Source organism: Spinacia oleracea, chromosome 3, assembly GCF_020520425.1.
Source record: "Spinacia oleracea cultivar Varoflay chromosome 3, BTI_SOV_V1, whole genome shotgun sequence".
NCBI classification, from domain to species: domain Eukaryota; kingdom Viridiplantae; phylum Streptophyta; class Magnoliopsida; order Caryophyllales; family Amaranthaceae; genus Spinacia; species Spinacia oleracea.
In genome coordinates, this window is record NC_079489.1 from 46,525,610 (window position 1) to 46,597,698 (window position 72,089).

The window sequence follows — 72,089 nt, forward strand, 5'->3', positions numbered from 1 at the left end:
TGCATGACCATCTTTTCTTGTTGTCTCTGGAAAAATTTCTTAGTTACATTGCAAGTGCAATTGTTGCAAGTGCAATATAGCAAAGGATGAGCCTCTTCAATTGCATCCCATACAGACTTGATTTCAGTAAAAAAAAAATCAGACAGTGACTTGTTTCCCTGTGTTATTTCAGCTAATTTTTGTTCGAGTGAATATATCTGAGCCAAAGAAGCAAATCCAAATCTATCCTCTAAATCAATCCAAACATCTCTTGCAGATTTGAGAAACATAACACTTTTAGCAATTACCTCATTCAGATTGCCTAGAATTAAAGAGCACACCAAATCATTGCACCTTTCCCAAGCTTTTCATTCAACTGTGCCAACATCTGGTTTCATGTAGCTTCCATCAACAAATCCAATTTTGTTCTTTGCTGATAGAGCTAGTAGCATTGATCTTTTCCAGCTAGTGAATCCTTCTTCACCATTGAACTTGAATGAAACAAGTTGTACTGAGTTAGCATCAAATGGATGTATGTAATATATGCTAGCAGAATCTTGATTAGGAGGAAGATCTCTTTGTGAATTGGAGTTAACATTCTCATCACCAGCAGCCATTATCAACAGTTTTGATCGAGATAATCAACACAGGTTCAGAAATAGATGAAATCAGAACAATTCCAGAATCAGAAACAATGCCACAAACTCAGTGAACAAACACCAGAATCAAACGATCAATTTGACAAAAAAAACTGAATTAATCAGTGAAACAATTTTGCGGAATTTCAGTAAAATTGAGCCAAGGATCTTTGATCCTGCTCTGATACCATGAAGAAAAACGAAGTAGAATAGAAATTCAGTGATTGAGAGAACAGGAAGAAAGCAGAATTTAGATTTTAATTTTCTGTATTAATGAATAATATTATTACAACAGTGAAGCATATATATAGAGTAGCAAGGAGTCTAGATTCTTCCAAAGTTTGTTATAACAAACTCATAACAGATTTGCTGATTGTATGCCGACAAAGCAAAAGCAAGAGAAGAAGTAGTAGTATGAATAGAAGCAGCAGCATGGAGGCAACATGTAGGAAGTACTGATGTTATAATCAACAGCTTGTTAGTTGACACCGCCAAGAAGTCGCTGGAGCTGTTAATGGTGTTCAATTTCGTTGGAAGATCCTCGTTTTCATTGCCATTTTATGCGTTGAGTTTTGCTTGCTCAAGGAAGTAATTGATGATTAGTTCTTGCTGATTTGCCACCATTTTTATGTCCTTCAATTTGAAGAAACCCTTCATTTGATTAGAATTCTCAGCGGGACTTTGAGGATTATACAAAGTTAAAACCTTATGTTGATTGATCGGGAAGTTGAGTGCCAAACTTGAAGAGAGAGGAAGAGATGGGGGAATTGCTTGAAAGGTGGGGCAGTTGGATATCTTATTGAATTGCCAAACTTTAGACTTAGGGTCAACTTTAACAAATCAACATCCCAACTCTTTAGTTCAATTATATACATTTGAAGATTAATCGATATTCTTTTATAAATATATTAATTAATTGGAGGAGAAAGAATCGAATTTTCTAGGTTAACATTGAAAAACACAGAGAACCCTAGTTCAAAAAAGAGGGGAAAGCTTCAAAAGTTAGAGTATCTTTTTGATTTTTTAATATTAGTTAATGTTTTTTTTTTTTTCGTAATCATTTAGTTGGGAGAAAAATATAATTATGACATCACTTTCTGTCACCGTTAGCTGGAACGAAGTTGTAATTTGTTATGTGAGGTTAAGGATTGTAATTAACAAAAACAAAAGTAATGATTCGTAACATTGCCTTACTTGATTTAAAATACTAAAGAGAGAAGAAAAATAAAAGCAGCAAGGAAAGAAAGCATGTATAAGATAATGAAAAGACTCATCATCATTTAGGTCAGCAGAAATCAATTTCCAGAGAAAATAATTTTACAAAGATTGTAGAAGATGGATGATCATTTGACACCATCAAATTAAGGGAAGTACTAAATCGCAGAATCCATTAGATTCGGGATCCACATGAGACCCCCTCTCGACACAAAATATTCGCAGTAAAATTCACATTTGCGGTGTGGAAACACCTGTCCTTTGGTAAAGGCCCTCTTGTGAACCATTGTGCTTGTATTTACAGATTCAATGGGACAAAAGAATCCAATGGAAAATTTCTGCTAAAAGAAAGAAAGCTCCTACACACAAACCTTAAAAACTCTATGTTCTACAAGTCTAGCTACCCTGTCAACTAACCTGAATGGAGAATTCTGAGTTAACCCTCCATCAAACATGCATATTATCCATCTGCCACGTCATGTTACTCGTATTGGTCTCGTACGATCTGTCCATCGAAGCAACTTTGGCACGATATGCTGCAGCTGTTGCTGACATAGTCTTCAACCTATCACCGTGTGGGAGCTCACAAGAATCTCCAACAGAGCTATATCTAATCTCAGCAGGGGGTATAAAACAGTCAATTGACAAGCCCGGAACATTGAAAGCTACTTCTTCAATTGTCCAAGCTTCTTCCATCCTGGTCTTTGTGTGGCTCATTGCTGTTTCCCCGAATCGGAACAGGGTCACCACTGAACGACCAGAATGAGCAATCATTATCCCCTCAACAGGCCTGTAATCATCGAGACATGAATTAATAGTTGTCTCCCAATATACAGCATCACCTCCGTTAGACTGAATGCGGGTTAAATGAGAATCTTCTATGTGTACAAGAAGCCCCGTTTTCTGACTGAAGTAACCAAACAAAACGTGGCGTATAATTTCAGCTGGCCCTTCACTCCTGGCCTTGAGGGTCTTCGGATCAGCGCACAGTTTCAGAATGAAGCAATCTTCTCCATTAATCTTCTTTTCCCCTATACATCTTGCATTTGCAAACATTGCAGCAGTGGTTCTTGGATCAAGGCCCTGTAGATGGAAATTATCAAAAAGTTTGAGATGAACATGTGTTTTGAATTTTAAACCTAAGCATGCATAGCTAAGGAGTAAGGACAACTCTGAATTATTATCATATAGGAGCCTTTTAGGTCATATAGGTAGTACTTGATAGTTTACAAAAATCCCTAGCATGCAATGGATCCAGACTCTTTTCCCAATCAGATTACAGCAAGATAGCTACGCTCACCTGTAATGCACGGCGAAGGGGTCTAACAGGCCCTTTAGCAGCATGTGCACCAAGCCAAGGGGTGTGCCTCCAAACTAGCTTCCCGTTGCAACCAGCATGAACCTTGCTACCACCAAGTGCAAGCTCAACATACCACATGTCTGGATTCATTTGCCAAAGTACAAATCCACCAGACTCTGCAGACTTGGAGGAGCTTCTGTTCTTAATAACCTTATTAGGGGTCTCAATATCAGAAGCTAGCATCTTTAACTTGCCCATGGCATATGCATTATGAATTGAGTTTTGAAGTTTTAACCCTCCGGAAGCAGCCGTGTATTGTTGCAAGATATATTGCGCTGACGAAGTTTCCTGAAAAGATTTACTGTTACACACGAAATACGTTGACAACTTCATAAATAGGCGGAAAAGAATAAATTAGCCCACACCTAACATTACTTTTCCATTGTTTTACTTGTACTTTTCCACACTTTTCCACGCGTTTACTTTTCCATTGCTTTCCCTCCCAATAATTGAAACATCGTAAAATTGAGGAAATCATAGAAATCTACTATTTTACTTTGTTTTTCTCATTACCATTAGGTTACCAAACACAGTTGCAAGGAAAATCCATTTTCTACATGAACCTGAATTCAAAGAGAAGACAATAACAGTTCACCAAACTTCTTGAGTTATTGGGTAGATAATTGTCAATTTTACACCATCAGTAGTAAATATGGATATCTCTATAGTCTATACGATGATAATAGATTAACATGCAACTCCATTATTTATTGTATATACTCCAAAGCCCATCCATATTGAACACATAATGCTGAAGTACTACATTATATCATTATATGGGCATGTAACGAAGAAGCAGAAACTATGCATATATTCATATGCAGAGAAATAAACGGTGGGAGGACTCAATTTAAAAAACAAGGCATACCAGAAAAATTACTTAATAATAAATACAAAGATAAAGGCAAAATACTTTAGCTCACCAAATAGTTTGATTCATGAACAAGCAATTCAACCAAAGTTGCGTGCTGATGTCTAGTTATCTAAACTAGAATCTATGAAGCAATAGACCTACATCCGGAAAAACAATCCCCCACCTAACCTCAAGGAACTCAAAATACTTTCTTAAACAGTTAAACCTAATCATAATAAACTAAAATACTGCGTAACAATAAGCTCGAGTTTTACGCCTGCTCATGCTATGACCCCTCGACAAAGACCTCACCAGTTACCTAACCAATGGAGGTTAACCCCAAGAGGGGATCATAGTTCAGCAACTCCAAGTTCAGTAATTGACAAATGATCCCCCCCAACTAGAAGGCCACCAATTTCAAGGAACTATTTCTCATGTCTATGTTTGACATTTTCCAACAATAGTAACAAGCAAGAAACTCAACTAAATCAGAAACCTAAACTAGGTTTTTTTTTCTTTGCTATTTAATGCCGTTGACTACCCCTCCAGCATTTTATTGTTAAACGGATAGTGCAGAAAGTACATGAAACAAATTACTAGTGAAATTTACTTCATTGTCACGGACTAACAACAAAGCAAATTACTCCATATTTCGAGGACCTAAAAATTTGGTGCATTTTATTTCGAATTGTCAAAAATAAAACGCACTATTTTTTCAGGTTCTCGAAAATCGCTAATACTGTCCTATTTCAGCATTATCTAAGAAATAAAATAAACAGCAGATCAGAACCCCTCAAAATACAAACGAAAACAAACAAAGGAAAAAATTGATAGCAACTTAAAAAACGGAAAAATATTAATTTTAATAAATAATAATGCTAGCAAGTGAAAGGGATAGAGGGACTAACAATGGGCGTGTCTTTGATGCTGAGATGAGGAAGGGGCTCACTAGCGCTAACGTGCACCGGAGCAAGCGGCGCACCCAACACACCAAGCAGAAGCCTCAGATCCGACCTCTTACAAGCTGCCGCTGACGAAGAAGACGAAGAACCGGAAATTGAAGGGTTACGTTTCATCCAGTGGGCCCACCCTCCCTCGTCTCTCTCCTCACGAGCGCCGCACTGGTCCGGCCCCTCTCGCAATGGCGATAGCATCTCTGGCGGCCTTAAGCTACCGGATCTCGCAATCAACACCTCTGGTATTGCCACGCGGTGGCCTTTCCGCCGTCGGAGAAGCCCTGTCATGGCGGAACCACTTCTTGCCGGACTCCTAGCCCTTGATTTTCCCGGAGATAATCCTCTTACTACCTCTTCTTTTAACGCCGAGAAAAAACCCTGTTTCCTCTCCATTTTTTTCTCTAACGAAAAATACCCTAAATCTCAAAAACCCCCCAAATCATGCAGTAACCTTTTTATTTTATGAGATATTGCAAGAAATGGGAGATTAAAATGAAGAAACTAGAGGAATTGTGTGGGCATTTTTTGGTTGAGCAAAAATTGTATGTGCTCTTCAGTCGTTGAGCAACTAGTGAAAAGAGGAGAGAGAAAGTGAGTGTGAAAGAGAGAGAGTGTGAGTGAGAGAATGCCGTTTGAGAGAAGCAAATGGGAGAATGTGATTTCTTTTTCTTTTTTATTTTGCTTTTCTGCTTTTGGTTCAACTGGGGCCAGCGACCCAGTTTTGTTGCCTAAACAAAGAAAAAGAAATGATGATGAAAGTAGATTAGATTAGGAAGGGGTAGCAGATTAATATTTATTTTTAAATTTAAAAGAATTTGAAGTTTATACAATGGTGGGGAACAGAGGTTACTAGGTGAGGATCTTGTACTAAATGGAACTGAAATATGGAATTAGTGTTAGAAACGCTTGATTTTCTCGTGAGAATAGCAAGAGAGTGGAGAATTGAGCAACTTTATTTAATTTGATTTGTCGATTCTGTGGAAACTGGAAATCAAACGCGTTCAACGGCGCTATTCCACCCGGGATTAAACTTTAAAGATTTAGAAAATACGGATTACTCCTTAGTGTTTTTTTTTTCAAACTTTTACATAAGGCGGTCTTACACAAAAGATCACATTGGTGTCATATAAGTTAATCACTGAAACTAATTAGTTAAATACTAAAATCAAATAGTTAAACAATGTACTAATTAGTTAAGCAATGGAATAAATTAGTTTAGTGAAACCAATTAGTTAACCAATCAAAGTGGTCTTTCCGGTAAGGCGGTCTTACACAAAAGTTTCCGTTTTTTTTTTTATGGAACAAGTAGCTCTTGAACCCGTTCATTTTTATGGAATAAGTAGCTTTTGAGCCCGTTCAAAGAACGGGCAGTTCTATTGTGGTTGTTTAGCGTCTTAGCGATCTTTTAAGGTTTTAATTCTATTGAGAGCTTGTAATGTTAGTGAAAAATATGATTTAAATAGAGGTAAATTTTGAAGGATGCAAATATATATATATATATATATATATATATATATATATATATATATATATATATATATATATATATATATATATATATATATATATATATATATATATATATATATATATATATATATATATATATTAAATGAGGAATTAATATTCAGTGTTAAAGAGAGATATGAAGTGGAAGAGATTGAATGAATATATAACGAAGTATGAATTAAATGGTGAATCGATGTTGAATAAGGAAGATGGAGTGGAAGAGACATGTCAGCTGTAAAATATACGGAATAGCGAACAACAAAAAGAAACTTGAAATACAAAATAGATGGGTGAAAGGAGGGGATGTCATGTGTCATCTAATCATCTATGATTTCGCTTTTTAAATACTAGGTATAGGCATCTTATTTATAGATTAGAAAAATACTTAATCGGATTTTAAATAAAATAAATGTATCATCTTAATTGACACATTTGTTGATACACACCTTTATCAGTAACATATCTAATTGTCCATCAGTAAATGCAATAAAAGTTGATAGAATGAAAATGTACATTTGTGACTAACCAATCCAACAACATGCTCTTTAACAACATTTAATTGTGAATAATGAAAATTTTCAAGTGATAGGGTTTATTTAGGAGCAGAGGGAATATTATTGTAATTGGGTGCCCTTTCCACTTATCGAGTATTTGAAAAAGCAGGTACCCTCTTTTGCGGTTAGATGAAAAGCTGGCCCATGAATTAACCCGCGAAAATCAGGTAATTGGTTAGAGAATACTTGATAAACTTAGACCAGGTCAAAGTGGACCCAAGATTTCAAACAAAATCATTTTTTAACAGAAATTATATTTGTGCCTGCGTTCAAAATGGATATATACACAAAGGAAGTGCTACACACCACATTAAATCCAACACATCCACATAAAAATGAAATCAAATTATTTATACATTTGGATACTATTTACCGCACGTACAAAAAAAAATTTGCAAAAATTCATTTAAAATTTGATTAACAATCTAATTATCCAAATACAAAAACACCACAATACGCATCAAATAAGAGAAATCGAAGCACATAATTTTCTCCAATTCTAGTTCAAAACACATTTCCAAGCCTCATTTACAAAACGATGCCAAAATCAAATTCCAAGCCCCAATTCCAATCATAATCATGTACACCAAGCAATCATAATCAAACTCTCAAAAAAGGCGGTCACCCCAATATCGAGCAACCTGAGCCCTGGTTTACAAATCCGAGCAAAAAGGCAATCCCGATCAGCTATTTTGAAAAAGAAAACCCGAAAATATTTCCCCAAGAACCTCACTTTCAAGACGCAAATGTTGTCTTAAGCCTTGCCCGCCAAGAAAAGACACAAAGTACAAATCTTCCATGATCAAACATGCTTAACCACCAACCCCAGAGCCACGCGCATTTGTCTCGAGAAGTGTGCAATTCTTGCGCTAGGTGTGTCCCTGCCCAGGAGCACAACACTCCTGCGCCAGGCGCAGATGATTAACTTCCACCACCTGCAAAACTTTATAAATACCCTAATTTTCTCAATAGCAAAGGAGACAAAAATTATCCAAACACAACAACGATGCTCTTCCATTTTCTAAAGATAATTAAGCACAAAAAACACTATAATTCAATCTTCAAAATTAATCATCAAAACTCTTCAAAAATCAAAGTTCAATGTCCTAAGTAATTGGGGAGTCCAATCTTGGAAATCAATCAACACTCTAATTCTAGGTAAATTTCCGAGTACTCTTCTAAATCTACATTTCTACCTTTCTTTGTCAATTTCAATTTTTTAACTTACTTTGTGCCATTCTAAGGATGTTCAACTTGAGTTCATAACTCTCTTGAACTAGGAAATATGTCCATCTAGGAGTAATCTATGGAGGAACATCACACTTGAATGTTTCCTCCAAATGGGTTTCTACACTTCTCTGATAATTTGTAAGCTTTGGTTTTCAAAAATAAAAATTTAAAACCCATAATCAGTTTAAAGAGATTTCACTCTTGAAAACTCTCTTCTACACAAATCACCATCAAATTTTAATTTCAAAATTCAGGTTTTCTAAAGTTGAAGGATGTTTAAAGAAGTGCAAATCTTTCTTTAGCTAGAACTCGTAACTCTTCAAAGACTTATGTTCAAATATTTAAAAAAAGATTCTATGTTCAAGGGTGTTTAAAAGACAGAAACCTCTCTTTAAACTAAAAGCTTTTCAATATTTGGAGCACGTAAGATTTGAGATTTTCATTATTGAATCATCCTTTCTCTTAACATTAACTCTCCTAGTTTCCAATTTCAAGTTATAATTTCGTGTTCTAATTTCAAAGTCTTCAAAATCTATGATACTTTAACTTGATCAACCTCACTTAAAGTTAGATTAATCAATTTTTTCGAACCTTTCAAGACCAAGATGTCATACTTGAAAATTCTTGATTATTGGAAATCCAAGTCTTCAAAACTCCACTTTTTGAAAACCTTTCGATTTCGATTAAAATACTTTAACATGCTTGTTGCTTATTGTAGGGGGATTATTTTCTCATATTCTTGTATTTTGGACTTTGAATGTAAGTTTTAGAACACTAGTAGAAAAAACATCAAAGGTGGCGCTTAAAATAGGGGTATAGGTGGCTCTTTACAAGTGCATCACATAGTCTGGTCACATTTGGCCAATTCACAAAGGTGGCGCTGAAAAAGTGCCACCTTTGAAGCTCAGATGTGGCGCTTATTACCAACAACGCCACCTTTGTGAAGCTCAAAGGTGGCCTTATTGTTAGGTTATGATACATATGACATTACATAGAACATGCGGAAACAACCATTAACCCAGGAAACATATTATTTACACATAATCATTTAGCATAGTTTAGATGCATACTCTTTGTTGCGTGCCTTCCCTAGCTGCGCCCGAACCGAACAAGAACAAGTCTTTTAGGACTCCAAGTGTCGTCCCTCCGTAGAAAGTCCACAGCACGTCCGGATCCGCCTTAAGATTGACCAACTAGAATCGCCCTTAAGGTACTCAGAAAATTCGGCACTTTTGGGGCAAGATGGGTGTTTGAATTTTCTCTCAAAAAACTCACTTTTGAATACTTTGAAACTTGTGTATAAATTATGACCCCTAGGCCTTTATTTATAGAGTTATGGAAAAGGAATCGTAATCCTAGTAGGATGCGAATTAATTGGAATTAGAATTCTACATGAATTCTACTTAATCAATTTATCCAATAGGAATAGACATTTAATCATACACTGACTCTTGCAGATTCAGGAATCTCGCATGAGCTCAAACTCACACACACACGGCAGCCACAAGGGCTGCCCACGCATGCGAGCAGCAGCCCACGCAGCGCGGCCCACGCATGCGTGGCCTTGTGCGCGCTGGGCTGTGGCGTGCGTGCTTGCTGGGCGATGGCCTGGCTTCGTGCTGGGCCTTCGTCCGGCAGGCCTCGTCCGATGCTAATTCGTACGATACGCTTCCGATTAAATTTCCATTTCCGGAATCTATTTCCGATACGAACAATATTTAATATTTCCGATTCCGGAATTAATTTCCGTTTCGAACAAATATTTAATATTTCCGTTTTCGGAATTATTTTCCGATTCCGGCAATATTTCCGATTCTGACAATATTTCCGTTTCCGGCAATATTTCCGATTCTGGTAATATTTCCATTTCCAATAATATTTTCCGATACGTACCATGTTTCCGTTTCCGGCAACATCTACGACTTGGATAATATTTTTATTTCCGATACGATCCATATTTCCGTTTCCGGCAATATCATCGTTTCCGGAGTATTCATTTCTTGCCTGTGACGATCTTAGCTCCCACTGAAACCAAGATCCGTCGGTTCCGAATATTCATAGATGGAGTATTTAATGCCATTAAATACTTGATCCGTTTACGTACTATTTGTGTGACCCTACGGGTTCAGTCAAGAGTAAGCTGTGGATTAATATCATTAATTCCACTTGAACTGAAGCGGCCTCTAGCTAGGCATTCAGCTCACTTGATCTCACTGAATTATTAACTTGTTAATTAATACTGAACCGCATTTATTAGACTTAACATAGAATGCATACTTGGACCAAGGGCATTATTTCCTTCAGTCTCCCACTTGTCCTTAGGGACAAGTGTGCATTTCCTAATTCCTTTGTCGCTCGATGCTTGCTCTTGAACATAAGGTAAGAGTTGTCATCCTTATTATGTCCAGAGGTGTTCCTCGGTTTCAGAGTTCAACTGATCAAATAAACAGATAATCATAGCCTATGATTCATCCGAGCACGGCCATGCATTTCACAGTTTCTAGTGTTAGGTTATGATACATATGACATTACATAGATCATGCGGAAACAACCATTAACCCAGGAAACATATTATTTACACATAATCATTTAGCATAGTTTAGATGCATACTCTTTGTTGCGTGCCTTCCCTAGCTGCGCCCGAACCGAACAAGAACAAGTCTTTTAGGACTCCAAGTGTCGTCCCTCCGTAGAAAGTCCACAGCACGTCCGGATCCGCCTTAAGATTGACCAACTAGAATCGCCCTTAAGGTACTCAGAAAATTCGGCACTTTTGGGGAAAGATGGGTGTTTGAATTTTCTCTCAAAAAACTCACTTTTGAATACTTTGAAACTTGTGTATAAATTATGACCCCTAGGCCTTTATTTATAGAGTTATGGAAAAGGAATCGTAATCCTAGTAGGATGCGAATTAATTGGAATTAGAATTCTACATGAATTCTACTTAATCAATTTATCCAATAGGAATAGACATTTAATCATACACTGACTCTTGCAGATTCAGGAATCTCGCATGAGCTCAAACTCACACACACACGGCAGCCACAAGGGCTGCCCACGCATGCGAGCAGCAGCCCACGCAGCGCGGCCCACGCATGCGTGGCCTTGTGCGCGCTGGGCTGTGGCGTGCGTGCTTGCTGGGCGATGGCCTGGCTTCGTGCTGGGCCTTCGTCCGGCAGGCCTCGTCCGATGTTAATTCGTACGATACGCTTCCGATTAAATTTCCATTTCCGGAATCTATTTCCGATACGAACAATATTTAATATTTCCGATTCCGGAATTAATTTCCGTTTCGAACAAATATTTAATATTTCCGTTTCCGGAATTATTTTCCGATTCCGGTAATATTTCCGATTCTGACAATATTTCCGTTTCCGGCAATATTTCCGATTCTGGTAATATTTCCATTTCCAAAAATATTTTCCGATACGTACCATGTTTCCGTTTCCGGCAACATCTACGACTTGGATAATATTCATATTTCCGATACGATCCATATTTCCGTTTCCGGCAATATCATCGTTTCCGGAGTATTCATTTCTTGCCTGTGACGATCTTAGCTCCCACTGAAACCAAGATCCGTCGGTTCCGAATATTCATAGATGGAGTATTTAATGCCATTAAATACTTGATCCGTTTACGTACTATTTGTGTGACCCTACGGGTTCAGTCAAGAGTAAGCTGTGGATTAATATCATTAATTCCACTTGAACTGAAGCGGCCTCTAGCTAGGCATTCAGCTCACTTGATCTCACTGAATTATTAACTTGTTAATTAATACTGAACCGCATTTATTAGACTTAACATAGAATGCATACTTGGACCAAGGGCATTATTTCCTTCAGTCTCCCACTTGTCCTTAGGGACAAGTGTGCATTTCCTAATTCCTTTGTCGCTCGATGCTTGCTCTTGAACATAAGGTAAGAGTTGTCATCCTTATTATGTCCAGAGGTGTTCCTCGGTTTCAGAGTTCAACTGATCAAATAAACAGATAATCATAGCCTATGATTCATCCGAGCACGGCCATGCATTTCACAGTTTCTAGCTCTCCGAGTGGCCTTGTACAACTTTTGAGCATCTCATCCCGATTTATGGGAGGACAATCCCAATCTTGCGATCTTGAGATTAGACTTCGTTTGATAGGTGATTACCTGAGCGTTGCCTTTATAGCCTCCTTTTACGGTGCGACGGTTGGTCAACGTCAAAGCAACCAGTTCTCAAACAAGTAATCTCAAATCACTCAGGTATTGAGGATTTAGTGTCTAATAATTTAATGAAATTTACTTATGACAGACTTTCATCTCTTACAGTAAAGTTTCATAGGTCTTGTCCGATACTAGTCTTCCCAAAGTAAGTATCTATGCAAATGATTATGACATTGCCATGTCCACATAGTTCAAGAAACAGAACTACTAGTCATCTTGCATTCTAATCGTCTAACGTTTTCTATGCGTCCAATTTTATAGAAAACTCCGATTAGGGACCATTTTCAACCTTTGACATTCAAGTTCACTTGATAGACATTTCTTAGTCACAGGACTGGTCCTGACAGTCTATCTTGAATATATCGTCAAATTTGAAGGGACTCATCATTTAATACTAAACCAAGATTAAATGGAATATGAAAATACATTTCATATATGATAAATGTTCAACCCCAATGTTTTATAACCATGGGCCTCAAACCCATCTTCTAAAACAATTCATGGAATTCAAAGCTATGCTTGATTTCCAGTGCTACAACATGAGTGTTGCTTCTCACTTGTTGCATAGGTTTAGTTATCATGCTTTGCCAATCTTAATATCCTTTTCATCGAATGTTCTTCGAGATATGATGATAAGATCTTTTCGAGTTTGTTTATTATGTGATCTAGTCTTTCTTACTTCGATGGTGGTATTACTCATTTTGCAATGAAGAACCATCAAGTTAGCAGACGTTTTTCTTGCTTCAAGAGTGGTTCTACGCATTTTTCAATGAAGAACCATCGAGCCAGCAGACAGGTGATCTACCCAAGTTCAGTGAAGAACTTTAAACAACCCTGTTTTATTGCTTCTTAGGCAATAATTACTTTTACTTCAACTGTTTAGGTTGCTAGTGATGCTTTGTTTGGATTTACTTATCCAAGCAGTTCACAGATATGTGGAAGACTTTCCAGCTGTATCTTAGAACATAGAAATTAATATTTTAATTTCCCACGCAACAACTCATGGTCTCCAACCCATGTTGCCATTTCAAAACACGATGCTCTATAGCTCGTCCTTATCAATGGTTAACTCCAAAGGGTCTTGCTTGATCCTTTGCCAGTGTTTATGCGTGTAGCATCAATATTTAGCATATCTTTATTTCCTTGAATCAAGAACTATTCCTATGTACCTTTTCAAGTACCATAAGTATTCTTGATCTCAATCTAGTTGATCTTCACTTAGATCAATAGAGACTGGTATATGTTCGTCATGCCTAAAGTCATACGATACGTTTTTGGCGATCCTCATATTATATCATACATGATAAATTCTTTTGGAGAATAATTCCCAATTGAATTCTATTCATGTAACTTTAGCTTATCTAGTTTCAGTAGATACTGAATCCAGCTAAATTCTTTGACATATAATATAGGTTAAGAATCTCATTTAGACTCTTTGATGTTTAACTTAGTAAATGCTTATACATAGTTCAAACATCCTTTACTTAGATTTATTCACATGGGTCGAATATCTCCAATGGAGACTTTCGTGTTTGATTTAGTAAATGCCATTACTTAATCCAAAACAATATCATAAGATTTTTGTAAATAGATCTTAATACCCAGTATGTACTAAGTTTCGCCATGGTCCATCATTGATGAATTATTTCAAATCTAAGTCATTAGCATTTGAATGTTATTTCACAATAGAGAGATATGTGTGTAATACACATAGGACCAATTAAGTTTTAAGTACTCCCACTAAACTTCTTATATATCTATAAGAATCATGTATCTTTTATGAAACTAAAATACTTATTAGCTTCACTAAAATACATTTCTAATTCCCAATTGCTTGCTTAAATCTGTACTTAGATTTCATAAGCTAGCTTTCTTTTTCAAGCATTTATTTGGATCCACAAATCCTATGACATACCATGTACATAGTTTATTCCAACATTTGATTGAGGAATACGTTTTGTCATCCAATTGCTATATGTACCAATATGCAATCATTTCTTGAATTATAGACTTGAGCATTACGATTATGCATGAGGTTTCAACACAATCCACATCGTGAATTTGCTTGTAACTTTTAGCAACTAATCTAGCTTTGTGTGTGAACACAATTCAATGTTTGATGGTTTTTTTTTATCCTTTAAAACAAACTTGCAACCAATAGGTGTGAAACTATTCTTGCAAATCAACAAAATTTCAATTTTGTCATCAAAACATTGAGTATGTTTTATGGCCTCTAACCATTTAAAACATTTGAGTCTATATATGGCCTCTAACCATTTTAGGGAATCTGGGTTTCGTCATAGCTTTCTTACAAGTCACAAACTCATTAATCTACATGATAATAGTTTGACTGCAAGTTGTAGGTTTCTTCACTATCTGATGGAAGAATCGCATAGCTTCAATGACCTGAACTCCACGTTTCTTCACTATCTAATAGAAGAATCTCATAGTTCCAGTGACTTGAACTCTATGCCTACTAGGGTATAGAACATCAAACAATAGAATATCAATAGCCACTTGAAAGTCCTTTGAATATTCTGTTCTCCTTGAAGCACTTGTAAAGTCTTCTAAGAGAAGTCTATTCTTTAAAGCCACTTCTAAAGTCTTAAAGAATAAGTTCGGATTTTCTGAAGCACTTCGAAAAGCCTCCGGAATGTCCGTTTATGTTTGTTGTTCGCCTCGAAGACTTTCGAGGTCTATTTTCTCCCACTTGTCATTTTGGAAACGAATCTCCAAAAGGACATTATTTCGAGCAAACAAACATTATGTTCTCAAAAAAATTCGTGGTAGAAACAATACCCTTGTGTCTCATTTGAATAAATCACAATGAAACATATATCTATACTTGGGCCTTAGTTTGTCGAATGACAAACACTAAGCTCCCACTGAGTTTTGCAACTCTCTAGATATATTTTATGAAAAGTTACTCTGAAATTACTTTTCAATAGCTTTGACGAATTTGGTTTAGTTTGGTGGTAGTTGAGCATTTTGTTTTAGAAATTATAGGAAAAGTCTTTATGATTCATCATTAATCGAATCAAGTACTAATTGACTTCAATTATTCCAACTAAGATATGCCATATCTTATGGAGTTAGATTGTGAAATTACAACACACAATCATTGATGATCATATTTGGTCTCAAGTAATCATTAACATGATCTAACCTAGATCTTTATGATTTCTTGCCAAGTGGATTTTATACTTCTGAATCTTTGAACTAGCCAAACAGATTCAACTTATATCACATTTGAGTAAATAAACCTACATTTACTCAAATCCATGCGAAATAATAAAGTCATAAAATATTTCTTTAGCTTTGAACTCTATTGTCTAGGCGTTCTAACAATAGTTCACATCTTTTGTTACTTTCAACAAGTAAGACTAGCTTGTCTTAAGTTGATCTAGAAATCAACCAACTTTCAAAAGTCCATCAAAATAGAGCTTATGAATGTTAACTTGTTGATATGGTCTAAGCAACAATGCCAAAGATTTAATGGAACTCAAATCAAGGGTTTGATTTGAACCTAGTAAAGTTCTTTAAAGAGTTGTTTGTTTTAATCAAGCATATTGACTCAACCAGTAATTGACCATTTCATTCAAATAAACAAACAAACATTGTTTTTGTTCTTCTGAATGTGAGTCTTTCTGTGTTTGAAACAGAAATTTAGGTATGCTGATTATGGAACAAAGTAGCCATTAAGTTCCAGCCTTTGAAAGGACTTAAAACAAACTAGATGACCCTACAATTAATGTAGCAATGCCATGCTTCATTTCCCACTTGTAGGTCATTAGTGTATCCTAGCTTCCATTGTTTGAGTTATTACCGAAGTAAGAACCTCAAGCGGTATATGATACCAAGGAAGTTTGATTGCTAGGTTACTTCTCTTTAAATATAAACTTATAGGTAGAAACGGAATCGTAAATTCCTTTCATTGTTCCTCGTTTTCCTATTTCTTGTACCCTTTCTTATAGTCTTAAGAATTGAATTCTTTAGTGTTGACCTTTATACTTTGTTAGACATGTCCAATGTCACCAACAAGGTTCTTTACCATTTATGTTGAATATTTTGTTCCAACTAGATGATCTTACCAGAAGCTTCTAAAGTTCTCTAAGCACCGATCTATTTGAATGTCTAGGGACTAGACTCATTCGAGAATTAAATGGACAAAGATATTAGGTTGTTAACCATTGGTAAAGCTGAGCGTATTAAACTCAATGCTTTATGATCTCAAAACTACAGTGTATTTTGAATTCACAAGCACCAACTGGTTTGCCATTCGATTTTGATATTCGAAAACAACCATAAAAGTCGATATAAGAAACGTACATTTTAAATTGCTCACTTTCTCTCTTTTCCGTGAATCGTTCTTGGATTCACTACCAATCGAGGAAATTTACTGTTACCTTTCTAAAAGGATTTATTGCAGTGCAAGATATTTAATTATAAACAATAATTAAAACATACATTGAAGCATGCAAAGTCTAAACATTTATCATGAATAATAACTTGAAATTAAAGCAACCATGCAATTCAAACAAGTTATTAGCATTTTATTCGATTTTATTGTTCCGGCAGGTGTGAATAAAATGATTCCAAGATCCTAAAACCATTGAAGAATTAAGCACAGTTTGTCGACTCAATTCTAAAACATTTTAGGTAAGCAAAAGCCTTTTGCTAATAGTCTAGAAACTACTCTTGGTTGATAGGTACGTCTAAGAACTTGTTAGGTAAACCTATCGATTTTGCCACGACATAAAAGGACTCCTTACTTATATCGTTGAGTTTCACCAAAACTAACATGTACTCACAATTATTTGTGTACCTTGCCCCTTTAGGACCAATAAGTAACACCTCGCTGAGCGAAAACTATTACTAGATTGATGTAAAGGATATCCAAGCAAGTGTATATTTTGGCATGGCACCTTTTAACTCAATTTTTAAGTTTGGAACTTAAGGCTCTTACTATGTTGGTTAGATTTTAAGTGAACTAAAATCCTTAATCATGCAACATAATCAAGCTTTTGATCTCATGCATTTTAAGACATATTTAAAACAATAAATAACTTAAAACATGCATAAGATATTTGTGATCTAGTATGGCCCGACTTCATCTTGAAGCTTTAACTTCAAAGTCCGTCTTGAAAATCTCCGTGGGAGGCACCATTTTCTTCAAATAGGATAAGCTATAACTAATTACAACTATTTGATGGTACGCAGACCATATTTGAATTGAAAAACAACTTTGGTACTTTAGACCAATTACATTCAAATTAATGGTACGCAGACCATATTTTCTATCCTATTTGGGCCATACTAGTCACTTCATAACCTGCAAAACAGTACATATACAATATATACCATTCACCCATTCATTATCATGAATGGCCCACATAGCTGGTTAGTTAAACACATTATGCATCACGTAAACATTTGCAGCAATTAATCAAGGGCACCAATAATCTACCAATTATTCAGTCCTTATTAATTCTAATCGAGTTGTTTTAACCTTAAGGATTTGTAGACCTAATCAAGAGTTTATGACTAAAAGCACTCCCACTCAAACCAATAAATTCGTATGCTTTACTAATTTTAAACATAAAATTGTATTTCTAGTCTAACCGGAAACATACAAATTTAATTAAAATTTAAAGCTCATATAAATTTATAATTGAATCCAAAAATTTAATTTTAATTTCAGTCACATTTAAATTAATTTATGATTTTAATTTTAGTAAAATAATTAGAATAAATGCCATTTATTATAATTATAATATTCAAAATTAAAATCCAAGAAATTAATTCAAATTATTAATTTTAAAATCAATTAAAATTTACGTGAACTGAAATTTTCAAATTAAACATTCAAAACGATCTAATCGTAACGCAAACACCCTACGCGTTGCACGCCCATGGGCTGTACGCACACAGCCATTGCTGGCCATGTGCGCGCAGCCCATGCGCTCGTTGCATAGCTGCTGCTGTCCCATACGCAAGCCTCCGCACAGCGCCCACCGCACGCGAGCTATCGCTCGCAGCGCGCGCGCGTTACCGCGCTCGCTGGTGCGCGAGATCGCTCGCTGGTGCGCGCGAGCCATCGCTCGCTGGGGCGCTGCATCGCTCGCTGGCGCGCGAGATCGCGCGCTGGCGCGCGAGATCGCTCGCTGGTGCGCGCGAGTGATGCTGGGCGCAGCGCTCGTGGCACGCGAGCTTGCGCTCGCTGCGCACGAGGCTGCGCGCTGTTGTGCGAGGCAGCGCGCGCTGTGGCGCAGCTCGCTTGCTGCCCACACGCGACTGCCTTGGCTCGCCCCTCGCCCATGCCCATACGTTCATTGCTCGTGGCACACGACACAAGGCAGGGCTGCTGCCTTGTGCTCGTGCACTACGGCCTTGCTCATTGCATTCGTGCCGCACGGGCGACGAGCTCCCTTGCTCGTCGTCGCATGCCCGCATTATACAACACCCCTTAAGGGTAACACGAAGCGTCCATTGCTTCGTGCGTGCAAGTTATTTGAACGAATCGCATAAAATTTAAAATTTATATTTAAAATTAATGACAAATTAATAAATATTATTAATTTCATAATTTTAGGGCGAAAAAATCGAAAATTTATTATCCAATTGATTTCCGATTGTTATGGATTCAAGTCTAGGTCATAAAAATTTAAAATTTATCGTAAATTTACAATTTTTATGGTGGTTTTTAATCATAGGTTTCTAATTAAATTACAATTAATTATGAAAATCAAATTAATTCTAAATTATTCTAATTTTCAACAAATTAATCATAATTACAAATTAGATTGCATAATTAACAAGACTAGGCATTCAAACTTGTTAAACATATGCAATAGGTCAATCAAAAATTCAAGATTTATCAACAAGAATCGCAAATATTTAATTTAACATCTTAAATTTACGAAATTTTGCATTCGAAAAACTAAAACCTTCGAAAAGTCATAGTTAGGCTTCGAATTTGAGAATTCTGGGTTCGGCAGAAAAATACTATTTTTGTCAAAATTTTAGAATGCCTTTTACATGCGGAATTGACACAAAAATCACTCAATTCGGATGAGTAATGAAGAAACTGCCGAAAAACTGCGTACATATAATTAAATAAACGCAATTTGCAATTAATTAACAATTACGAAAATTAATCACCCCTTTTAATTCTTGCAAATTTGTAATATTTAACCATGTTCATGCAATTTAGATTATGAAAATAATAAGGGGCTCGTGATACCACTGTTAGGTTATGATACATATGACATTACATAGATCATGCGGAAACAACCATTAACCCAGGAAACATATTATTTACACATAATCATTTAGCATAGTTTAGATGCATACTCTTTGTTGCGTGCCTTCCCTAGCTGCGCCCGAACCGAACAAGAACAAGTCTTTTAGGACTCCAAGTGTCGTCCCTCCGTAGAAAGTCCACAGCACGTCCGGATCCGCCTTAAGATTGACCAACTAGAATCGCCCTTAAGGTACTCAGAAAATTCGGCACTTTTGGGGCAAGATGGGTGTTTGAATTTTCTCTCAAAAAACTCACTTTTGAATACTTTGAAACTTGTGTATAAATTATGACCCCTAGGCCTTTATTTATAGAGTTATGGAAAAGGAATCGTAATCCTAGTAGGATGCGAATTAATTGGAATTAGAATTCTACATGAATTCTACTTAATCAATTTATCCAATAGGAATAGACATTTAATCATACACTGACTCTTGCAGATTCAGGAATCTCGCATGAGCTCAAACTCACACACACACGGCAGCCACAAGGGCTGCCCACGCATGCGAGCAGCAGCCCACGCAGCGCGGCCCACGCATGCGTGGCCTTGTGCGCGCTGGGCTGTGGCGTGCGTGCTTGCTGGGCGATGGCCTGGCTTCGTGCTGGGCCTTCGTCCGGCAGGCCTCGTCCGATGCTAATTCGTACGATACGCTTCCGATTAAATTTCCATTTCCGGAATCTATTTCCGATACGAACAATATTTAATATTTCCGATTCCGGAATTAATTTCCGTTTCGAACAAATATTTAATATTTCCGTTTCCGGAATTATTTTCCGATTCCGGTAATATTTCCGATTCTGACAATATTTCCGTTTCCGGCAATATTTCCGATTCTGGTAATATTTCCATTTCCAAAAATATTTTCCGATACGTACCATGTTTCCGTTTCCGGCAACATCTACGACTTGGATAATATTCATATTTCCGATACGATCCATATTTCCGTTTCCGGCAATATCATCGTTTCCGGAGTATTCATTTCTTGCCTGTGACGATCTTAGCTCCCACTGAAACCAAGATCCGTCGGTTCCGAATATTCATGGATGGAGTATTTAATGCCATTAAATACTTGATCCGTTTACGTACTATTTGTGTGACCCTACGGGTTCAGTCAAGAGTAAGCTGTGGATTAATATCATTAATTCCACTTGAACTGAAGCGGCCTCTAGCTAGGCATTCAGCTCACTTGATCTCACTGAATTATTAACTTGTTAATTAATACTGAACCGCATTTATTAGACTTAACATAGAATGCATACTTGGACCAAGGGCATTATTTCCTTCATCTAGCTCTCCGAGTGGCCTTGTACAACTTTTAAGCATCTCATCCCGATTTATGGGAGGACAATCCCAATCTTGCGATCTTGAGATTAGACTTCGTTTGATAGGTGATTACCTGAGCGTTGCCTTTATAGCCTCCTTTTACGGTGCGACGGTTGGTCAACGTCAAAGCAACCAGTTCTCAAACAAGTAATCTCAAATCACTCAGGTATTGAGGATTTAGTGTCTAATAATTTAATGAAATTTACTTATGACAGACTTTCATCTCTTACAGTAAAGTTTCATAGGTCTTGTCCGATACTAGTCTTCCCAAAGTAAGTATCTATGCAAATGATTATGACATTGCCATGTCCACATAGTTCAAGAAACAGAACTACTAGTCATCTTGCATTCTAATCGTCTAACGTTTTCTATGCGTCCAATTTTATAGAAAACTCCGATTAGGGACCATTTTCAACCTTTGACATTCAAGTTCACTTGATAGACATTTCTTAGTCACAGGACTGGTCCTGACAGTCTATCTTGAATATATCGTCAAGTTGAAGGGACTCATCATTTAATAAACCACGAATTAAATGGAAAAATGAATTCCTTTCATTTATTGTGAATGATTAACCAATAATGTTTTACAAAGATTTAAACTCTAAAACTTTAAAACATTAAACAGAGACATCAAAGCCATTCTCCAATATGCTTGATTCCCATAGCTGCAGTGTGCGAGTTGTGCTTCGCTTGCGGCAGAGGTTTAGTTAATGGATCTGATATGTTGTCATCAGTTCCAATTTTGCTTATCTCGACTTCTTTTCTTTCAACGAACTCTCGTAGAAGGTGAAATCTACGAAGTACATGCTTGACTCTCTGGTGGTGTCTAGGCTCTTTTGCCTGTGCAATAGCTCCGTTATTATCACAATACAGGGCTATTGGTCCTTTAATGGAGGGGACTACACCAAGTTCTCCTATGAACTTCCTTAGCCATATAGCTTCCTTTGCTGCTTCATGTGCAGCAATGTACTCCGCTTCAGTTGTAGAATCCGCAATGGTGCTTTGCTTAGCACTTTTCCAGCTTACTGCTCCTCCGTTGAGGCAGAAGACAAACCCAGACTGTGATCTGAAATCATCTTTGTCGGTTTGGAAACTTGCGTCCGTATAGCCTTTAACAATTAATTCATCATCTCCACCATAGACCAGGAAGTCATCTTTGTGCCTTTTCAGGTACTTCAGAATATTCTTGGCAGCAGTCCAATGCGCCTCTCCTGGGTCTGACTGGTATCTGCTCGTAGCACTGAGTGCGTACGCAACATCCGGGCGTGTACATATCATAGCATACATTATTGAACCAATCAATGATGCATATGGAATCCCATTCATTCGTCTACGCTCATCAAGTGTTTTTGGGCACTGAGTCTTGCTTAGAGTCATTCCATGAGACATGGGTAGGTAGCCTCGCTTGGAGTCCGCCATCTTGAACCTATCAAGCACCTTATTGATATAAGTGCTTTGACTAAGTCCAATCATCTTTTTAGATCTATCTCTGTAAATCTTGATGCCCAATATGTACTGTGCTTCTCCTAGATCCTTCATCGAAAAACATTTCCCAAGCCAAATCTTGACAGAGTTCAACATAGGAATGTCATTTCCGATAAGCAATATGTCGTCGACATATAATACTAGGAAAGCAATTTTGCTCCCACTGACCTTCTTGTATACACAAGATTCGTCCGCGTTCTTGATGAAACCAAAGTCACTGACTGCTTCATCAAAACGTATATTCCAGCTCCTGGATGCCTGCTTCAATCCGTAGATTGACTTCTTTAGCTTGCATACCTTTTTAGCATTCTTTGGATCCTCAAAACCTTCAGGCTGTGTCATAAACACAGTTTCTGTTAAAACGCCGTTTAAGAAAGCAGTTTTGACATCCATCTGCCATATTTCGTAATCGTAATATGCAGCGATTGCTAACATTATTCGAATAGACTTTAGCATTGCAACTGGTGAAAAGGTTTCATCGTAATCCACACCGTGGACTTGCCTGTAACCTTTCGCAACCAATCTAGCTTTGAAAACTTCAAGTTTCCCATCCTTGTCCTTTTTCAGTTTGAAAACCCATTTGCTTCCAATGGCTTGGTAGCCATCTGGCAAATCGACCAAATCCCATACTTGGTTTTCAGACATGGAGTCTAATTCAGATTGCATGGCTTCTTGCCATTGCTTGGAGCTAGGGCTCGTCATAGCTTGCTTGTAGGTCGCAGGTTCATCACTTTCAAGTAATAGAACGTCATAGCTCTCGTTCGTCAAAATACCTAAGTACCTTTCCGGTTGAGATCTATATCTTTGCGATCTACGCGGGGTAACATTTCTAGATTGACCATGATTCTCACCAGATTCTTCTAAAGGTCTCTGAGTTTCATCCTGAATGTCATCTTGAGCATTCTCTAGAGTTTGTTGTTCGACTCGAATTTCTTCGAGGTCTACTTTTCTCCCACTTGTCATTTTGGAAATATGATCCTTCTCCAAAAAGACACCATCTCGAGCAACAAACACTTTGTTCTCAGATGTATTGTAGAAGTAATACCCCTTTGTTTCCTTTGGATAGCCCACAAGGATACATTTGTCAGATTTTGGATGAAGTTTGTCTGAAATTAATCGTTTGACGTAAACTTCACATCCCCAAATCTTAAGAAAAGACACATTTGGAGGCTTTCCAAACCATAATTCGTATGGAGTCTTTTCGACAGCTTTAGACGGAGCTCTATTTATAGTGAGTGCAGCTGTATTTAGTGCATGTCCCCAAAATTCTAATGGAAGTTCGGCCTGACCCATCATTGACCTGACCATGTCTAGCAAGGTTCTGTTCCTCCGTTCTGACACACCGTTCCATTGTGGTGTTCCAGGAGGAGTCAATTCTGATAGAATTCCACATTCTTTCAGATGGTCATCAAATTCATAGCTCAGATATTCACCGCCTCTATCAGACCGCAGTGCCTTAATCTTCTTGCCTAATTGATTCTCTACTTCACTCTGAAATTCCTTGAATTTGTCAAAGGATTCAGACTTATGCTTCATTAGGTAGACATAACCATACCTACTGAAGTCATCAGTGAAAGTGATAAAGTAGCTGAAACCACCTCTAGCATTTGTACTCATTGGTCCACATACATCTGTATGGATTAAACCCAATAGTTCATTTGCTCTTTCTCCAACTTTAGAGAAAGGTTGCTTTGTCATTTTGCCAAGTAAACATGATTCGCATTTACCATAATCCTCTAAGTCAAATGGTTCTAGAATTCCTTCTCTTTGAAGTCTTTCTAAGCGTTTCAAGTTTATATGGCCTAATCGACAATGCCACAGATAGGTGAGATCTGAATCATCCTTTTTGGCCTTTTTGGTATTTACGTTATATACTTGTTTGTCGTGATCTAATAAATAAAGTCCATTGACTAATCTAGCAGATCCATAAAATATCTCTTTAAAATAAAACGAACAACTATTGTCTTTTATTATAAAGGAAAATCCCTTAGCATCTAAGCAAGAAACTGAAATGATGTTTTTAGTAAGACTTGGAACATGGAAACATTCTTCCAGTTCCAAAACTAGCCCGGAGGGCAACGACAAATAGTAAGTTCCTACAGCTAATGCAGCAATCCGTGCTCCATTTCCCACTCGTAGGTCGACTTCACCCTTGCTTAACTTTCTACTTCTTCTTAGTCCCTGTGGATTGGAACATAAGTGTGAGCCACAACCTGTATCTAATACCCAAGAAGTTGAATTAGCAAGTATACAGTCTATAACGAAAATACCTGAAGATGGAACGACTGTTCCGTTCTTCTGATCTTCCTTTAGCTTCAAGCAATCTCTCTTCCAATGCCCCTTCTTCTTGCAGTAGAAGCATTCGGATTCAGAAGTGGGTTGACTGACCTTCCTCTTTGCAGATTTGGCGCCAGTTTGCTTAGTTGGGCTGGCCTTGTTGCCACCTTTCTTAGCATTCCTCTTCTTTCCAGATTTCTTGAACTTGCCCCCACGCACCATAAGCACATCCTGCTTATCACTTTTGAGCGTCTTTTCAGCGGTCTTCAGCATACCGTGAAGCTCAGTGAGCGTTTTGTCCAGACTATTCATACTGTAGTTCAGTTTGAACTGATCATACCCGCTATGAAGAGAATGGAGGATGGTGTCTATAGCCATTTCCTGAGAAAATTGCTGATCCAGCCGACTCATATTCTCAATGAGTCCAATCATTTTGAGAACATGTGGACTTACGGGCTCGCCTTTCTTAAGCTTGGTCTCAAGAATTTGCCTATGAGTCTCGAATCTTTCGACTCGAGCCAGATCTTGGAACATGTTCTTCAACTCACTGATGATTGTGAAAGCATCTGAGTTGATGAACGTTTTCTGCAGATCCGCACTCATGGTGGCGAGCATTAGACATTTCACATCCTTGTTGGCATCAATCCAACGATTGAGGGCTGCCTGAGTGATCCCGTCGCCTGGAGCTTCGGGCATCGCCTCATCTAGGACATACTCCTTTTCTTCGTGCATAAGAACTATTTGCAAGTTCCTTTGCCAGTCAAGGAAGTTTTTCCCGTTCAACTTCTCCTTTTCGAGAATTGATCGAATGTTGAATGAATTGTTGTTTGCCATATTAAAAACTACAATTGAAAAGAATAAACAAATAAATAACCATTCACAGTTTCTCTTAATAAACTTAAATTCTAGCATTCATGCATAATTCAATGTTTATTAAGCATTTTATTCAAGTTATGTGTTCCGGCAGGTGTGAATAAAATGATTCCAAGATCCTAAAATCATTGAAGAACTAAGCACAGTTTGTCGACTTAATCCTAGAACATCTTAGGTAAGCAAAAGCCTTTTGCTAATAGTCTAGAAACTATTCTTGGTTGATAGGTACGTCTAAGAACTTATTAGGTAAACCTATCGAATTTGCCACGACATAAAAGGACTCCTTACTTATATCGTTGAGTTTCACCAAAACTAACATGTACTCACAATTATTTGTGTACCTTGCCCCTTTAGGACCAATAAGTAACACCTCGCTGAGCGAAAACTATTACTAGATTGATGTAAAGGATATCCAAGCAAGTGTATATTTTGGCATGGCACCTTTTAACTCAATTTTTAAGTTTGGAACTTAAGGCTCTTACTATGTTGGTTAGATTTTAAGTGAACTAAAATCCTTAATCATGCAACATAATCAAGCTTTTGATCTCATGCATTTTAAGACATATTTAAAGCAATAAATAACTTAAAACATGCATAAGATATTTGTGATCTAGTATGGCCCGACTTCATCTTGAAGCTTTGACTTCAAAGTCCGTCTTGAAAATCTCCGTGGGAGGCACCATTTTCTTCAAATAGGATAAGCTATAACTAATTACAACTATTTGATGGTACGCAGACCATTTTTGAATTGAAAAATAACTTTGGTGCTTTAGACCAATTACATTCAAATTAATGGTACGCAGACCATATTTTCTATCCTATTTGGGCCATACTAGTCACTTCATAACCTGCAAAACAGTACATATACAATATATACCATTCACCCATTCATTATCATGAATGGCCCACATAGCTGGTTAGTAAAACACATTATGCATCACGTAAACATTTGCAGCAATTAATCAAGGGCACCAATAATCTACCAATTATTCAGTCCTTATTAATTCTAATCGAGTTGTTTTAACCTTAAGGATTTGTAGACCTAATCAAGAGTTTATGACTAAAAGCACTCCCACTCAAACCAATAAATTCGTATGCTTTACTAATTTTAAACATAAAATTGTATTTCTAGTCTAACCGGAAACATACAAATTTAATTAAAATTTAAAGCTCATATAAATTTATAATTGAATCCAAAAATTTAATTTTAATTTCAGTCACATTTAAATTAATTTATGATTTTAATTTTAGTAAAATAATTAGAATAAATGCCATTTATTATAATTATAATATTCAAAATTAAAATCCAAGAAATTAATTCAAATTATTAATTTTAAAATCAATTAAAATTTACGTGAACTGAAATTTTCAAATTAAACATTCAAAACGATCTAATCGTAACGCAAACACCCTACGCGTTGCACGCCCATGGGCTGTACGCACACAGCCATTGCTGGCCATGTGCGCGCAGCCCATGCGCTCGTTGCATAGCTGCTGCTGTCCCATACGCAAGCCTCCGCACAACGCCCACCGCACGCGAGCTATCGCTCGCAGCGCGCGCGCGTTACCGCGCTCGCTGGTGCGCGAGATCGCTCGCTGGTGCGCGCGAGCCATCGCTCGCTGGGGCGCTGCATCGCTCGCTGGCGCGCGAGATCGCGCGCTGGCGCGCGAGATCGCGCGCTGGCGCGCGAGATCGCTCGCTGGTGCGCGCGAGCCATCGCTCGCTGGGGCGCTGCATCGCTCGCTGGCGCGCGAGATCGCGCGCTGGCGCGCGAGATCGCTCGCTGGTGCGCGCGAGTGATGCTGGGCGCAGCGCTCGTGGCACGCGAGCTTGCGCTCGCTGCGCGCGAGGCTGCGCGCACTTGTGCGAGGCAGCGCGCGTTGTGGCGCAGCTCGCTTGCTGCCCACACGCGACTGCCTTGGCTCGCCCCTCGCCCATGCCCATACGTTCATTGCTCGTGGCACACGACACAAGGCAGGGCTGCTGCCTTGCGCTCGTGCACTACGCCCTTGCTCATTGCATTCGTGCCGCACGGGCGACGAGCTCCCTTGCTCGTCGTCGCATGCCCGCATTATACAACACCCCTTAAGGGTAACACGAAGCGTCCATTGCTTCGTGCGTGCAAGTTATTTGAACGAATCGCATAAAATTTTAAAATTTATATTTAAAATTAATGACAAATTAATAAATATTATTAATTTCATAATTTTAGGGCGAAAAATCGAAAATTTATTATCCAATTGATTTCCGATTGTTATGGATTCAAGTCTAGGTCATAAAAATTTAAAATTTATCGTAAATTTACAATTTTTATGGTGGTTTTTAATCATAGGTTTCTAATTAAATTACAATTAATTATGAAAATCAAATTAATTCTAAATTATTCTAATTTTCAACAAATTAATCATAATTACAAATTAGATTGCATAATTAACAAGACTAGGCATTCAAACTTGTTAAACATATGCAGTAGGTCAATCAAAAATTCAAGATTTATCAACAGGAATCGCAAATATTTAATTTAACATCTTAAATTTACGAAATTTTGCATCCGAAAAAACTAAAACCTTCAAAAAGTCATAGTTAGGCTTCGAATTTGAGAATTCTGGGTTCGGCAGAAAAATACTATTTTTGTCAAAATTTTAGAATGCCTTTTACATGCGGAATTGACACAAAAATCACTCAATTCGGATGAGTAATGAAGAAACTGCCGAAAAACTGCGTACGTATAATTAAATAAACGCAATTTGCAACTAATTAACAATTACGAAAATTAATCACCCCTTTTAATTCTTGCAAATTTGTAATATTTAACCATGTTCATGCAATTTAGATTATGAAAATAATAAGGGGCTCGTGATACCACTGTTAGGTTATGATACATATGACATTACATAGAACATGCGGAAACAACCATTAACCCAGGAAACATATTATTTACACATAATCATTTAGCATAGTTTAGATGCATACTCTTTGTTGCGTGCCTTCCCTAGCTGCGCCCGAACCGAACAAGAACAAGTCTTTTAGGACTCCAAGTGTCGTCCCTCCGTAGAAAGTCCACAGCACGTCCGGATCCGCCTTAAGATTGACCAACTAGAATCGCCCTTAAGGTACTCAGAAAATTCGGCACTTTTGGGGCAAGATGGGTGTTTGAATTTTCTCTCAAAAAACTCACTTTTGAATACTTTGAAACTTGTGTATAAATTATGACCCCTAGGCCTTTATTTATAGAGTTATGGAAAAGGAATCGTAATCCTAGTAGGATGCGAATTAATTGGAATTAGAATTCTACATGAATTCTACTTAATCAATTTATCCAATAGGAATAGACATTTAATCATACACTGACTCTTGCAGATTCAGGAATCTCGCATGAGCTCAAACTCACACACACACGGCAGCCACAAGGGCTGCCCACGCATGCGAGCAGCAGCCCACGCAGCGCGGCCCACGCATGCGTGGCCTTGTGCGCGCTGGGCTGTGGCGTGCGTGCTTGCTGGGCGATGGCCTGGCTTCGTGCTGGGCCTTCGTCCGGCAGGCCTCGTCCGATGCTAATTCGTACGATACGCTTCCGATTAAATTTCCATTTCCGGAATCTATTTCCGATACGAACAATATTTAATATTTCCGATTCCGGAATTAATTTCCGTTTCGAACAAATATTTAATATTTCCGTTTTCGGAATTATTTTCCGATTCCGGCAATATTTCCGATTCTGACAATATTTCCGTTTCCGGCAATATTTCCGATTCTGGTAATATTTCCATTTCCAATAATATTTTCCGATACGTACCATGTTTCCGTTTCCGGCAACATCTACGACTTGGATAATATTTTTATTTCCGATACGATCCATATTTCCGTTTCCGGCAATATCATCGTTTCCGGAGTATTCATTTCTTGCCTGTGACGATCTTAGCTCCCACTGAAACCAAGATCCGTCGGTTCCGAATATTCATAGATGGAGTATTTAATGCCATTAAATACTTGATCCGTTTACGTACTATTTGTGTGACCCTACGGGTTCAGTCAAGAGTAAGCTGTGGATTAATATCATTAATTCCACTTGAACTGAAGCGGCCTCTAGCTAGGCATTCAGCTCACTTGATCTCACTGAATTATTAACTTGTTAATTAATACTGAACCGCATTTATTAGACTTAACATAGAATGCATACTTGGACCAAGGGCATTATTTCCTTCACTTATTACCAATAAGCGCCACCTTTGTGAATATTTATTTTTTAAAAAAAAAAATTGTAATATAATTTCAATTAAATTCATGTGCAATACATATTAATTTATAGCAGACTCTTTCACCAAACATCACCTTGACATTCCTCAAAAATTAGATAAATTTCAAGTTTACAATAATATAATTACCACACTAATTCTGTTAGGTTATGATACATATGACAAAACATAAATCATGCGGAAAACCTTAATGCCAGGAAACATATTATTTACACATAATCATTTAGCATAGTTTAGATGTATACACTTTGTAGCGTGCCCTCCCTAGCTGTGACCGAACCGAACAAGAACAAGTCTTTATGTAATACCCCGAAGTTTTTTTTTTTAAATTTGATTAATCATGCTTAATTATTTTTATTTAGCTTAAAATCGTTTTAAATATTAATTTCAAACTTTATTTTAATTAACGAAGTTTTATTACGCTTAAATTTTTAATATTATTACACGATTTATTAATTTTCAGATTCTATGATTAAATTTCAAATTTTTCGAGCTTAAGCTACTTTTTAAAAATCTAAATTATTCCGTGATTTATTTCGGATTTTTAATAATTTCGGAACGTTCTCATTCGAAAACTAAATTTATTTTTCGTTAACGATATTTTTATAAATAATTATTTTAAAACTTGGTTTTAATTAAACTTTTCTATTCCAATTAGTTTCCTAAAAATAGAGATCAATTTTCTGAATTCTTGCCTAAGTAAGTGAAATTACTAAAATACCCTTACAAAGCCAAAATGCCAATTTTCTTCTTCTCTTTACTCTCCACGTACAAAGCAAGAATGAAGAAAACTCTTCATTCCTCTCCTTCCCTCAATTCAGTCTTGATTCATGCCTTGATCTCCAAGCCATTTTCCTTCTTATTCACTCTACTTTACTCTACAAATCAGACACAATTTCAACTAAATTCCAACCAAAAACAAAATCAAATTTCAATTTCATTTCTCTCTGTTTCCTTGATTCGAACCATCTCCCACCACCATCAACCACCACCGTGACTACCTTAACCACCACCGTCGACCACCACTTCCACCATCCCGCCTCGCCTCCGGCTGTTTCAGTCGACTACCACCACCGCGATTCCCTCCATTTCCTTCGACCAGAACAGGGCCGCACTCCCCTGCCTCCCTCGCCCCCCCCCTCTGCCGCACCACCTAACCGCAACCACCACCAATTCCAAACACCTCCTACCTCCTAAACCTACACACCGCCCCAACCTCCGGCAAAACGCCGCCCAGAACCGCCCAGAAACACCCTCAGCCTCCCCTGCTTGGTTCGACCGTCCTCTCTCCTTCCCTTGTTGTTCCGTCGCCGCCGAACCACCCCACCTCCGCTTCCTCCCAGGCGCGGTTTCGGTGCTGCTGCGCCGTTCAGAACCCAAGCCCAACACCACCTTCCCTCTCCCTCCTCTCTTTCCTCTGTTTCGATTTTTCCCCTCCCCTACTTCCCCTGCTTCGTGCCCAGTTTCACGAGAAACAGGTTCCAGAATTGGAACTTTGTTCCTTTAATTATTCAAACAAGCCCAACTTTCCTTTTTGGCCCAAATAGCTCAAGTGAGTTTTGTTAACATGTCCATATACTTACTAATCTTAATATTTTATGAAAATAAATGATTACTTAAGCATTGAAATAAAATGGAAATTTAAATGATAATTTCAAATTTATACTTTGACTAAAAATTTGATTTAAATAATATTTTCGTTAATTTATGAAATTAAATAATATTCATGTAAATCGATTTATGTAATTTTTATTGAAATTTCGTTTAATAATATTTTCAATAATTTATGAAAATTATATTTTTATTAAATCCATTATTTCAAAATTCACTATCTGTGAATTCATTATTTATAAAATATTGGTTTTAAAGTGTTTATCGTTTTAGTAACTAATTCAATAATTTGATACTTTGAAAGAAATCGAACTCGGAGCTCAGGACGAACGGACCAACGAAAAGGCTTAGCAAATCGTGGAATTGAGGTAACGGTTATGGCTAGTATCCGCAATCCCTTCGAAATGTATTTATGAATGATGTTATGAATGATTGATGTTTTATAATGATGTTTTATGATTTGCGGGATTACAAGCATGATTTGATTGAATTATTTTATGGTAATGCAGCTTTATGCAAAGTATTGATTTAACGAATTATTATTCCTGAAAGAATGATTTTATGAAATAACGAAATTTAATGGTTTTGTTGAACCACCCTAAATGAATGAGATTTTCCTGATTAATGTTCTATTAAAAGAAATGTAAACATGATAAATGAAAGTGTAAGAACTGGTCAAGTTCCCCTGATATGAAGCACTGCCTTCCCCTGATATGGAACCAAGGTTCCCCCTGATAAGAAGCACTGACTTCCCCTGATATGGAACCAAGGTTCCCCCTGATAAGAAGCACTGGCTTCCCCTATTATGGAGCATTGACTCCCCCTGTTATGAAGCACTGGCTTCCCCTGTTCGTAGGAGACGTCCTACCATGTTTTCTTGTAAAGTCCTGACGACCAGAATAATAATATTAAAAGGAAAAAGGCTAATGAATGATGTTCCTGAAATGATGTTTCTGAAATGATATTACTGAAATGATGTTTCGAAATGATGCTTTTGAAATGATGATTTATTAAATGTTTTACTATATTCTATTCTCCCTGTGTTATTAAATAAAATGAATTGAAATGATGTTACGATGCTAGGGTAACTCGTTACTAAATCTTCGGCTCACCGTTTTATTTTCCGTTTTAGGTACTGCTGGGGACCACGGAAACGAGTAGTGGCGAGGATTTCACTATTACCAAAGCTCACCTAATTTAATGTTAAGTTATAACAAGTTTAATTAAAGATTTTTGATTAAGTTACGTACTTTTTTTAAGAAATTAATAAGAATTATTATGTTAATTTTGGAGTTTAATAGCTTAATATTGATGGTTGCCTTGTAATTCCCAAGAGGGAGGTACGACAGTAATGTCCCGACCAAATTAGGTTAATTCCGCAACTAATTATGATTAAATAAGTGATTTAGAGGTCGGGGTGTTACACTTTAGGACTCCAAGTGTCGTCCCTCCGTAGATAGTCCACAGCACGTCCGAATCCGCCTTAAGCTTGACCAACTAGAATCGCGCTTAAGGTACTATAAATTTCGGCTAATAGGGCAAGTGTTTGTGGCTGATTTTTGCTTGAAAATCTTACCTTTGAATACTTGAATCTTACGTCAATAAATTTGTGACACTAGGCACATATTTATAGAGTTATGGAAAAGGACTTAGAATCCTATTAGAATACCAATTTAGTTTAATTAGAATCCTGTTAGGACTCTTATTAAATAAAATCTATCTACTAGGATTAGGATTTAATCATAGAACAAATTCTAATAGCTTTAGGATTTTTATTGCACACAACCGTACACGACCACGAACACGAACACCACCCGCGCAAGCCTTGCGGCCCACGCGAGCTGCACTCGCTCGCAGCCCAAATGTCGCAGCCCATATTGCTCTGCGTGCGCCAAGGCCTTGCTGGGCCTGGCCTTGCGCTGGGCCTGGCGGGGCTTGGCTGTGTGTAATTGATGCGTGTGATTTGCTGGGCGATGGCCCGGCTTCGTGCTGGGCCTTCGTCTGGCAAGCCTTGACTGATGCTAATTCGTACGATACGCTTCCGATTAAATTCTCGATTCCGGAATTTATTTCCGATACGAACAATATTTAATATTTCCGATTCCGGAATAAATTTCCGTTTCGAACAAATATTTAATATTTCCATTTCCGGAATTATTTTCCGATTCCGATAATATTTTCGATTCTGACAATATTTCCGTTTCCGGTAATATTTCCGATTCCGGCAATATTTCAATTTCCGATAATATTTTCCGATACGTACCATGTTTCCGTTTCCGGCAACATCTACGACTTGGATAATATTTATATTTCCGGTACGATCCATATTTCCGTTTCCGGCAATATCATCGTTTCCGGAGTACTCATTTACTTGCCTTTGACGATCTTAGCTCCCACTGAAACCAAGATCCGTCGATTCCGAATATCCATAGATGGAGTATTTAATGCCATTAAATACTTGATCCGTTTACGTACTATTTGTGTGAACCTACGGGTTCAGTCAAGAGTAAGCTGTGGATTAATATCATTAATTTCACTTGAACTGAAGCGGCCTCTAACTAGGCATTCAGCTCACTTGATCTCACTGAATTTATTAACTTGTCAATTAATACTGAACCGCATTTATTAGACTTAACATTAAATGCATACTTGGACCAAGGGCATTATTTCCTTCAAATTCAAATGTAATTAAATCAATAAATAACAAAGTAATTTTAGAGTCACGGATAACTACTAGCTTATTTTATTTACAACGAGGGTATTTCACAATCGGTGAAGTAAGTAGCCCTCTTGTCTCGAAGTTCATGCATCTCCTTTTTGGTAAATTGCCTCTCCCTTGGAGTATTGAAAACCTTTACAAGAACAATATGCAAACCAATAAATTAAATTAAGTTAAATATAATATTAGTTGAGAATTGGGAGCAAAAACAGCTTTTTTAGTCAAAATATGTTTACTTAGGTTCGTTTTATGAAAGTTGGGAGCAAAAATGTCATTTTAGACTACATATGACCTATAACGACCCAAACGAGCTTTAGATGTGCATAAATAGCTTGGAATGAGTCTTATAAACCTTAAACTAATCATATTAAACATGTAAATGGTTTAGAATGTTTACTTAGGTTCGTTTTGTGAAAATTGGGAGCGAAAATGCCATTTTAGGCTACATATGACCTATAACGACCCAAATGAGCTTTAGATGTTATAAATAGCTTTGAATGAGTCTTATAAACCTTAAAGTAATCATATTATACAATGTAAATGGTTAAGAATGAGTCCTTAGGTTTATTTTGTGAAAGTTGGGGGCGAAAAGGCCATTTTAGGCTACATATGACCTATAAAGACCCAAACGAGCTTTAGATGTGCATAAATAGCTTGGAATGAGTCTCATAAACCTTAAAGTAATAATATTAAACATGTAAATGGTTTAGAATGTTTACTTAGGTTTGTTTTGTGAAAGTTGGGAGCAAAAATGTCATTTTAGGCTACAAATGACCTATAACGACCCAAACAAGCTTTAGATGTGCATAAATTGACCAAAGTAGATGATACGGAGCATTGGCAACCTAATACTAAGTGTATGAAACATGCACATGGTTTACAATTCCTATTTTGGTTCATTAGTTGAGAGTTGGGAGTGAAAGCGACTATTTTAGTCAAAATATGACATGTAAGGATCGAAAGAGCCTTACATGTGCATAAATTTACCAAAGTAGATGAGAATGAGGATTAGTAACCTAATAATAAGTTTTTTAAACATGTAAATGGTTAAGAATTTCTATTTTGGTTCATTAGTTGAGAGTTGGGAGCGAAAACGACTATTTTAGTCAACATATGACATGTAAGGATCGAACGAGCCTTCAATGCACATAAATTGACCAAAGTAGATGAGAATGGGGATTGTAAACCTAATACTAATTATTTTAAACATGTAAAGGGTTAATAATTCCTAGTTTGGTTCATTAGTTGAGAGTTAGGACCGAAAACAGCTATTTTAGTCAAAATATGACATGTAAGGATCGAACGAGCCTTAAATGTGCATAAATTGAACAAAATAAATGAGAATGAGGATTGGAAAACTAATAATAAGTATTTTAAACATGTAAAGGGTTAAAAATTCCTATTTTGGTTGATTAGTTGATAGTTGGGAGCGAAAACGGTTATTTTAGTCAAAATATGACATGTAAGGATCGAACGAGCCTTACATGTGCATAAATTGACCAAAGTAGATGAGAATGAGGATTATCAACCTAATAATAATTTTTTTTCAAACATATAAAGGGTTACAAATTCCTCTTTTGGTTATTTAGTTGAGAGTTGGGAGCAAAAACGACTATTTTAGTCAAAATATGACATGTAATGATCGAACGAGCCTTAAATGTGCATAAATTGACCAAAGTAGATGAAAATGAGGATTGGAAACCTAATACAAAGTATTTTAAACATGTAAAGGGTTAAGGATTCATATTTTGGTTCATTAATTGAGAGTTGGGAGTGAAAACGGCTACTTTAGTCAAAATATGACATGTAAGGATCGAACGAGCCTTAAATGTGCATAAATTGACCAAAGTGGATGAGATGGGGATTGTAAGCCTAATACTAAGTATTTTAAACATTTAAAGGGTTAAAAATTCCTATTTTGGTTCATTAGTTGAGATTTGGGAGCGAAAACGACTATTTTAGTCAAAATATGACATGTAAGGATCGAACGAGTCATATATGTGCATAAATTGACCAAAGTAGATAAAAAATAGGATTTACAACCTAATAATAAGTTTTTTAAACATGTAAAGAGTTAAGAATTCCTATTTTGGTTATTTAGTTGAGACTTGGGAGCGAAAACAACTATTTTATTCAAAATATGACATATGTAAGGTTCTTTTGGTATAACTATGTTCATTTTAAGTTCTTTACATTGAATTTGAAAACGTTTTGATGGTTCATGCCAATTATAGGCGAAAAGTTCTTTTTAACTAATTTCTAACTTAAAAATACATCATAAATATATACTATTTTATGTACCTTTTCCAGATCTTCAATTTCCTTGCAACTTTATGAAAACAGTATAGAAAATGATTGTTATATTAATTACAAAGGTAGACAACATATATATATATATATATATATATATATATATCTATTTACTTACTAGTTTATCACAAGCCTCTTTTGTTTCAGGATTAACAATGGTATAGTTCCCTTTTTCGTTGAGACTATGCATCGAACACCACCAATCATTGGCACGGTTTATGTCACTTGTTTTCTTTTTGGTGGGGTATAGTCCTTTCTTAATCCATTTCTTCCTCTTTTATTCATAAGTCTTGGGACCTAGCCATGATTATGTTTTTTCTTCTTTGCACTTTCTGAACACTTTTGGCGCTTTCCTACGAAGTATACATGTCAACTTCAATACAAAATATAAACAATAAATTTAATAAGTACGTACATAGCTTGTTTGAAAATTTACCACTGCATTTGGAGTTGTTTTTTGTGCAACAAAAGCCTCCCAATCCCCTTTTGTGATGTGCTTCTAAATGTGAAAAGGGAGCGTTTCTTCATTTTCACCTTTCTCTACTTTAGTTCTCGCTCTCGTCTTAGAAATCCAACCAGTCACCAACTTGGATTTGAAATTTACAAATCTCATATGTAGACCAGATTCAAAAACGTCCTTTTTAGCTTGGGAAGGTTCAATATGAAATTGATTCTATACAAACGAACAAACAAGGAAATATTAGTTAACATATATAGACTCGAGCATAAGTAGAGTATAACTATATACTCCTGTGAGGGGGTCGAAAAAGCACGAGGCTAATGCGTGACCTTGTCCCTCGTGGGTGTGACGTTTCTTTTTTGTCAAATCAAGTGTAATTGGATTTCCTGTGAGTTTACACCCAATTGACTAGTAATATAGGAGTCGCCATTCAGTTTTTAACGACAATGAGAAAAACTGACAAAACCCGGTTATCGTGACATAAAGGGAGTGCAATTATGTTTGACCACGACGGCCGTAGGTTCCCTTGTGATCCCTGATGTGGGGATCTTTCAACATACACCCGCAAGGTAGAGATTGAGGGTTCGGGGGACTATAACTACCGAGAGAACTACTATTAAACTAATCTGAGTTGATTTTAACAATATGCAACATATAATAATAGATCGATCGCGATTATCTGATTTAGATTGTTTTAAGGATCTAGCATGATAATCCAATTTCCCAACATATTATCTTTATTAGGCGTGATAGAACAATCAGATTTAATTAGTTTAACAATTCATAAAAGGGTGAGGAAAGCAATTAAACCATGGAAGAGGGACACATTACGACGCACCTTTGAGAGGTGCGTCACGGTTCTCAGAAAACTAACCACTTTGACTTTGCTATTTCTCCTTTTACTTAACGAATCTCAAATTACGGGACAGGGTACATTCTGTTCGATTTTTGGATCGATTGCGACAGAATGCGTGATCAATTTTTCAGCGTGAGGCTTAGGCTTAGGGGTTTAGAGTCAATACTCAGAATAATCATTGTGTGTTGTCTTTTTCACGTCGAACTTAGGGCCCTATTTATAAAAAAGAGTTCGTGGAAAGATAGAATTGTAGAACTCTAATCCACGAGGAATTAGGAAAGAACACGTCCCATGTAATTTCATCGCCCAGGGCTGGGCGCCGAAGATTTCGGCGCCCAGAGCCAGGCGTTGAAAATAGGGTCTGGGCCGTTTCTTTGTCAGATTTGGATTCTTAGAATCCGGAGTGTATGAGACTTTAATCGAGTTTTTTAGTGCGTATCAATTTTATGATGGAATGCATCTGGGCCCGTTACGAACTTTAGGCTCGTTAGGATTTTTAATTAATACGTAACTCTTATTTTCGAATCGTATTAGGAATAGGATTCTCTCGCAATTTCTATCTCATTTAGGATTTATGTTGGAGTGCAACACCTAATTCTGACAGATTTCTATCCTTTATGACTTGCCACTTTTAACAACTACCCATTACAACAGTTACTATTTTTAGCAGGTTTCCATAAATAGCAGGTTTCTATAAATAGCAGGTTTCGGGTGAAATAAAAAAGGGGAATTGAGATTCGTTATTTTATAGGAGATGCGTTGTCAAGTGGAGATTTACGTTCTCATCATCGAACCTTCCCTTTCGGGAATGGGGACAAAAGTAGGTGTCTACAGTTAACCCCACTTTGACTGAGTCTTGGAGTAAGACGATGGTCAAAGTATTAGACGGAGTGCGTCACACAAGCCATGGTGACCTACTTTTGCGAGGGTCTCACAAGCCCCCGAGTGATAACATTTGACTTAAGGGTCATCACTTGAAGTGTCGACATATCCCTCACGTGTCATTGGGATTTGTCAACGGATAGTATAGAAACTCCCTCACTTTGTCATTGGAAGTATCTAAAGAGACGTAGAAACTCCCTCACTTTGTCATTGGGAGTAGCTACAGATGTTTTCGTAATCTAAGCTATAAAGTGTAATTAGGCCTGGCCAAGCCCAACCACGAGGTAAAAATATTTTTAAAGATTCTCATTTTCAGGGCTAGCTAAACGAGAAAACCCCCTTGTTTTTATGGGACGTAAAACGAAGGAAAATCCAGCACATCGTTCTTTTTTGGAAAAACGGAAAACCAATCCTTTAATTTTTGGAAAAAGGGAAAACCAATCACATCGTTCTTTTTTGGAAAAACGGGAAACCAATCCTTTAATTTTTGGAAAAAGGGAAACCCAATCCTTTAATTTTTGGAAAAAGGGAAAACCGATCCTTTAATTTTTGGAAAAAGGGAAAACCGATCATTTAATTTTTGGAAAAAGGGAAAACCGATCCTTTAATTTTTGAAAAAAGGGAAAACCGATCCTTTAATTTTTGGAAAAAAGGAAAACCGATCCTATCGTTCTTTTTTGGAAAAACGGAAAACCGATCCTTTAATTTTTGGAAAAAGGGAAAACCGATCCTTTAATTTTTGGAAAAAGGGAAAACCAGAAAAAGTTATCGCTGCAGCGACTAAGGACCTGCGCGGTTAGTGACGCAGACCCCGCCGGCTAAAGATGGCGAGCCTGTCCGCTAAGGGTGGACACCCCGTCCGATAGAAGTGGACGAATCTATTTTGAAATTTGTTTGTGCTTTTTGAAAATAAGGACCTACGCGGCTTATGACGTAGACCCCGTCGGCTGAAGATGGCGAGCCTATTTTAAATTTGAAGATTTTATTTTTCAAAAACTGAGGACCTGTGCGGCTAGTGACGCAGACCCCGCCCGCTGAAGGTGGGCGAGCCCTGCCCGCTGAGGGTGGACGTCCCTGAATTCGTTTTTTCGATTTGGAACTCGCGTGGTTCGTGGCGCGATCTTGCCCGATTGAGGTGGGCAAGTCCCTATTTCTTTTGTTCATCGTGATTTCTTTTGAGAATTTCTTTTTGTTCATTTTTGTAAGAGCGAATTCTTTCGAGGGATGCTCGGATTTAGTTGCAACCTGAATGTGGGTTGACAACGTGCTTAGACGGACCATTGTCTCGTGGTCATCATCTTTCATGGTCTTGAGCTAGTCTTTACGGCTCAATTTTGCCACTACTTGGGTCCTTGATTAGGGGACTATGTATAAGTATCAACGGCGACCTTTGTCTTGAGGTCGTAATCCGGTTTTATCTTTTGAGATTATCCAAACACGGGACTTTGTACAGCGTAGTCTGGGAATATTGTTTTAACTTTGTATATTCTCTTTTGAAGTATATATTTTCTTTCGAGCCCCCAAGCATTCGTGCGTGACGGTCATTTCTTGTTGAAGAGGTTCCTTGGGGATACGCATTTTGTAATGTCCTTGATCGTGTTTAGTATTGTGCTCGTAAGTGCGAGCGATCTTTGTAGTGGTGTGCTACTTTTAACAAAGCCGTGAGGTGCGACTTTCAAAAATCGGCAATTTTCGAGTCGAACGGATACAACAGGGCCCTATAGAAGCCAGGGGCCCTTTTTTTTGGGTCTGGGATCACTTTCGGCGCCCATGCCTGGGCGTTAAAGATATCGGCGCCCAGCGCTGGGCGCTGAAAATGATTTCTGGCGAGGTTTCTTGATGACACAGTTGGCCTCTTGTTCGTTCGTTTTCTTCACTTGGAAATTCTATTTATTCTCTTCTCTTTTGTTTTTCTTTATTTTTGGAACGTAGAATTTTATCGGAGATCACAACGAGTTGAGTGATCGTGATGATTTCTCGAGAAGCCGTAGCCGATTGGTGGACTACTGTGTTTGTCGCTTTGGGGCGATTATTCAAAGGAACTGTCGCTCTTAAGGCGCGCAGTTATTGCAATAGTGGGCGAGTCTATATGGCCCGAGGAACATGCCTTGAGGCGTAAGACTTCGATCGCTCTTGTTGCTATATATTTTTTTCTTTTGAACGTGTTCGTGAATGTTCGATACTTAGAATGTACGTGCGAACGAGCGTTCATAGAATGGCCATTGTGTGCGGCCCATTAATCAGTTTTCTTGAATCATTCATTTTTTTTTTGAGCAATGACTGATTTTGAATAGTTTACTTAGAAGCTTGATAGGGTTCAGGCCCATTCATGAAGTGGGCTCCAGCATCGTGCCCTTTCGATCGTTCAAACATTTGCTTCGAGATCTTTTATTTTGCTATGGTCGTTTCGTAGCTTGGAGCCCCCAAGTATGCATGTTGGGATGCTTCCTTTTGGCGTACGATTTTTGTAGGTTCTTTCGAGAAAGATGCCTTGGGGTTCCGCTCGTGTAGGTGCGAGCTATCCCTTCCGTGGTAGGTGATATTTTGCTACTTTTAATCCTTAATGTAGAAGTCGTGTGGATTGCATTTTGAATTTGGGCGCTAAGTAGTCTTTGCCTCTTTTACACATGCTCTTGTTCGTGCCCGCATTAGTGCAATATGCCTTACTCTCTCTTTTTTAGACTTGTACCGTGGGATGGTTGGACTTATGGTGCGACGTAGGCTTGTGTGGCCTAACCGCATGTATTAGAACATTCCTCCGGGTGTTGGGATATCATTTTTATTTTTTGCATTGGAGTACTTCATCACACCTCGTTCAGGTGTTCGAACAAGTGCAGCACCTTCTGTGTGGGTTTGCACGGCTTATTACTTCGTTCGATGTAAGGATTCATAGGTGTTTCTTTCTTATTTTAATATCTGGGCAAAACTTGGCTAGCAGAAAGATTCAGCGCCCAGGCTGGGGCGTTAAAGATATCGGCGCCCAGCTCTGGGCGTTGAAAATGATTTCTGGGTATATTTTGACAGTTCTTATCCTTGATTTTTTCTTTCGCTTTTGCTTTGGAACGAGGTAGACTGTGTAACGGGCGCTTGTAGGGCGAGCGTTATGTGCAGTAGTTTGATCGGAGTTTTGGTGACTCGCGATTTTCAGTTACCCTTGTTAGTGGGGTGACTTTATATATTCTAAGTAGTGCTTAGAATTTGGGAGGGGTTGTAGCCATTCTAAGGTTTGTTTTACACGATTAACCTTAGGATTGTGCCCCTATGACGTGTGTATAGCATTAGTGTCGAGAATTTGAGATAAAATCATCATTTCGAGCATTTTTAGAGTGTTTTTCTCAAGCCCCCAATTATAGCTACGGGATTGGCTTGGTGCTATAATGCTTTGCATACGTCTTTATGCATTCATGGTGACATGGATCATGAATAGTTTGAACCAGACTCGTTTAGTGCGAGGTATGTTCGAGTAGTGATTTACTACTTCTCTTGTAAATGTCGTATTGTGCGACATTGCTATGGTTAAGGTAGTCACATGCTAAAGTGTGCCTTGACCAAAAGCTAGGTGCCTTTCTTTACCCATAATCATATTTAGAAATCTTTTGGCTCACTTGCAACATCGAGATAAACGCATACTTAGCTTAAACCAACGACACTTTATTATGTTCGAAGAAATCTTTGAAAATCATTTGAAAATTATTTAAAATCCGAGTCCTACTGTGTACAACCCGAGGTGTCCTAGGTAAGTTGACTTATAGAAAGGTTCGTACAGGATTATATGAGTGAATCAAAATACTATTACGATTTTTGGAATGCTGTCTAAGGATTTGCTGGAAGCCAGGGTGCAGGTGTCAAGATATTACTTGTGCCCGTTTGGCATATGCTTTTAGGCTTTTAGGGCCATCTTTTCCTGAATTGCGGAAATATAAACCGTTTTCAAATTGATTTAGATTTACTTGGTGTATGTCTGCACAAAAGGTCAAGGTATACTTAGTTCTTTCCCTAGCTCTTTCATTTCAATTTTTAGCCCCCAGTTGCTGTTATGTCTTCCCATTAATGATGCTTTCAGATTTCGATTTTAGATACCCGTGTCATATGTCTGAGTAGGGTGGGCCTTGGTTAAGTGCCAAGTCTTGAAGCGGTGTGTTCAATGATGAAACTATAACCCACTTGTCAGCAATGCACTCTGATTAGCTGAAGAACGACCCTCGACTGACTAAAGAGACCATCCGGAGCAGAAACTGTTAAATATAGTAACTTCCATAAATAGAAAGATTCCTAAAATATACTGAACACTTACTTAGTCGCATTCGCATCCCGATACAGCTTAATATGTGGTTGCATCGATAGAAAGATAAAATACAATTTTCTGCATTACATCACACCTGTATGCGCCACAATGTTCTAGTGCTTGCCTTCAGGCCCTAGAATAACATAGATCGGATAATAATACTTCCCAAACTCATACTTATTGGTCACAATACATGTAAATGATAACCCAAGTTACTTAAACAAGCTTGCGAGTGCCTAGAATACTCTTATTTGCCCCTTTAGCAAATGATACATCCTTACGAAGCCAAAGTCTTTCTTATAAATTATGATTTGGATCATGCAAATCACATGATTGTGTAGGCCTAGGAATAAGCTTTCCATAGACTTATGGTAAGCTCAAATCCGAATTAAAACGAATAAGTTATATGGCTTTTTACTTGGACTTTGTCAAAACGGACCAACCTCCACTCATTGGGACATAACCTCAGATATAAAAAGAAGTTTGATGCGAGACTGGCGGCATTTGAAAGCTGGATTCCGTAGCTTTCCAACAAGATATTATTTGCAAGAATCTGAGTTCGTATAAAGAAGTTATGAGCTGTTAAAGATTGATTTTTCTGGAAATCCGTATACATGCGCTGGAATTTTCCAGTGTTGGGAAAACATGCGTTGGAACTTTCTACCGATGGCATAACATGCGCTCGAAATTTCCAGCACTCACAAGGCTAGCGCCACTTTTTTCTGGCGCTGCTATTTAATTCTGACTGAAACTCAAATTTCTTGAAATTCTATCTGGGTTGCGCTAGAAGTTACTAGCGCACACATGGCAAAACGCCACTTTTTTCTGGCGCTGCCATTTAATTTTCACCGAAACTCGAATTCTTCAAATGTCTATCTTATTTCGACTATCTACACTATAAATACAACCCTTCTGCACCCCAATTTCCATCATCAATTCAGTCTCACTCCTCTGATATTTTGAATTCTCTCTTCCCTTTCCGGTATACTAAATTTATGTTGAAGTCCCGCCCAGTATTCGTAATAGTTCTTCCGTATTAACTCTTGTTAAGCATAACTCTGTCCGTACAAGTATTCAAACCTTCCCAGTTACTACCAAAGTTCTAGCCAATTCACAAGCAAAAACCAAGGAATCTAAGAGGAAACTCAGCTGGAATTGAAGGAAGGATAAGGATCTGAAAGTCAGTATAAAGGTTGTTCTAAAGCTAAAAGGAGGCTCTGCTAAGGAGAGTGGTAGGTGTTCCTGAGAACCGCAGTTAGCCTACGCTATACTGTAATCTGAAATCTTCTTTTTCTAATTGCTTTCACCATCTTTATAAATCTGTTCGTATAATTTGTTTTATTAATCACGCCTAATAAGATAATCTCTGGACAAATCTGATTATTGCTAAGCTCCTTAAATCAATCTAAATCACCGTTTTTACGACTGTTTAGTAAATATCTGTGCATTAAAATCAACTGAGATTAGTAATGTAGCATAACGCATGTCCCTTTCGTCGTCGCATTGAACTAGTAAGCACCGCCGCGTGGAATAATATTGGGCACTCCTCGTATTAGTAAATGTCCCCCGAACTCTCAATCTCTACTCCACTGGATGTACGTTGAGGGATCTTTACATCAGGGATTACAAGGGAACCTATGGCCGTTGTGAGTCAAATATGTTTGCATTCCAGGCATATCACGATAACCGGGTTTTGTCAGTTTTCTTAAACTGAATGGCGACTCCTATATACTAGTAAAAAAGAGGCTAACGCCAACAGTTAGTTCCTATTTACTTAATATGCTTGCCACATCCAGAGGGGAAAAGTTGTGCGGGCCGTATACTCTTTTAGAGGCGCCTCTTCGTGTTTTTTCGACCCCCTCACAGTGGCGGCTCCACCGGGGACAATATTGAAGTAATTTATGCAAGTAGTGTGTCGGTGAGGAAGCCGTATAGCAGAAATCGAATGCTTCGCCACAATTATTTCCTTATTAAGTTAGGGCGACCTGAAGTATTCAATGTGATGAATGATCACGACAGAACCGCATACCTAATCTCGGCTTCCTTAGCATGTTTTATCTCGGAAGCTCCGAATAAGGACACCTATCAGCCCGGGGGTGCACGCGCTTCGGATGTTGTCCACTCGGCACGTTCACAATGTAGCACATCCACCAAAATCAAACCGCTTATCTCCTAGGTCCATTCACGGTATATTCCATTCCAGCACGTACCAGATAGACCTTGATAAAATTCGTCATGAACCTGGCTACTTTGGCAAGGGCCTGTTAGGGAATTGGCGATAGGTTTGGTACGCTTTGACACCCAAGCCTTTTATACCTTAGAGACTAGCATAAACTAAATGCGCATTATACCTGAATTCATGCTCGCTGTTAGTTTCGTGTAGATATTTTATGTGCTAAGTGTAAATAATCAACCAGACACTTAGTTTAAGGTCAACAAAGTTGTCAAAATTCAAAAAATGCTTCAAAATATCGAAGTAAATAAATAAAGCTACGAATCAGAATAAAGTTTCGCAGCCAAGGTCAAAGCGCCAGAATAAACCAGCGCTATCCTAGGCAGCGCTACAATTTTCCAGCGCGCATCTAAGAATCCCCAGAAAATTTTAACGCCTGCACCGAGGAATTAAATAAACCAATATGGCTAGTTCCAGAAACAAAACTACACTGACCAAGCAAGCGATGGAGAAAACTGGCGCTTTGCTAAGGTGCGCTATTTTATTTCAGCGCACACCCTGCTTATTCCTCGCATTCAAGCTTGTAAATTAGAGTTTAAAAGTTAAGAGTCGAACCTTTGTGCAATTAATTCAAAAGACCGAAATACGCATTTGCCTTAAGCATTACGTAGGTTTGGCTGAAAATACCCATTACGAAACGCATATTCAAAATTGCGCCGAAGGTATTCTCACGGAATTGAGCATAATCAAGTAAAAAATTAATACTAATCTGAATTAGCTTTTACCAATCAAACTCAAAGGCCAGTACAGGCGAATTATATCCGTTCGCGTCGGAATGCTGAACGTTTGAGCGCACCAACGCTCAAACGAAGGGCTCATATTAGTGAAATTCGAGCTACGGTAAACTTGACTAAAAAGGCCGACTGCACAAATGAATCATGAGTAAAGCTTGCAAGCGCTGGATATAACTAGCGCACCATAAGTGTGCGCCGAAAATTTCAAGCGCTGCTTATCCTAACACTGGAAATTTCTGGCGCCCACTGGTTCAATCCTCGACAACTTTTACGTGCTCTTGACTTAAAAAAAAAACGATTCGTAAAGTAGTTATTAGTCCTCTAAAAACACTAATGTCCGGCATAATACCGTTCATACTAAAATAATCCTTGACGTTCACTAAAAGCAAAGATATCTGAAAAAGAAAAACAGTTTGTTTTCAAAAATTAGTTAAAAAAATGGATTTATACCAAATTTCTCGTTATAATCGCTTAATAATATTCGAGGCAAATGACGAGTCAAGTCGAGTAAAAAACCCTAGGCGAGTCTGTCACCATTTATGTGAGTCTTTCCTTGAGTCCATCATATCCATCAAAGCCTAAGTTCACCTAGTTTAAGTCCACCTAGAGTCTTCACTGTAATTGTTTCCTAAAGTCTAAACCAAGTTAAAGTCTACCGTTAGAGTCATCGTTCACCTAGAATTACCTTTTATGGAGTCTTCACACATTTAGAGTCCTTCCCCTAAAGTCCACTTACACCTAGAATAGTTCGCTTAATCCTCATCCCGTAACTTAAAGTGTAACCTATATAGCCCATAATCTATCAATCCGTACCTTAGTCCATCACCCTGGGTCGTTTCAGCCCAAAAAAGTTAACAGATTGGAAGTTATAGCTGTTGCAAACCAACAACTTTTGTCAAAATCCGTTTTTTGTGTTTTGAGTCAAACCCATGTCCAACCTTTGAGTCTGAGCGTCCTAAATAGCATGCTAACATACTCCAAATAATTAGTACGCTTGTTATAGATGACATTCACCATCTAAAAGGATTATTAAGTCAGTCCGTACCTCGAAATTGATAAATTAACACCCTTAATTTATAAGCGATTATTACATTCCGTTCAAATCACCTAGATCTTAAAAGTATAGACTATGAGAGCACTATAACTCTCACTTGACTAATAGACACAGAATTACAACCTAAAATACAAGTTTGGTCCTTTCCCAATTAGTTATTTAGATTGAATCTAGAGATGATCATGATGACCCAATCTCTAATCGTCCAGATTTAGAGCAACCTATTTATTCAGTCTAATACTCAGTCAAGAACAAAAGAAAACTACCTTTAAACTGGCAACCCAAACCTCCAAGTACTCAATTTGCCACTCAGATTGATCAAGCATTCCTTATCATCTGAACTTTCTGGTAGTGTTAATATGTCAACATTAATCAAGAACTAGGTGATCACATCCGACTTTCAAAACCAGTTTTACTTTTCAAAAACAATTAATCAATTCTTTTCTAAAAATATCCTAACCAACTTGAGCATAATTCAAGGAACGGTCGCTCGGCAACACAAATTCCAATCAGTCAGGAAAGACTTCATCAAATCCGCTCTCTTTTGTAGTCCGAACATGAGTTCCATCCAAGAGAAAATCCATCTAATAAAGATTACTCTTGAAGATATTACTTCTCACGTCATCGCCTTAGAAGAAACACATAAGAAAATTCATCATTTTGAGCACGGTCCAAGTGATCATCTCAATTGCCTAATCCGCCGAATAGGTTATAACACTTCGGAGCACCCTACTCCTGAGACAGTTGACCGTCAAAGGATAAATGAACTAACCTTTTTAATGAGACAGATTTCCCTCTTCGAAAAACCGAAGACAGTTAATGAATTTTCTTGTCAACCAAAAAGGGTTAAAAGATGGATTAGAGACAAAAAATTCACTCCGGTAGGCGAGTTGTACATAAAAATGCTTGCTAAACTTACAACTCAAGGAATATTGTGTCCAATAGGTCACACCTAGGACCCTCGCGTTAAAGGAAAGTATTGGGACCCTAAATCATATTGTGAGTATCATCAGGGAAAAGGCCATATTATCCAACAGTGTTTGCACCTAAAGAATGCAATACAAGATCTAATTGAGGATGGGGTCTTGACCCTTCCCATGTAAGATATGAAGTTATATACATCATCACTCACATGGGGATCTCTGTGTGGCCAGAGAAGGATAACAAGTTGGAATAATAACACAGTAATAACCAAACAATTCAAAGAGGAGAACGCAATTAAATCAAGAATCAGCTTATCCATCTTCCGGAACCATGTATGAGCATACTGGTACTTGAAATATGTTCCCATGGTCCACATTATATAATTAAATCGAGTAACATTTGCCTGAAATACAGAAATTACTAGCATCAACATCACCTAATCATAACTAATTTCAGATATTGCTTGTAAAATAGATTAACCCATCTATTTTGTTAGTCTTGCTTTTTTTTTTTATAGTTGGGGGAGAGGAGGTTTGAACTAACAACAGGACACGTTTACGACACCAATGTCATCTAACACTGGTAGAACCAGGATTGATCCCTATGTGCTGTGTGTTTCAGACTTTAAGTGTGGATTTTTTTAAGTTCAAGTGTATCAATAGTGAATAACAAAACAAAATGCTTGTGTGATTCAGACTTTAAGTGTAGATTATTCAGAACAAAATTATAACATTAAGTAAATCATTAACATTTACCTGACATATTGCAGCAGCGACAAAGGAATTCACTCGATCTTGAACGTTGTAGTCGAACAAGGTAGGGTCATCCTTCATGAGAAGAGAAAATTACAAAAAATAAATAAAAAATCCATGTGAATTTCCCTTACGGACTTTGAGCTACATAAGAGATAGGATGTTACTTGGACGATTGGAGAATCATCATTAACTTCAAAATGAAAACCATCAGCTGGAGGTTCATAGAAGCCTTGCCAAAATGCACCAGTAAAGATCTACAAGACAGGAAAAAATCAGCATTCCAGCAGACACATAAAAGCAATTATTGAGTAAATTAGATGAGAAAAAAAAAGGAAAATGTGTTATGTTTGCCTGAGCAGTCTTCCTAAGACTCTTAGAGCCCTGTCAGACAACTTCAAGGCTTTTCTCAACAATGAGTTTCTCCCTGTCTTGGTAGTATATTCTTGCAAAAAACAATGCCTCAATGGTTAGAGCTCAAATTGATCACTTAAGAAAAGCTGTTGCACATAGAGAAAGTGTTGCCATCATGCCTAAATAACCAAATAATTCCAGTTTCTATCTGTGGCTTGTATGATTACACAGTTGTTGTTATGATAAAGTTCCTAGAAATGAATTCCTTATCCCCTGCATCTATCAAAGTCACTCCCCCCTTCTGGAATTAGTTGTTACATCCCGAACCACTCATAAGAATTGATGTTCAAAGAGATTAATTGGGGTAATTTTATCCTCTTTCATCACAATTCAATTTAAAATCTAAACTTTACTAAAAAGCGTGAAAACTTTTTTCGAACATTCTAAAATAGTACACTAACATAACCAACTTAAAATTGTGCAGCTCAATATACGACCAACCAACTTGTACAAATTACAATAATGAAATGAAAAAAGAACTGCCTTGGCCTCAACCTAGCAATCTCATACTCAGTCTCCTGAGCCTCAGTATCAAGAAAGTACTCAATCATCTCCGAGTCCGTACCAGGAATAACCTGAACCTGAATCCAAAATCCGATCCCAATTCAAAAATTTGAACAAATTAATTTGATCAAAATTGAAAAATGTAGTAGACTAGTAATAGAACCCGACAAAAAGCTTCTCCCGTTCTTTCTCATTCTTCAATTAACGCTCATAATCATCTTTAGCTTCAGTTTCTTTCTCAATCCCTCGCTTAATATCTAGTCTTGCAAAATGCCCTGTTTGCGCAGGTGTTTTGAATACACCTTCTAGATCCTGGAATAGCAAGACACGAAAATAAAACCGATTCCAGATTAATACTTAAATGAAAACCCTAGAAATTCAGAAAATTAAGGGGAAACAGATAACCTGAAATTCTAAAATTCAGAGGAAATAAATAACCTGAAATTCATTATTCGAGCAAGAAATTTAACGAATTACAAAATCAAAAAAAAAAAAAAAAACCGAACATCAATTTTCAACGGAAATTGCAAGAAATTAACCAGGAGAATATGACATAAAATAGTCTAATTGGTACCTCGGAAATTCAAGCATGAGGAGGCGAAGTTGCTGAACTGCTGGAGATGAGAAAATGTTTGTGTGAAGGGGACAACGAGAACACGGGCAAAGGGGGAGCAGCGAGAAACTTAGGTTAGGTTGTGCTTAATGAAACTTGAGGAAAAGAATTTGGTTTTTTTTTATATTTTATTTTTATTATTTTTTCTCAAAGGTGGCGCTTGTGTGATAAGCGCCACCTATAAGTCGCCACCTATGAGGATTTTTCTACTAGTGTCAAAAATTCTAAAACCATCAAATTGCAATTTCAAATCTTCAAGGTCTCATCTTCTATGCTTCCCTTTTCGAATTCCAAATTCAAGTGTCAAACCAAACTCAAAATTTCAAGTCCAATTCCGAATTACAAAGATCTTTGCCCTTCATTACTCTCTAATACAAATTCCAAAAACAATTCCAATGGGTTGAAAATCCCTAGAAATAATACAAATCCCAAAAAAATACTCTTCACGGGTTGAAAATCCCTTGAAATAATTACAAGTTCAATTTCCATTGGGTTGAAAATCCCTTGAAATAATACAAAATCCAAGGACATTTCCAACGGGTTGAAAAATACCTGGAAATAATACAAAAACCAATTCTTCATGGGTTGAAAATCCCTAGAAATAATACAAGCCCCATACAAATTCCAAGAACATTTCCAATGGGTTGAAAACCCCTAGAAATAATCCAAATTCAATTTCCAATTGGGTTGATCCCCCTAAAATATTCCAAGTCCTATTGCTGGGTTGAAATCCCCCTAAAATATTCCAAGTTCTATTGCCGAGTTTAAATTCCCCTAAAATATACAAGTCCCATTCCCGGGTTGAAAATCCCCTAAAATAGTCCAAGTTCTTATATCGGGTTGAAACTCCCTCTTGAACATTTCAAAACTCCTAGGTAGTCTTCACTCAATACAAAATAACCTCTACAAACATTTCCAAGGGGTTGCAAACCTCGATAAAAGTACAAAATTTAATAGGTTGAAACTCCTTTGAAATATTTCCCATGGGTTGCAAATCCCAATACAAGTACAATATCCAATACCCCGAATCTTCGGAGTGGCACTTAGAGTCGATCTAGGTCTCATTCATCCGCATGCATATCATATCATGTGTCGGGAAGTCCAAGTTCTAATGTCGCGTCGTATCATGTGAAGGAATCAAAGGGTCTTGTGGGTTCGTCGAAAAGGAGAGGGACTAAAGAGAGCTCCATAGGTCCTAACCTCCCTTATAGCCGGCATCGAACAAGCAGCAAGTCCGCCTTCAACCAGTTAAACTTCAAACCCCTTTCCAACACCTATTCAAGAACCAATGGCAACTGCTGATCAGATTACCTAGCTCATGGCCGCTGTAGCCAACCTCAGTACCAATATGGAACTTGTGAGTAACCGTCTGGGCGTCGTAGAACAAGCGACAGCCCTTGTTGATCTCACCAAGAGAATCGAGAGCATGTCAACAAGGTGACCAATAGGGAGAACTACTTCGACACCTCAGTAGAACATGACTTCAAGGGAAAAGCCAATTTGCCCGACAAATTCTCTGCCAATGACATTCCAAAATTCAAACTAGCCGATAATCCCAAATACCATCTCAAGAACTTCAGAGCCACCATGGCCATCAAAGGGGTCGGCCATGACCTATACCCGGTGGTGTTTCCTATGTCTTTAGAACCAGTCTGCCAAAAGTGGTACTACTCCCTTAAGGACCACGAGACAAGCACCTGGGATGCTGTAGCCCAGGCTTTCATGGAACAATATCAACCAAACATTCAACTGCAAACGACTCTTCGAGAGTTGGAGGTGCTTACGCAAGGGCACCAAGAAGGCTTAGCTTCACCAATTACCTCAACCATTGGAGGGAAATGGCCTCCCAAATGGTAACCCGACCATCCGAGAGAGAGCCAGTCAAGATCTTTATTGCCGGACTCTTACCAAAATACAACACTCATATGAAATATCTGGGCCTAGAGAGTTTCAAGAGAACATATGATATCAGGGGTCGACATAGAAGATGACCTCATAAAAGCACCCTCGACACCGGTTCCACAAGATGAAAAGTGGAATGGCAAGAAGGCCGAGGCGACACACAAGGTCCACGAGGTCAACGCTCTAGAGGCTCCTCAAGGTCCAAAATCAAGCAACTTTAAAAGCAATGCCAATCAGCGCAATTTCTAGAACAGGCCCCAAAGGGTTTTCACTAACCTTGGAATGTCCTACACAGACACCTTTGACCAGTTGGTAGAGAAACAACTAATCACTCCTATTGGTCCAACCGAGGATCCTCCAGCTGACAAGAGATCCAAAAGTTGGGACCCAAAAGCTTATTCCAAATTCCACCAGGGAAACGGGCAAGACATCGAGAATTGTTTCAAGCTCAAACACCTGATTCAAAACATGGTGGACAACAAGAAGCTACCCTTGCCTTTCGGTGCCAAGCAATCACCATCAGTCCTTGCCATCTCTCAAGACTACGAGGATGAGGAAAATGATTTTCCGTGTAACCTGATTCATACAATGTACAAACCTTCTTTTGAGTTAGTAGTCCCAAGTTTCCATCATCTCATCCCACATATTCAAGACTGGGTGATCCCTAAACCCCGGGTAACCACTGATATTCAGGTGAACATCTGCCCCCTGTCAACTCTCAAAGCCATATACTTCACTGAATTCGACCTGATGATGATTATAGAGTGGGCCATCAAACTCCATGGCGTCACATACAAAATCCTGGGGATCCTAAACTTGGTTTTCTCTATCGAGACCTATCGCAACCAGGCGGAGTTCGTGGTCATTGATATACCAGCCGACTATGACTTATTATTCGGAGAGCCGGCTTGAGGAATTACTAGATGGACCTACTTGCTTCACACCCAAGGGGTCTAGCTACAAAAGCACCTCCATCAAACAGACATTGGCCCTGCGCCAAGGGGAAGATGAGCCAATTCATGAATACTACTATAGGTGGAAGGCCTCTGCTCATGAGATCCAACTTGGGCTGCTAGAGGGGAGGTTGGTAAGGATTTTTCTTCTGAGCCTCAACGATACAAGTAAGAGCCGCTTTGCCATTTCCATACAGTACCTGGAATCAAGTCTGGGATCAAGCTTTGAAGATCTATGGCAAAAACCTCTTCTACTATAATGATGATGATGGGGACATCTGGGAATACCCCGACAAATACATTTATGTTTAAGTTGGTTTTCTTTCAAGTCCAGAGTCTGTCTTTCAATTTCCAAGTTTCAGTGACGATTCTAAGAGTCTATGGTTAGAGTCTTGCATCAATAAATTTCCCTTAGAGGCCGAACTTCAAGTCAAAGCTGTTGATGTAATGATTGCTAATTTCAATAATACTTCAATTTCATCCTACTCTTCAAAGTCTAACTTCAAAACACATTCCTAATCCTAACAACTTTGCTTCTCAAGAAACTGACCTTGAAATCTTAAAAGATGTCGAAAATCATGAAAATCGGACGCCCATAATTAAGGAAACAGAAAAAGTTAACCTTTCTAATAGCAGTGATCCTAGTTTAGATTGGTTTAACTCTATCTCAAGCAAAGCGGGACGATCTGATCGACCTACTTTGAGAGTACATAGACGTCTTCGCATGGTCCTATCATGATATGTTAGGGGTTGATCCAAGCGTCGGCCAACATACAATTCCCCTCATTCCAGGTTCAAAGCCCATCAAACAGAAACTCTGTCGCATGAAATCGGATGTTTCCCTCAAAATTCAAGAAGAAGTCTCTAAGCAGATAGAGGCCGGATTTATTCGAGAGTCCAAGTATCCAGAATGGATTGCAAATTTCGTCCCAGTTCCAAAGAAGGATGGCAAAGTTCGAATGTGCGTCGATTACAGAGATCTTAACAGGGCCAGCCCTAAATAGAGTTTACCACTTCCACACATCGACATCTTGGTCGACAACAAAACAAATCATGCCTTACTCTCTTTCATGAACGAGTATGAAGGCTACAATCAGATTCCCACGGAAGAGGAGGATTTAGAGAAAACAACATTCATCACTCAGTCGGGTACATATTGCTACACAGTTATGCCGTTCGGACTGAAGAACGCAGGGGCTACTTATCAAAGAACATCCACAACCATCATGAGCGACATGATTCACAGGGAAATCGAGGTCTATGTTGATGACATGATAGTCAAATCCAAAGAGCGCCATGAACATACAACAGTACTTCAAAAATTCTTCAACAGACTCAGGAAATACAATATGAGGCTCAATCCTCAAAAATATGCATTCGGGGTAACGTCAGGCAAGTTGCTCGGGTATGTCATCAGTTCTCGGGGCATCGAGGCTGATCTGTCCAAGATAAAGGCGACCTTAGATATGAAACCACCAGCGAATGGAAAAGAATTTCGGGGGTTCCTTGGCAAATTGCAATACATCAACAGATTCATCTCAAAACTCACTATGATTTGTGAGCTTCGAAAACTCCGTAAGAGTGAACCTAAGGTATGGGACGAAGACTATCAACATGCATTTGACACCATCAAGGTCTATCTTCCAAATCCACCAGTGTTGAAACCGAAATACCAGGTACTCCACTCAGGCTCGAAGAAATCGGGGCTATGCTCGCCCTAGAAATCGAAGGCAAAGAAAACGCCGTGTACTATTTGAGCAAGAAGCTACTCGAATACGAAACCAGATACACTCAACTCAAAAGGCTCAGTATCGCCTTGGTTTGGGACACAAAGAAGCTCAGACACTACATGCTCTCCCATACAATGCATGTAATTTGCAAAGCAGATCCTCTCAAGTTCCTATTCGAAAAACCGACTCTCAACGGACGATTGTCCAGATGGTTGGTTATGCTAGCTGAATTTGATCTGAAGTACATCCCTCAAAAGTCTATCAAGGGTTAAGCGGTGTCTGATTTCCTGGCCGATTGTCCTATCGAAGCAGAGGAAGAAAGTTACGACCTAGCCGATGAGAAGATTCTAATGATAAATGACGATAGCTGGTAATTGCACTTTGACGGTGCCTCCAATCAACGCGGATGCGGTGTCGGGGTTATCCTTATAGCCCTGACGGCACTCACACTCCAATCTCAGCAAAATTACAATTCAATGTTACAAACAATGCGGCCGAATATGAAGCATGCATTATGGGCCTGGAAGCCGCCATAGCATTGGGTGTCCAGAAACTTCGAGTGTACGGGGACTCTTCCCTAATCATCAACCAAATTTCCGGCAAATGGAAGGTCAGAAGTGAAAGTTTGGCCCTTTACCATCCCTATCTCGAGAAGCTATCTGAACAAGTTGAAGAGCTTCGTTACACATACCTGCCTAGAGAAGAGAATCTGTTTGCCATGCACTGCCGAAACTAACATCAATGATCAACATTCCAAATGGCACGGCTGAAATTCCACTTACAATTGAAACCCGACAAGAAGCAGCATATGTCCATGCTATTGGCGATGTCGAGCCTGATGAAGATGAACCTTGTTTTTCAGACTTTCTAAGGTACCTACAAACCTCCGAATAACCACCACATTTTTCAAGCAAGAATCAAAGGGTTTTGCGCCTCTAATCAGCAAACTTTGTTCTAGAAGGCTGTATTCTATGCAAAAGGTCTCCTGACGGCCTCCATCTCCGATGTGTTGACAAGCACAAAGCACAAAAGGTTATGGACACCATACATGTTGGGGTCTGTGGTACTCATATGAATGGGAGGATGTTAGCCCTTAAAATCATTCGGGCTCAGTACTACTGGACCACTCTCGAGCGGGATTGCTACTTTGTCAAAAAGTGTCCCATCTGTAAAAAATGTGCGAACCTGAAGCACATTCCTCCATCCTTGCTATATTCACACTCATCACCATAGCCATTCTCAGCTTGGGTATCGACGTCATGGGAAAAGTCACTCCAACAGGCACTAGGGGTCATGAATTCATACTACTTGCAATCGATTTACTTCACCAAATGGGTTGAAGCCAGATCTTTCAAAATATTGGGATCCAAGCAAGTGGCCCAGTTCATTCAAGAAAATATCATTTGCAGATCAAAGTTCCTCACGAATTCATCAGTGATCAGGGAACCAATTTCCAAGGCGAGTGTGAAGATCTATTTACCGAGTACACAATTCAACATCACCGTTCTTCGCCTTTTCGTCCACAGACCAATGGGGCAGTCGAAGAGGCCAACAAAAATGTCAAGACCATCATCATGAAGATGAAAACCAATTACAAAGACTGGCCCTAGAAACTACACTTTGCATTGTGGGGGTATCGAACTTCAATTCGCACTTCAACTGACGCAACTCTATTTTCATTGGTCTATGGAATGGAAGAAGTACAACCTATTGAGCTGGAACTACCTTCCTTAAGGATAGTCCTCAAGAGCGAAACCCCGGAAGCTGCATGGGTACAGTCAAGATACGACGAGATAGTAATGCTCGATGAGCGCCGGCTTTAAGCCGCTCACCATGTACAAGTCTATCAGCGTCGAGTGGCCAGACATTTCAACAAAAGGGGCAGAACCCGAAACATCAAGGGAGGCGAGCTTACCTTAAAATCCCTTCGCAAAAGCGTCATAAACAAAGGCAATGTAGTAGTTAACACTAAATTCTGATAAAATGTTACAAAAGATTACATTAGGAGTGATTGAGATAATACTAACTTCTACCCTATTCGACCAAGCCAGGAAAAGACCACCAGTACTACCTTCCGCATCCCAGCCTGTACAATTCTTCAAGCCCATATTGTGAAAAAATGGCTCCAAGTTACAAACAGAGGACTTTGTGATGAGCGACATTTATCTCGCTCTTAGCTTATGATTTTAGTTCATTTTATTACTATTTTTTCTTAGTTTTATCGATTTTAGTTCGTTTATCGCATTTTTGCATTAATCGTAATATTTTCTCGTCTTGCGTATACTTTAGTCGTTTTTGCTCTAAACGTGCTCTTTGCGCTCATTTTTACTGCATAAGGATCGTTTTTAGTATTAACGTGTTAAATAATGTGTCATTATGCTTGACGGAGTTTAATATGATTTTACGATTTGTAAAAATGTGATGCGAATTAATAAAATGCTTTGCGACTTATTGAATATGCTTTCCGATTTTCTAACGTGCTTTACGATGTTTATAATGTGCAGCGAGGCAAGAATTTAGTTTCTCCCCCGAGCCTTGCTTTGCCTCAACAACAACAGGTCATAGCAACAGCAATTGCAGTGCATACACAAGCAGCAGTTGTAGCCACTGCAGTGCACACACGCACAATAACTGCAGTCCATAGCTGCTGTGCATCAGCCTTGCAGCAGCCCGTGGGCTCATTCTCACGAGCCTTGAAGCTCCTTGACAGTAGCAAGTCAAGAGAAGTAGCAAGGCAGAACTACAGCCACTGCAGAGTACACGCAAACAGCAGCTCCAAACAGCAGAAGCAACACGCAAAGCAGTAGCAAGGCAGAACTGTAGGGGTTGTGCGAGCGCACAACCTGCTGTGTGAGCACACGGCTTTGCTTGTGAGAGCACACTCTGTAACTCGACCGCACAACATTCTAGTAGCTGATGTTTTTTACCATGCAAACGCACAACCTGCTGTGCAAGCACACAGCCTTGCTTGTGCGAACACACGGACCCTTGTGCGTACACACGGCTACTCGGAAGTGATGTTTAATAGCAAAATCGCAGCATTGTTTCGGAAATTAATTTAGAACGTAGAATTTCATAATTAGAATTAGCTTTAGATTTTAGAGAGAAGTTAGAGATTAGAGCTTAGATTAGAGGATCAAACTAGGATTCTTAGCTTTAATTCTCAATTCTTAGTTAATTCAAACACTAAAATTCAGATTTTCTTCTCTTTAGTTTGAGTTTAGTTCTTCAATTTTCTTGTTCTTCAATTTTGGTGCAAGTTCAATAATTCAAGGTATAATTCTTACTCTTCTCTTTAATTTATTCTTTCATTCTTTAATTGATTCATTAATTTCGTTCAAGCTTTGATTTCATTGTTGAATTCTAGAATTAGTTTCATATTTTGAATTTAGTTGATTTTTCCCACAATTTTGATATTTGAATTTTTTGAATTTTGTTGATTCAATTAGTTTCATTGTTGCTATTGGTTTCATGATTAGGATTAGTTTTAGTTTAATCTTAGTCATAATCATGCCTATTGAATAGTTCATAGTCTAGAGATTTGGGTTGAAGCCTTGGACTAGATTTAGGGATTTTGGAGATAATTTTGTGATTGATTTTGTGATTAAATGGATTAATTGATGTTTGATTCCATGTATAGTTAGTTTAGGATTAGCTAACCTAAATTTCTAGAATATTGGAGTGTTTGGCTTCGAATTGGCGCGAGAGCATGATTCGTTGCTTGCATTACTTTGGCTTGATTTTTCGTTCATAGTTTCCTCTTCAAGTCTTGATTGTAGCGAGAGCTAGATTAGGATTGGTTGAGCATGACTCGTCGAATCCAAAAATTTGTCATTGCATTCATTCATTAGTCATTGCATATCATGAGCATTTAGGATCTTCGGAACTCCCAATTCAACTTCCATTGCCAATTCCCGAAATCTCTAGAGTTTCTTTACTTGTTCATATTTCATACTTTTTGATTTCAATAGATTCATACATACATACATACTTTTTCCATTCGAATTGGCTTTTGAACGCATTAGATTGAAAAGTCAAATATATCCATTCTCTTGGGATGATCCCTATACTTGCCACTATAGTCAATATAATCGGTTAGTTTAGGAGTTTATAAATTTTGTTTGATTGAGCGGTATCCGTCAACGACCGAAAATTGGCTTATCACTTTGATTCAGATAAGAAAATAAAATCTAGGTTATATTTTGCCGCTAAGTTACCAAGAAACGGGAAAATTGGGGACTCTGAATTTTTTATCCCTCTACAATTCCAACTAAGGACACTCATTAAGTCACTAGAGGCTGTTCGAGGCCAGCCGCGCCTTTCAGTTTGAGGATGTTGATTCTTGTTATTTTTTCCTTGACCATAGCTTCCTCTGCATCTACCATTTTTTCCCACAGATCATCCTTAGCACTTAGCCAATATTTGAACCTTCCTTGACCTTCATATTTCAGTTGGGACTTGAGTTTCTTCCAAGGCGAACGACACCTTTGAACAGCAGCACAAATACTTGACATAGAACCCTGTCCAAGAAAAATTATTTTCAAAGAGATTGGTTCTAGAGCTTGAGCCAAAATCACCTGCTCTTCCCTAACCCTGCACATTTCCCTTTCAACCAAGGAGCACCACTTTTTCCTCTCAGGACCATCATCATGAAGGCGCATGTAGGGTTATGAATAATACAAAGAATATAATTCATGCGGAAAAACCATAAAGCCAGGAATCCAAATTAATTGCCATAGAGTCAATTAGCATAATTTAGGTTACATACAATGTGATGTATGCCTTCCCTAGCTGATCCCGAACCGAACAAGAACAAGTCTTTAGAGCTCCAAACGTCGCCCCTCCGTAGAAACTCCACATCACGTTCGGACCCGCCTTAGGTTCAACCAACTAGGATATTACTTAAGGTTTTATGCACTCGGGTTAGGCTAAAAACTATGATCTCTCTTGAACACAATATATGTAAAGAATATGTTTTGATGTATGTAAATTATGGGCTAGCCTCATATTTATAGGGTAGGAAATAAGGAATTTGAGTCTTAGTAGGAAAATAATTACCAACCCTATTAGGATTGAAATTCTTAACCAATTAGAATTGTAGCAATAATTAAACTCTTAATTAATCCAATGCTAGTAGGACTAGGAAAACTAATACTTAATGCCAAGTTACTTGGCAACTAAGTAATCGGACTTTTATTAGAGCCCAAGACGAAGCAACCAACACAACCACAATGGGCAACGTTGGCGCGCGTGCCTGCTTAGGCCCAACCGCAGCCGCAGCTGGCCCAAGGCCCAGCGCGCTGTAGTTTGGCCTTGGCGGGCTGGTGCTGCCTTGGCTTGCTACTCGTCCCTTGGTGTGCTCGCGGCCCAGAGCGCTCCAGGCCAATCTCCTATGGCTGGGCGCTGGCATTGGGCTTCGTGCTCAGTGCTATGCGCTCGGCCTCATGCTTGTCGAGCGATGGGTCGGCTCGCTTGTCAGCTTGTCGCTTGTCGAGCTTCCGATTCTTTTTCCGATTCCGGAATCTATTTCCGTTTCAAACAAATATTTATGTTTCCGTTAATATTTCCGATTCTGGAAATAATTTCCTATTCTGACAATATTTCCGATTCCGGTAATATTTTCGTTTCTGGCAATATTTCCGATTCCGGCAATATTTCTATTTCCTATAATATTTTCCGATATGAGCCATGTTTCCATTTCCGGCAACATCTATGACTTGGATAATATTTATATTTCCGTTATGAACCATATTTCCGTTTTCGGCAATATCTTCATTTCTGGAATATTCTTTACTTTGCCTTTTGACGATTTCATCTCCCACTGGAACCGAGATCTGTCATTTCTGAATGATCATAAATAGAGTACTTAATGAATAATATATTCACTTAAATACTTCATTCGTTCACGTACTATTTGTGTGACCCTATGGGTTCAGTCAAGAGTAAGTTGTGGATTAATATTATTAATTCCACTTGAACTGAAGCCGCCTCTAGCTAGGCATTCAGTTCACTTGGTCTCACTGAATTTATTAACTTGTTGATTAATACTAAACCGCATTTATTAGACTTAGCATTAAATGCATTAAATGCAAACTTGGACCAAGGGCATTATTTCCTTCAGTCTCCCACTTGTCCTTAGGGACAAGTGTGCATTTCCCAATTCCTTTGTTGCTTGATGCCTGCTCATGAACATAAGGTAAGAGTAGTCATCCTTATTATATCCAGAGGTATTTCTCGGTTTCAGAGTTCAACTGATCAAATAAACAGATAATCACAGCCTATGATTCATCTGAGCACGCCCACGCATTTTTCAGTTTCTAGCTCTCCGAGTGGCCTTGTACAACTTTCGTCATCTCCTCCCGATTTATGGGAGACAATCCAAATCTTGTGATCTTGAGGTTAGACTTCCTTTGATAGGTGATTACCTAAGCGTTGTCGTTATAGTCTCCTTTTACGGTGCGACGCTTGACAACGTCAAAGTAACCAATTCTCAAACAAGTAATCTCAAATCACTCAGGTATTGAGGATTAGTGTCTAATAATATAATGAAATTTACTTATGACATATTTTCATCTCTTAGAGTAAAGTTTCATAGGTCTGTCCGATACTAATATTCTCAAGTAAGTATCTACGCAAATGATTGCGACTTTGCCATGTCCACATAGTTCAAGAAACAGAACTACTAGTCTTCTTGCACTCTAGTCGTCTAGTGTTTTCTATGCATCCACCTTTATAGAAAACTTCCGACCAGGGACCATTTTCGACTTTTGACATTCAAGTTCACTTGATAGACATCATTTCTTAGTCACAGGACTAGTCCTAACAGTCTATCTTGAATATATTGTCAAATTGAAAGGACTCATCATTTAATACCAAAACCAAGATTAAATAGAATATGAAAATACATTTCATATATGATAAGCGGTCCACCCGAATGTTTTACAACCATGGGCCTCCAACCCATCTTTAAAACAACTAATGGAATTCAAAGCTATGCTTGATTTCTAGTGCCACAATGTGAGTGTTGCTTCTCACTTGTTGCATAGGTTTAGTTATCATGCTTTGCCAATCATAATATCCTTTTCATCGAATGCCTTTCGAGATTGGATGATAAGATCTTTTGAGTATGTTTATTTTGTGATGTAGTCTTTCTTGCTTTAAGAGTGGTTCTACACATTTTGCATCGAAGAACCATCAAGTTAGCAGACATGTCATCTACCCAAGTTCAGTGAAAAACTCTTTAACATAAACAACTCTGTTTCATTGCTTCTTAGGAAATAATTACTTTTACTTCAACTGTATAGGTTGCTAGTGATGCTTTGTTTGGATTTATTTATCCAAGCAGTTCACAGATATGTGGAAGAATTTCCAACTATATCTCTGAACATAGAAATTAATGTTTAATTTCCCACGCAACAACTCATGGTCTTCAATCCATGTTGCCATTTCAAAACACGATGCTCTGTAGCTCGTCCTTGCCAATGGTTAACTCCAAAGGGATGTTTCTTGATCCTTTGCCAGTGTTTATGCGTGTAGCATCAATATTTAGCATTCATTTCCTTGAATCAATAACTATCCCTATTTACCTTTTCAAGTACCATAGAATTTTCTTGATCTCAATCTCGTTGATCTTTACTTAGACCAATATAGATCGGTACATGTTCGTTATGCCTAAAGCCATACAATACATTTTTGACGATCCTCATATTATATCATACATGATAAATTCTCTTGCAAAATAATTTCCAATTGAATTATATTCATGTGACTTTAGGTCATTCAGTTTCAATATATATGGAATCCAGCTAAATTCTTTAATGTATAATATAGGTGAAGAATCTCATCTAGATTCTTTGATGTTTAACTTAGTAAATTCTTATACATAGTCCAAACACTCATTACTTAGATTTATTCATATGGGTCGAATATCTCCAATGGAGTCTTTCGTGTTTGATTTAGTAAATGTCATTACTTAATCTAAAACAATATTATAAGATCTTTGTAAATAGATCTTAATACCCAATATGTACTAAGTTTCACCTTGGTCCATCATAGATGAATGATTTCAAATCTAAGTCATTAGCATTTGAATGTTATTTCACAATAGAGAGATATGTGTGTGATACACATATGACCAATTAAGTTTTACGTACTCCCACTAAACTTCTTATATATCTATAAGAATTATGTAAATTTTATGAAACTAAAATACTTATTAGCTTCACTAAAATACAGTTCCAATTCCCAGTTGCTTGCTTAAATCCTAGATTTCATAAGCTAGAATTCATTTTAAGCATTATTTGGATCCACAAATCCTATGACATATCATGTACATAGTTTCTTCCAACATTTGATTGAAGAAGATGTTTTGTCATCCAATTGCAATATGTACCAAAATGCAATCATTGCTTAATTTATAGACTTGAGCATTACGATTATGCATGAGGTTTCAACACAATCCACGCCATGAATTTGCTTGTAACCTTTAGCAACTAATCTATCTTTGTGTGAAGACACACTTCCATGTTTGATAGTGTTCATCCTCAAAACCAATTTGCAACCAATAGGTGTTAATCTATTCTTGCAAATCAACAAAATTTCAATTTTGTCATTAAACATTGATTCTGTTTTATGGCTTTTGACCATCTAAAACATTTGAATCTATATATGGCCTCTAAGCATTTTAGGGAATCTATTTTCGTCATAGCTTTCTCACAAGTCACAAACTCATTACCATTCTTGATAATAGTTTGACTGCAAGTTGTAGGTTTCTTCACTATCTAATAGAAGATTCTCATATATAGTTTCATTGATCTGAAATCTATGCCTACATAGGTATAGAACATCAAATAATAGAATATCAACAGACACTTGAAAGTCCTTTAAATATTATGTTCTCCTTGAAGCACTTGTAAAGTCTTCTAATAGATGTCTATTCTTTAAAGCCACTTCTAAAGTCCTTAAAGAATAAGTGTTCGAATTTTCTAAAGAACTTCGAAAAGCCTTCGGAATGTCCGTTTATGTTTGTTATTCTCCTCAAAGACTTTCGAGGTCTATTTTCTCCCACTTATCATTTTGGAAACGAATCTCCAAAAGGACACTATTTCGAGCAAACAAACATTATGTTCTCAAAAATCCGTGGTAGAAACAATACCCTTGTGTCTCATTTGAATAAATCACAATGAAACATATATCTATACTTGGGCCTTAGTTTGTCAAATAACAAACACTAAGCCCCCACTGAGTTTAGCAACTCTTTAGATATATATAATTGAAAAAGTATTCTGAAACTATTTTTCAATAGCTTTGACGAATTTGGTTTAGTTTGGTGGTAGTTGAGCATTTTGTTTTAGAAATTATAGGAAAATTCTTTATGATTCATCTTTGACCGAATCAAGTACCAATTGACTTCGATCATTACAATTTAGATATACCATATCTTATGGAGCTAGATTGTGAAATTAAAACACGCAATCATTGATGATCATTCTTGGTATAAGTAATCATCAACATGATCTAACCTAGATCTTTATGATTTCTTGCCAAGTGAACGTTTTTATACTTTTCTATGAATCTTTGAACTAGCCAAACAGATTCAAACTTATATCACATGAAAAAATGAACTAATATTCACCCAAATCTAGGTGATATAATAAAGTCATAAAATCTTTCTTTAGCTTTGAACTCTATTGTCTAAGTGTTCTCACAATAGTTCATATGTTTTGTTACTTCCAAAAAGTAAGACTAGCTTGTCTGAATTGATCTAGAAATCAATCACCTTTCAAAAGTCCATAAAAAATAGAGCTTTTGAGTGTTACCTTTTTTATATGGTCTAAGAAACAATGCTAAAGGTTAGTGGAACTCAAATCAAGAGATTGATTTGAACCTAGTAAAGTTTTTATTGTTAAAGTGTTATTTGTTTTAATCCAGAATACATGATTCAACCCGTAAATGACCATTTCATTCAAATAAACAAACAAACATTGTTTTTGTCTTGAAAGGACTTAAAACAAACTAGATGGCCCTACACCTAATGTAGCAATGTCATGCTTCATTTCCACTTGTAGGTCATTAGTGTAGCCCATCTTCCGTCATTTGAGTTATTACCGAAGTAAGAACCTCAAGCGGTATATGATACCAAGGAAGTTTGATTGCTAGGTTACTTTTCTTTAAACATAAACTTATAGGTAGAAACAGAATTGTAAATTCCTTTCACTTGTTCCTTGTTTTCCTATTTCTTGTATCCTTTCTTATAGTCTTAAGAATTGACTTCTCTAGTGTTGACTTTTTATACTTTGCTAGACATGTCCAATGTCACTCCAACAAAGGTCTTACCATTTTATTTATGTTGAATATTTTGCTTCAACTAGATTATCTTACTAGAAGCTTCTAAAGTTCTCTAAGCATCAATCTATTCGAATGTCTAGGGACTAGACTTATTCGAGAATTAAATGGACAAAGATATTAGGTTGTTAACCAATGGTAAAGCTGAGCGTTTAAACTCAATGCTTTATGATCTCAAAACTACATTGTATTTTGAATTCACAAGCACCAATCGGCTTTCCATTCGACTTTGATACTCGAAAACAACCATAAAAGTCGCTAAAAGAAACGTACACTTTAAAATTCTCACTTTCTCTCATTTCCGTGAATCGTTTTTGGATTCACTACCAATCGAGGAAATTTTCTGTTACCTTTCTAAAAGGATTGACTGCATTGGAAGATATTTAATTATAAACAATAATTAAAACATACATTGAAGCATGCAAAGTCTAAACATTTATCACGAGTAATAACTTGAAAATTAAAGCAATCATGCAGTTTAAACAAGTCATTGGCATTTTATTCGAAATATTTAGTTCCGGCAGGTGTGAATAAAATTAATCCAAGACCCTTAAAATCATTGAATAATTAAGCACATTATGTATTTTGACTCAATTCTAAAATATTTTAGGTAAGCAAATCCTTTGCTAATAGTCTAGAAACTACTCTTGGTTGATAGGTACATCTAAGCACTTATTAGGCAAACCTATCCCATTTTCTGCGCATAAAAGGACTCCTTACTTATATCGTTGAGTTCAACCAAAATCAACTTGTACTCACAACCAATTGTGTACTACGATCAGAAGTGCCACCTCGCTATGGCGGAAAACTATCACTAATTGTTCGACAAATGTACTCACAACATTGTGTACCTTACCCCTTTAGAATCCATAAGTAACACCTCGCTATGGCGGAAAACTATTACTAGATTGATGTGAAGGTTATCCAAGTAAGCGTTATTTTGGCATGGCACATTTTAACTCAATTTTAATGTTTGGAACTTAGGGCTCTTACTATGTTGGTTAGATTTTAAGTGAACTAAAATCCTTAATCATGCAACATAATCAAGCCTCAATCTCATGCATAATATCAAGACATATTTAAAGCAATAAATATCTTAAAGCATGCATAAGATTTAAATGTGATCTAGTATGGCCCGACTTCATCTTGAAGCATCAACTTCAAACTCCGTCTTAAAATTGGATTGGAAACTCCGTCTTGAATTTCACCATGAGAGGCGCCATTTTCTTCAAATAAGATATGTTATAATTAAACTAATTACAACTATTTGATGGTAAGCATACCATATTTAAATAAAAACTTTGGTGCATAAGACCAATTTTCATTCAAATTAATGGTACGCAGACCATATTTACTATCCTATTTGGGCCATACTAGTCACTTTCCACAACCTGCAAAATAGTACATTTACATTATACCATTCATCCATTCATTTATCAATGAATGGCCCACATAGCAAGTTAGTAGAAAAATCATGCATCACATAAACATATGTAGAAACTAATCAAAGGTTCCAACAATCTACAAATTATTCAACCTTATTAGTTCTAATCGAGTTGTTTTAACCTTAAAGGAATAAAGACCTAATCAAGAGTTTATGACTAAAAGCTCCCACATAAACCAATAAATTTACATGCGTTACTAATTTTAAACATAAAAATGTATTTCCTAGTCTAACCGGAAACATACAAGTTTAATTAAAATTTAAAGCTCACATAAAATAATTTTAAATCCCTTTTATTATTTTCAGTTAATTAAACTAATTAATTATAATTTTACCAAGGTTTTTAATTTTATTAAAATAATTAGTATAAAATAAATTATAATAACTAAATTAATTAAAATTAAATTCCGAGAAAAATTAAATTACGAAATTAAATTTAATTAAAATCGTTTTTCAACCGAAAATTAAAACAAAACGAAACAAGTTAATCGGCCAAGGCAAGGCACATGGGCGCATGGCCCATGCCTCGCCAAGGCTTGCAGCGTCGCAAGAGCCGACCGCACGCATGGCCGAGGCCATCGCATAGCCAGGCCATCGCCAGCGCCTATTGGCTCGACGCCATCGCTGGCTGTCGCTGCTTGATTGCTTGGTTTGCGCGCACGAGGGCATCCATCGATAGATGCCTCGTCGCCATCGCTGGCTGTCGTTGCTTGCTTGCTTGGTTTGCGCGCATGGCACGAGGGCATCCATCGATAGATGCCTCATCGCCATCGCTTGCAGGGCACAACGCGGGCTGGCAGACGCGCATGGCTCGAAAGCCATCGCACGTTGCCTCGACGCCAGCACTGTTGGCCGTGTGCAGTGTTGCCCTTTCGCCTTGCTCGATCACTCACACAGCACACACTGCACATGAGTTGTGCCCGCGAGCGCGTGCTCATAAATTTGCTCGCTGCCTTGTACCGCATGGGCGACAAGCTCCCTTGCTCGTCGACGCATGCCTGCACAATGCAACACCCCTTAAGGGTAACACTTAGCTTCCATTGCTTCATGCGTGCAAGATCGTGAAAGATTCATAAAAATCAAAACTTTTATATTTAAATTTAACAACAAATTAATAATCTATATTAATTTCACTAAATTTAGGTAAAAAATCGAAAATTTATTATTCAGATTAATTTCCGATTACATGATTTCTTAGGGATTAAAATCTAGGTCATAAATTTAAAAATTTTCAATTTTAACAAATTTTATGGTGGTTTTTAATCATAGGATCCTAATTAAATTATCAATTAATTATGAAAATCAAAAAAAATTCCAAATTATTTGAAATTCAACAAATTAATTATAATTACAAATTAGGTTGTAAAATTAACAAAATTAGACCTTGAAATTGTTAAACATATACAGTAGGTCAATCACAAATTCAAGATTTATATACAAGCTAGATTCGCAAATATTTAATTTAACATCATAAAAAATACAAATTTTGCATTCGAAAAACTAAAACCTCCGAAAAGTCATAGTTAGGAATCGAATTTGGGAATTCGGGGTTCGGCATCAAATCTTTGATTTTTGTCAAAAATTTAAAACGTCGTTTACATGCGAAAATCACCATAAAAACATAAGATTTCGACCATTATTGACAAAACTGTCGAAAAATCCTGCGAACATATAATCAAATAATTGCACGAATTTGCAATCAATTACATTCACGAAATTAATCACCCCTTTAATTCATTGCAAATTTATAAAATTTAATCCATGTTAACTATGATTTATTATGGAATTAATTAGAGGCTCGTGATACCATTGTAGGGTTATGAATAATACAAACAATATAATTCATGCGGAAAAACCATAAAGCCAGGAATCCAAATTAATTGCCACATAGTCAATTAGCATAATTTAGGTTACATACAATGTGATGCGTGCCTTCCCTAGCTGCTCCCGAACCGAACAAGAACAATTCTTTAGAGATCCAAATGTCGCCCCTCCGTAGAAAGTCCACAACACTTTCGGACCCGCCTTATGTTCAACCAACTAGGATATTACATAAGGTTTTATGCACTCGGGTTAGGCTACAAACTATGCTCTCTCTTGAACACAATATATGTAAAGAATATGTTTTGATGTATGTAAATTATGAGGGCTAGCCTCATATTTATAGGGTAGGAAATAAGGAATTTGAGTCTTAGTAGGAAAATAATTACCAACCCTATTAGGATTGAAATTCTTAACCAATTAGAATTGTAGCAATAATTAAACTCTTAATTAATCCAATTCTTGTAGGACTAGGAAAACTAATACTTAATGTCAAAGTTACTTGGAAACTAAGTAATCGGACTTTGCTTAGAGCCCAAGTTGAAGAAACCAATGCAGCCACAATGGGCCACGCTAGCGCGCGTGCTTGCCTAGGCCCAAACGCAACCGCAGCTGGCCCAAGGCCCAGCGCGCTGCAGTTTGGCCTTGGAGGGCTGCTGCTGCCTTGGCTTGCTGTTCGTGCCTTGGTGTGCTCGCGGCCCACAACGTTCCAGGCCCATCGCCTATGGCTGGGCGCTGGCACTGGGCTTCGTGCTCGGCGAAGCCCATCGCTATGTGTAGGGGTTTTTTTTTCCGTCGTGCTCTTAGCTTTCCCCTACGAGAATAAAGGCTTGGAGCTTTGTATGTTTTTGGATTTCGAAGGAGTCGCCACCAAACAATTTTAAGGGTGTCGTTTGGAAAGACCAAAGTTGACTCTTTAGTGGATAAGGCATTGAATCTTAGAAACGGATGGGTGAGATCCGGGCAAGGGAAGGAGATGCTTCTTCCGCGAGCCTTAAAAATTGTATCCGAATGCATGGCATAAAACATTTTCGAATAACCCTAGTCATGCCACTATGTGGGTTTGAACTTAGAATTTTAGCACATAGGATTTCTACTTGTATTGTGCCACTTTGCTTTAAAGTTAATTTAAGGGAACCTAAGGCCGGTTTGTCCAAGAAATTATCTTTGTTAAGCGTGGTGTAACTTTGCATTTTGTTGTATTTAGCATGTGAGGTGATGAAAGCAATAAATAAGTAAAGCAACATCACAATAGAAAATAAATGCGTAATTAGTAAAGATACATCACCACCTAGAAAAAGGACTAGGTGGGAACCACATTGCCTAGAAGGACTAGGCAAGTAAAGTTGCAGAAATAGTAAGTGCGGAATTGAAAGGTGCAATATTTAAAGGCATTATTGAAATTGCGATATTGAAGTGCATAATTGAAAGACATTATTGAAATTGCGGTATTGAAGTGCATAATTGAAAAGATGCGATTGAAATTGAACTATTGTATTTGAGATCCGAACGCCAAACGACTTCTTAATAATAAGTTCTTCCGACACGGATTCAAGTCTAAAAATCTAAACTTTTGGACAAGTTGCTCATCCAAAAGTGTCTTAGATTTTGGACATAGAAATTGAACTTGAAATATTGAATCTTGAACTTGAATATTGAACTTAGGAGTCTTGAATCTCAAAGATTAGACCTTTTAATGTTGAAAAGGTTTCATCTTTGATATGCTCCATATTTTTAAATGATTCTAGTTTAAGGAAGTGATTACAAACAACCTTAAACATCATAGAATCTTTAAAATGAGCCTTGAACTTGAATATTGAAATGAGGAGTCTTGAATCTCAAAGATTAGACCTTTTAATGCTAAAAAGGTTTCACCTTTGATGTGCTCCATAACTTGAAATTATTCTAGTTTAAGGAAGTGATTACAAACAACCTTAAACATCATAGAATCTTGAAAATGAAACTTGGACTTGAATATTGAAAAGATGAGTCTTGAATCTCAAAGATTAGATCTTTAAATATTAAAAAGGCCTCACCTTTGATTAATCCATATTTTGAAAATGATTCTAGTTTAAGGAAGGGATTACAAACAACCTTAAACATCATGGAATCCATAACTTTGTATTTGAATCATACAAAGTGTTGATTTTGTAAAAATATGTGATTGTTGTAAGTGACACTTTTAAGAGTAAAAGTGCCAACTTCACTAATCAATTTGAAAGAGAAATTGAAGAAATCATAGTAGATTAGGATTGGGATTCGGAATTACCTAGTTAGGTTTAGGTTAGAATTCCTCTTGGAGCTCCCAATTGCTTGAAAACTTGAGATTTGTATGAGATTTTTGGACTTTTTGTACTTGATTTTTGAGGGGGAATTCAGAATTACGACGTTCTGATTGTAATTTGGTGCCTTAAAGTGCTTGTAAATTAGGGTATAAATAGAAAAATGGATGGCTAAACGCCAAGTGCCAGTTGCGCCCAGCGCAGGCTACGGCGCCTGGCGCCTACGTGGCACAGAAAACGCCAAGCAAGGACGATGACACCGTCCTTGCGTTTGGCTTTTAGTGAGCGTACCTTTGTACGAAATGTACGAGCTTTGGCATGTAGCACTGGCTTAATGGTTAAGGCTTTGATTTTACAACTAAAAACTAGTCGTTTTTGGGTTTTTGAATTCGGTTTTACGGGACGAGGCCCGGCTTGCTCGGTTTTGTAGGTCGGCGCCCGAATTGGATTGCTTAGTGTCATTTTGACTGGAAAAGGTCTTGTAAAACCAATGGAGTGGTCCATTGGGTGATATTGTACTTGGATTTTGAAATTGATTTTCGAAAATTGAATTTTGTACCGAGTTCCATAATGGGAACGGTCTTGGGAATTGAACTTTGGATTTTGGAACATGTTTTAGCAATTGGGACTTCCACACGGAGTTGTTCCAACCACCTAGCAGGATAATGTTATCGTCATCATCCCAACGGGGAGACACGATTTAGGTGTCTACACTATGCGCTCGGCCTCGTGCTTGTCGAGTGATGGGCCGGCTCTCTTTTCGGCTTGTCGCTCGTCGAGCTTCCGATTCGTTTTTCGATTTCGGAATCTATTTCCGTTTCAAACAACAATTTACGTTTCCGTTAATATTTCCGATTCTGGAAATAATTTCCTATTCCGACAATATTTTCGTTTCCGACAATATTTCCGATTCCGGCAACATTTCTATTTCCGATAATATATTCCAATACGAGCCATGTTTCCGTTTCTGGCGACATCTACGACTTGGATAATATTTATATTTCCGTTATGAACCATATTTCCGTTTCCGGCAATATCTTCATTTCCGGAATATTCTTTACTTTGCCTTTTGACGATTTCATCTCCCACTGGAACCGAGAGCCGTCATTTCCGAATGATCATAAATAGAGTACTTAATGAATAATATATTCACTTAAATACTTAATCTGTTCACGTACTATTTGTGTGCCCCTACGGGTTCAGTCAAGAGTAAGTTTTGGATTAATATTATTAATTTCACTTGAACT

The 72,089-nt window shown here is 37.7% G+C and overlaps 1 protein-coding gene and 1 long non-coding RNA gene across 7 annotated transcripts; both read right to left on the bottom strand.

The window, feature by feature from the left end:
* Positions 1-1,868: 1,868 nt before the first annotated feature.
* On the bottom strand, positions 1,869-5,660 carry LOC110793422 (uncharacterized). Its single transcript, XM_021998293.2, has 3 exons — positions 4,954-5,660; positions 3,133-3,480; positions 1,869-2,915 (listed from the first exon to the last, which is right to left on the bottom strand). The coding sequence occupies exons 1-3, from the start codon at positions 5,392-5,394 to the stop codon at positions 2,280-2,282; spliced, it is 1,425 nt and encodes a 474-aa protein (XP_021853985.1). The 5' UTR covers positions 5,395-5,660; the 3' UTR covers positions 1,869-2,279.
* Positions 5,661-7,455: 1,795 nt separating this feature from the next.
* On the bottom strand, positions 7,456-50,486 carry LOC110786192 (uncharacterized). 6 transcript variants are annotated; one of them, XR_008930430.1, is made up of 9 exons: positions 50,328-50,486; positions 49,917-50,065; positions 49,745-49,830; positions 49,003-49,092; positions 48,839-48,910; positions 45,168-48,486; positions 37,092-37,328; positions 36,774-37,008; positions 34,276-34,478 (listed from the first exon to the last, which is right to left on the bottom strand). It is a non-coding gene; the product is annotated as an uncharacterized lncRNA (long non-coding RNA). The 6 variants fall into 6 exon arrangements; XR_008930429.1 differs by lacking the exons at positions 34,276-34,478; positions 45,168-48,486 and adding an exon at positions 7,456-7,999; XR_008930428.1 differs by lacking the exons at positions 34,276-34,478; positions 45,168-48,486 and adding an exon at positions 7,456-8,007.
* Between the last annotated feature and the right edge of the window lie 21,603 nt (positions 50,487-72,089).

Coding starts and splice junctions, on each gene's coding strand:
- LOC110793422 (XM_021998293.2), bottom strand. CDS start 5,394: ATGGAGAGGAAACAGGGTTTTTTCTCGGCGTTAAAAGAAGAGGTAGTA. Junction 3,481..4,953: donor GCATCAAAGACACGCCCATT/GTTAGTCCCTCT, acceptor AAATCTTTTCAG/GAAACTTCGTCAGCGCAATA. Junction 2,916..3,132: donor CCCTTCGCCGTGCATTACAG/GTGAGCGTAGCT, acceptor TTCCATCTACAG/GGCCTTGATCCAAGAACCAC.